The 60,948-nt window shown below is 40.1% G+C and overlaps 2 protein-coding genes across 2 annotated transcripts; one reads left to right on the top strand and one right to left on the bottom strand.

The window, feature by feature from the left end:
* Nucleotides 1–6,165: 6,165 nt before the first annotated feature.
* LOC139454084 (serine/threonine-protein phosphatase 4 regulatory subunit 1-like) lies at nt 6,166–32,343 on the top strand (the record flags this gene model as incomplete). Its single annotated transcript, XM_071235580.1, has 20 exons — nt 6,166–6,247; nt 7,853–7,952; nt 8,209–8,315; nt 8,682–8,824; nt 9,156–9,216; nt 10,037–10,122; nt 12,289–12,393; nt 13,745–13,810; nt 14,555–14,713; nt 15,847–15,974; nt 16,452–17,494; nt 20,997–21,106; nt 22,010–22,204; nt 22,795–22,956; nt 23,388–23,488; nt 23,923–24,043; nt 27,047–27,162; nt 27,849–28,009; nt 28,440–28,659; nt 29,614–32,343. Coding segments are annotated over 20 exons (3,288 nt in total), but the record flags the coding sequence as incomplete, so codon positions are not given.
* Nucleotides 32,344–39,300: 6,957 nt separating this feature from the next.
* LOC139446793 (NACHT and WD repeat domain-containing protein 2-like) lies at nt 39,301–56,894 on the bottom strand. The gene is made up of 8 exons (XM_071228126.1): nt 56,567–56,894; nt 52,293–52,658; nt 49,284–49,618; nt 47,718–47,888; nt 43,032–44,660; nt 41,564–41,748; nt 40,326–40,462; nt 39,301–39,509 (listed from the first exon to the last, which is right to left on the bottom strand). The coding sequence occupies exons 1-8, from the start codon at nt 56,892–56,894 to the stop codon at nt 39,301–39,303; spliced, it is 3,360 nt and encodes a 1,119-aa protein (XP_071084227.1).
* Between the last annotated feature and the right edge of the window lie 4,054 nt (nt 56,895–60,948).

The following is a 60,948-nucleotide window of genomic DNA, read 5'->3' as shown; positions in this document are numbered from 1 at the left end:
CACCGCACTCAGCAATATTCCATATATATGACGGCGTCTGTAAATAAGCGAGTCTGGACCCGACAATCCAGTGATTGACATCATGAGCATGGATCCACGAAATTGGGATACGATAACATGCATCAACCAAGTCAGCCAGCCTGAGCACCCGACCCTGTTAGTCGCCTCTTAGGACAAGCATAGTCGCCGCCATGTTTATGAGATTATGAAACACGGGGTCGGAGTGAACGCTGTTACTGCCTGGCAGTCCAATCGTCTTGAAATCCGTGTGGGTTAAAAGTAACATGGTTAATTATATGTGAAATATATGCTGAAATGGGCTATGGACTCCAATACATAGGAACTGCCTATTTCTGAGGGAAGGCTATTGACCCAGAAACATAATCACCATTACATATTGTGGCAGATGGACGCGTGGCAGAACATTCCTGATCACAAAATGTTAGAACACTTGTTTGGTTACATATCAACTCAAATTGCTACACTGCACTTCAATATTCCAATACTATATACGTGGAAATAATGTTTTCTTAGCATAGCGTTGCAAATGAAAATATCACTAACTAGATATTGCTTCATGATTTCACATACAACCAATCACAGATAAAATATGGCTGCATGATTGACGTTCAAAAACCACTGATAAAATACTGCGGTACTGTTGACATGAAACTGATAAAAATATGGCTGCATGATTGACATTCAACAACCTATGATAATTTATTGCGGAATTGTTGACATTAAACGGATAAAATATGGCTGCATGGTTGACGTTCAACTACCGCTGATAAAATATTGCGGAATTGTTGACATTAAACTGACAAAATATGGCTGCATGATTGACGTTCAACTACCGCTGATAAAATATTGCTGCATATTCAACATTAAAAAAACCTCTAATAAAATATGGCTGAATGATTGCCATTCAAAAACCTCTGCTAAAATATGCCTGTATGATTGACATTCAAAACCTCTGCTAAAATATGCTGCATGATTGACATTCAAAACCTCTGCTAAAATATGGCTGTATGATTTCCATTCAAAACCTCTGCTAAAATATGGCTGTATGATTGACATTCCAAACCTCTGCTAAAATATGCTGCATGACTGACATTAAACAATCTCTGCAAAAGCAATGCTGTTTGCAGGAACATTAATCCGTCAATTATGAAGTATTGGTTCCTGGAGAAACATTGAACAATCAGTTGAAACCTCAACCACCAAACATAAATATTATTGGGGACATCGAACAGAAGGAAAAGATAAAATATGTATGATAAAAATTGCTGCTGTGTCCTACATTAAAGGGCCATTTCGTTGTAAAATGCATAATGAAAAAAAAGTCACTTGTGAAACATTCGAGTTGGTTCCACTTATAGCCAAGTCTGTATGTTGACGGACGAAGTATAACGAATGGGATTCTTCGAGTGTTTGCTTTTCACTTTTGGGGCTGGATACATTATTTTAGACAAGTGGCCGACCCGAACAGACAGTAATTAGATGTTATCTGCTCAATCAAAGTTCGGAGCAGCGGACAGGCGCGTTTGGAACGTCATCCCCATACTTACTCCAGCAGGTGCTCTGGCCTCACGCGCTGCAAGCGAAGGAACTACTCTCAGACGGTCCAGTTGGAATAACAAACTATTAAAGATGAAAATAAACAAAACCTGATGTTGAATTGAAATCTAAATTTGTACGACATCTTTCACCGACGACGTCGAAAATAGATGAAATGAATGGGACCTCACTGTGTGACATGTAACATAATATTGCAATTTCCGATGTTGAAATGTAGATTCTATTCTAACTATGAGATGATTCAATTAGTATTTGCGTGTGATTCGGCATGAGTCATTTGTTGTGGAGAGTAAATGTCGAATTTTATACACGATTTATTTCGAGCAGATAGTTTAGTAGTACGATCTATACTCTTCCCCGCGTTTCCCCATTGTCACGAACTATCAGGGAAAATGCTGTAGAGATGGGCCAAATTGACGTATCGGCAAGTTGATTCAAGTAAACTGTCATATTTGATGGTGGCTAAAAATGAAACAAACAAGAATTAAATCAATCAAAGTCATCATCATAAACATATGCAACAGAAAATGTATTTACAAATGTAGCATGATATAGGAGACTATATATAATAAATAAAATCTGATAATGGGTATTTTACCTGCAATAATATATTTTATAGACTGCTTTAATAAAGCATCATTTACACTTTATGACGTGTTTACATTGCCAAACCAAATTGTTCTCACCACTTTTTGAGAATTCAGAAATTGAGAGCCAACATTTGGTATACTTGGGGCATTCAAGAAAATAATGAAAAGCATTTAACTTTTAGAATCACATGATTGTAACCTGTACTAGTCTTTCACACAGAATGTAGACTTGCGGAACCTTTACTGGGACTTGGATTATCTTTGAATAACGATAATGAAGTAGGGTCCTTTATTTCAGTTTGAAGAGTGTTGCTGACTGCAGCCATATACAAAGATTGTGGACCATTTTGTTTGTAAGAATTTACTTGCTCTAACTGATCGTGATCGTGATCAAGTTCATGTGTTTAAATTTTTTTACAAGTTCATGTGATAAAAATTGTTGTGACTAAAATGCATAAACTTACTTTTCTCAGGGTTAAACCTGACCAACCACATATCTGTCCATTCACATCACATCATTTCATCATTGTTTATAAGACTATATCTTCTGCAGTTTTAACATTTTTGCCGACAGAAATTATGTTGGTGAGGTGAATGTCTGCGTATGGCGGGGGAGGTTTCTAGGTGGGTAGGAAAAGTATAGGGGTGGGGTGGAATGTCTGCGTATGGCGGGGGAGGTTTCTAGGTGGGTAGGAAAAGTATAGGGGTGGGGTGGAATGTCTGCGTATGGCGGGGGAGGTTTCTAGGTGGGTAGGAAAAGTATAGGGGTGGGGTGGAATGTCTGCGTGTGGTGGGGGAGGGTGTAGGGTGGGTAGGAGAAGTATGGCGGTGGGGGGAAAGGTATGAGGGGCGTAGGGAAGGCGTCAAAGAGGGGGGGGGGGGGGTCAGAAAAGTCTGGGGTGGGGTTAGGGTCTGGGATCACGGAGGGTCCGGGGTGTGTAAGTTAGGAAGTAGGCCTGGAGTGGGGGTAGGGTCGCGGGTGACGGAGGGTCCGGGGTGTGTAAGTTAGGAAGTATGCCTGGAGTGGGGGTAGGGTCGGGGGTGACGGAGGGTCCGGGGTGTGTAAGTTAGGTCTGGGGTGGGGGAAGGGTCGGGGATGACGGAGGGTCCGGGTTGTGTAGGCTAGGTCTGGGGTGGGGGAAGGGTCTGGATGTGTGTAATAGGGTTCTAGGGAGGGGATAAGGGTCGTGGGTGGTGTTAACATTGGGATTGGTGTTAAATGTGGAAAACACCAGGCTAAGGTATATCAAAGTCAACAATTGTTATCAACAATGTTCATTATATTTTCTTTCCTGTTTCTCTTTGTCGGGTGTGTTCAGTCGCATGGTACCCAGAAGGAACAGCGTTTCCTTGACAACACATCCTATACCAACGTTAAATATATCTATAGCCATATACTAAATTATATACGCACATTAAAATATCACAAATTATATATAAATACACACACACACACACACACACACAGAAGTACTTGAAGTATATCTGTATATACTACATGTATATGTGCATGTATATAGAACTAGGTCAAATATACCTATATGCCTAGTATTACTACATCACATATGATATACCAGATGACTACCAGATAAACCTGTACATAGAATATATGTTTTCAACTACATTTACAATACAAACATAAATTTACATTTATACTAAAATAAACCGGTAACCACATCAAATATACACCTAAGTGGGTAGTACTAGGTACTATCAAATACGCCAATATTACCCAAGGAACAGACTGGTATAAATTCACATTAACTCTTTTGCTAGAGACAGGATATTTTAAAAAACTGCTCGAACATCCACTTTTTTCTCTGAAAGAAGGCGCCATTTTTGTGTGCATGTCATGCAGCATGTCCAGTTAATTTAAAATTTATTTTTTTTTTAAACCTGAGGCAAAATTATGTTGATTCCCCTACTGTCATGATTCCTTTCTCGCGATCGTGAAGTGACGTCATACATTTTATTAGCATGTGTCAAACACCTTCAGCACAACAACAACAACAACAACAATAATAATAACGATAACAAAAATTTAATATAAACAAATAAAACCAAAATAACCATAAGCTCATGTATTTGTATATTAAATTTGTGATATTTTATATCATTTTGTGCGAAGAAAATATTGCACTCAAAATAAATTCCCTAAAGATTTGAACCATTAGATAAAAAAAAATATACATAAAAAATAATTGATAAATTAATTTCACAAAAAATAGTCTCCTAGTACAAATCAATATTGTTATTACACAGGCATTTTGTGTTATATGAGCCATTTTGAAAAAGATGCACTAAATTTTATATCAGAATAATTGACCTAATGATATCCAATGTAGCAACTGCCTCGATCACTCATCAAATGTAAGCCCTTTGTGATACAGTGGTGAGGAAAGCTGCCAACCACAAGGCAGCCTTTAAGAAACAGAGAACAGGTCTTCAATCGCCATCATCTTCGATACCGTTAACCACTGACTATAACCAGTCGTAGGTCAGGAAAGTCCGCTGTGTGGAGCTTTAAGTCCGTTTCAGGTGTTCGATGCACAGGAGAGCGGGAAGCAATACAATGGATTTACTATGGGGCAATATACTTGAGGTAGGCTCGTTTCTTGATTTGTCATTCAATGTGTAGTAATTTTGAGGAGATGAGGATGAACACGATGAAGAAATGTAAGCAGATCAACCTTCTAGAATGTATCAATAACGGTATGTTGAATTCATTTGGATTTTTCATTTTGCATCTCGTTGGGAATCGTTTATTTGCGAGTGACTGTCGTGGGTCCAAATCTTCCTGTCAATAATTATTACACCCTGTGTTGTTTTAACTCTACAACACAAAATAAGTTTGACACATGGCATCAGGTTATGTGTAGAAAAAAATTACGTTTACAGGTGTGTTGATTGTATATGCTCATTGTCATTATCAACAAAGCGTGTTGCATTGTTGTCCTATTTTTGTCTTTAGAAAACAGAGTTGACATCTAAATTTTGGTTGAGAATATTCACCTTTGTTTAGTTTTCCCCATGTGTAAAATTGGAAAATGTCACATGGCAAATATAATTGTTTGATTGAAAAATGTAAACAAAAGATTTCACAGGTCGACATGACTTCTAGGTCATGGCCGTGTCAGTATATGCAAATTTACTAATTATGCGAATTTATATTAACATAATATTAGACTCAACATTATTCGGGAAAAGACAAGAAAAATTTATAAAAATCTTATTTGTTAATTTTAGCATTTCATTCATTTTCATTTACTATTGGGTGATAAAATTAGTACAGATGTGCTAGCAAGAAGGCCTCATTGTAATGATAGGACGCTGTTGTGGGATTGCCTTTGTTTGTGTTCAAACATCGCTTTATAAACAAACGTAATACTCTGATACGAGCAACGAAACTTCATAATCATATTACATTCACATATCCGAACAGTTTGCACTAATTCAATCGTATATATCACTCGCGTGTAGAGGGTTTTCTTTGTTGTTGCACTGATTTGCCTGGTTTCTATTTTAAGATCTTTCCGTGTCAATGTCAAAACGCACGAGCAACTTTCTTTGTTTCTCTGGGCCAGTGTTGACAAGTTCTTGTCCGTTTATGCGATAAACAAGCACAGGCATTGTTCCTAATCTGGATGATATTGATGCTAAGGGTATGTAGAATCGTGCCCATTTCACAAAATGAAGTGTTACAGGGGATATTCTCCGTAATACTACGCTTTTACTATCATACACTGCTCAGTTCATTCAGAAACCCAAACAACGATACGAGCAATTTGTGTAAGATGCATGAGTCATCGGTAGTTTCCGTCGCCATCATCGGTTATTTCCGTGAGGGACTAGAAAAACAAATCCCATCAGCCAATCAGAGGCGCCTCCCTATGAAGAACTGGCCAATCATAGTTCTCAAAACATACCTCGTGGTCTTTCCCCAACATGGCGGGTGAGTCCACCTCACATCTTTACTTTGTTTCTCAAAATTTGAACTTTTGCGCCTTTTTTAACGTACCTTAATTTCGTTTCAGATATTGAATTTTATGCTGATGACTCAGATGATACCCAAGACGATGGTGAGTTACAAATTTATTATCATTAATATGTCCTGTCATTATACTTGACACAGAGAGAAGATGGTAAAATTGCATGTGCCCACGGTCTTGGATTTTCATGTCGTTTCGCGCCGTTACTTGTTATCAAACAATACAAAGATCACATGGTTTATAAATTATGCGTAAGGATGCTATGTTTCCTATTAATGTATCCTATGTATTAGATGTCAACCGTAGAAACACGAAAACACGTGAATATTTGGCCTTCAATTCAAACACAACAGTGACGAAAGCCAAGATTTGGATACCATGATGGTGGGGGTCATGTGACCGGGGGTTTCCGCCGACCTTTTGAACTTGGCTCAGCGTTGCATTTCTGTTCCCGCCACTCGCTTGCCGCGGCTTGATGCTTCAATTACCGACTGTTGATGAGGTATCCGTCATTTTTTGCACCATATTAGCAGTTAGTGTTTTGCGATGCACTTGTAGATAGCTGTTTGCATTAGTGTGTACTTGAGTCATGAATGACTAAGGCTGTGAGAAAGCAGAGCACGTTGTTATCGCAAAGTAGGTCAGGTCTCTCGATATCGACAGTTTGGCCAATGGCTTCTTGCGCGCCAAATTCCCCTTCCTCTCATAGGTGAGTATCGCGACTTGGCATTTTTTCACGAACGACAGTTGTATATTTGACATAGATATATCGCGATATATGTTAGTGATTTTGTTGGGGTTGATAAATACTTTGTATTATTGTTAGTGTACGACACAAGATGAATTTGTCAAGATTACTACGCACATCGTGGACTTACCATGCACATGGCGCCATGTAAACCACGTGTTGGGCTAAACCTTTCCTTGTTTTTCGCAAGTATTACGTTCTGATTTATTGCTTTGTAAGTGACCGTGATTGCAAGGGTCAATAATTACGCTTATTTTATATTTTTATGTAATAAGGGGATGGATATTTCCTTTTCCTACCTGTTTTTTCTTTTACAAAATGTCATGGCTTCAGTTCTCATTGAGCTACCTGTGGGGAAACTTTCAGTGACAAGGCAACCGTAGTTTTACTTATCGATGGTATGGTTTTGTTTGATAGATACATAAATTCCAGATGTTCATATTATTTAAATACAGAATGATTTAATGCACCAATTAGTTGGTCGATGCTATTGTGCTAAATTATGTCCAACTTGATTACCCTTTGGTTGTGCCTGATTTTGTGGGGCAGGGAGAAATTTTCTTCTCTTGAAATACTTATGCGAACACGAATCCTATATCTGTGAACAGTAGTTTGATTCAAGAACTGAGCATTGGGTTGAACACAGTAAAGTTTTCGCTTGTATTGAAATGCAGTATCCATAATTTCTTTTTGGATTGTAGTCGTTGGCTATGTACAGTTAAAAATGGATAGGTTGATTCCCCGAAAGTTGTAATTTTTTGCATCTGTTATTGATGAATGTGGAGTCTTAGCTGACAAGTTAAGCATGCTTGTAGATAATACTGCTTTCACATGTCTTTTTAAGTTAATATTTCTTAACCTTACAGAAGTATCTTTCATGGTTGGATGTCTTGCAAATTTCGCTATATGTTAGGTTCCTAGTTTCAAGTTGTTTTCTGTGTTTGTAGGGTATGGCTTCGATGATGGACTTGGTGACGATACAGATGACACATTGTCGCCCCTCCAGAGACTACAGAAATATCTTGACAGCGACAACATCTTCAACAGGTATTCTTTTGAATAATCAAATTCATAAAACAATGGGATGTCACTTTGGTAAAAGTAATTGTGAATGTCTGAAGATATGTTAGAATGTTTTGACATGTTAACCAATGGACTTGGAGAAAACGCGATTTAATCAATTGTTAAATGAATTTATGCAGGATAACTTATACCAAATGTGTTATGTTCTTTTGCAACAACATGTTCATGGATACACACATGAGTGTTATTGATTTGTGTTAATGTGTGTTCATGGTGGCAGACAAATGGTTGCCCGAGGCTTGCTGGACACGCTCAGAGCAGTTGGCACCAATGAAGAGGAGGCACATGCCGTCCTTAAAGCTATGGTCAAAATCTCGGAGGATTCGGGTAAGTGGTTGTCATCATTTAAATGATGGTTGACCTATTTTTTGTTTTATGCAATAGTCACTCATTGTCACTGTCTTGCTTCAACCGACACTTGTATATCATGACTGACTTAATTTAATCTGATTTCTGGTTCTGGCTGTTTAGGAAACAAATGGGTTTCACAAATAAGTAATCAAAGTTTGCTTCAAATATCAGATTTTGAATTCTTCTCTTTGAAGGAGTGTTAGGGCTCAAATGAAAATGCTTGGAATCATTTAATTAAAAAATTTTTTTTGGTCGGTGTTCTGTTTCCTGTTATGCAACACTATTCTGTCCTTTTTTATTTATTTTGTTTCAGGAAAATGATAGAATTTTTATTCTTTTCAGAACCAACAGTACGATCCGAGTTGATGGAGCAAGTGCCCCATATAGCAGTGTATTGTCAGGAAAACATAGAAACCTTTGAAAATGCTGTGCCCACATACATCCTGCCAATGGTTGTGCGGTATCTCAACGATGGCAATAACCAGGTGAAACAGGAATTTCATCTTTGGGTTAGGGGGAGATCTGGACATTTGCAGAATAGTAATATTTTTTTTTTTTTGAAATGCCCACGGCTCTGGGTTTAGATTGTCTGAAATTATGGATATTGAAAAAAGGATAAAATAATTGCCAAATGTACAACCTAATATTAAAATTATTTCTTAAAATTGACACTGCATTTGTTTTTAGTCTAAATATTCCTTAACAGAAGTAATGGGTAAATGTTTTCTTTGTTATGTTTGCTGTTCATAGGAAGTATCTATCCAAGGTGCCTGATTTTGAAGTGTATTTTGGAAACAGATTTGACTTTTGTTGAAGGTGCGGAAGACAAGCCAAGCTGCTCTCCTCGTACTGTTAGAGCAAGAGCTTGTGGACAAAGGTATGGTGGTTACGAATCTTAGAGTTTTTGTCAACTGAATGTAAAGAAATTGGTTGCTTTTAAAGTCCGTGTGTGTTGTTTTTAACTAATGAGTTACCTTTTTAAAACATAAATTATGCTGAAGTTTCATGTGATCTCTATCCAGACTTGTAGCGTTATAAAATAAGCTCGGACTAGCAATACATGTTGCAATAAGCGAGATTTTGTCCTAGTTTGCAGTTGAGTCATGTCCTTTTTTTAATGGTCAAAGGGGGACAACTCTGTAGTAAACAATAGATTATTCTGTCAATGGAGCTCACTAAGTTCTTTGCACAAGAAAATAATAGTAAAAAATTGATCTGGCATCCAAGGAATGTGTAGAATCCTTAATTTTTTGAAATTCTCCTTAGGATTCGCACAAGCTTGAAAAAGCATTGAAATTTGATGTCTTGTTTAGATTCTGCCTTGAAAATGGTTCATATGCATCGAAAAAACCTTGAATATTCTAACCAAGCCCTGTCTCAAATATATGACCTGATTTAAGTACATCTTTCCTAGATTCCAATAAACTGTTAAAATCGTGGTAAATGTGACATTTCATTCAGTTGGTTTTACCAGTGATAACTGATATGCAAATGTCATATCATTAAAAAATAATCATTTCGCAATGTAACAAGATTCATTTGACCTGTTTCGAGATACATATCCTTGCCTTATGTATTGTTGCACACCTACCTCGAATTCCTTGGTCACCAGGTACCAATATGTAGCATTAGAACAGATGAGCTCTATCCTAGGCTATACTCTTCCATTCATTGTCATGCAATGTGTTTATTTTCAGCCGACATTGAGGAACAGGTAATCCAAGTGATCTTGGATCTGGCTTGTCCAGACAGTCTGGATGACTACAGAACAGAGGCAGTGGCTGTGAGTGTGACACATTGTGTTCAAAGAACTTGTAGTCTAGATTGTCAAGCTGTAGTGTATTGAGGTGTATTGGTGTTATGTTTTGTAGACTTGATAAATCTGCTGCATTCTGCCTGAAAGACATGGGTAGTGAGATGTTCTGCTAATCCATCTTACTGCTCTGTCTTTTGCACAGAGCGTAGGCAACAACTGGATTCCATGTGATTAGAGCATTGGGCATGCATCTCTCTTGGTTGTTAATTGTTGTGGTTTGAGTGAAGTATTTGAGTGTTGTGAGACTACAGATGTCATGCAACGTCAACGCTGGATGTTATACTGTGGCTCCAGTCTCTATCACAGCCAGCCTTGATGAGCCATGACACCTGTCATGACGAGGTCAGCACAAATCTTCAGGAACAGGTTGGTTGATGTTTCTGAGAAGGGAACTAACTCTCCATCTCTTGTTTTGGATTAACAGTGTTGGATGTTCTTGAAGTGTCTCCGAGGTCTACAATCTTGTTCAGATTGTTCTATCAGTTGCCTAGGTGGTTTCTGTATTAAGATTGATAAACAGTGTTTGAAATTAAGAATAAATGTAATGTTGTCCTTATCAAACTGTTAGAACTTCAGGTGGTCTCTCCATTGAGATACTATTGCGGTTGTGTTTTCAGTTCCTAGTCAAAAGTCTATAGTAAATATCTTCTGGTCTAGTAAGACCTCGTCAGGTTTAACTACTCCATATAGTAAGACTAAAAATTTACTGAGAATAATGCCAAAATATATGTTTAGGCTAGTTGACTCAAAAGTATTTGGCACATACTGCTACTGCGGAAAGCCAACCCACAACCCCTCTTAATTTTGAACACTGACAAGTTTGTTTGTTTGAAAACTTAACATTTTCCACTGACAGATTCTTCAGAAGTATGCCACTTCTGACCAGGTGGTTGGGATGTGTTGTAAAGCCATATCACAGCCTGCTTGGATCAGTAGTGTTGTATTGGTCGCAGCCAGTTGAAAGAAACAATGGACATATTTTGGACTTACAAGGTCATCAAAGTGACTGTGAAATGTGTTTCTGATCATATCACAGCCAGCTTTGATGAGCTCTGTTGGTCTGCCAGCCATCTGGTGTCGTGCTTTGTTTGAAAGTGTTTTTGTTTTTGTACCTACATGTATACCAATCAGTGTTTGGGAGGCATCAAAGTGGTGGTGAAATGTGTCTTCTATCATATCACAGCCAGCTTTGATGAGCTTCCAGTCACTACTGCCATCAAGATGATTTTGTGACATATATGTGATTGCAGATAAAACCAGGGGATTTAGGCATCAAAGTGGTTGTGGTGTGTTGAAATAATCATATCACAGCCAGCTTTGATGAGCTTGATTCTTTGACATAGCCACATTCAGCAGAATACCTTAATGTGTAATCCTTTCAGCCCATAGTTTGTAGCATACCCGAGGAGGAATTTGACGGAGTCCCAGAGGCAAAAGTGCTGTCTCTTCCATCAAAGTGGTTGGGATGTGGTGACTTGGTTTCATATCACAGCCAGCTTTGATGACAGAGATGCATTCACTGAACATCAATGACAACTTAAAAAGTTTTTGCATGTAGTTGAGTATTGTTGCAATTTCACACAAAGCTCTTTTGCTTGTTATAAAAATTGCATTTTATTGCATTTCCTATGCTTTTAATTTGTTTTACTAAACATTAATGCATCTATTGATATATAATATAGAAATTATTCAGCTAAACGCCAGAATTTAAAGTTTACATTGTTTTCTGATGTCAGGATGAATGATTTTAGACTTTACTATTTGTAAGTCGCAGGTCTTATTAATATATGAAGATGAAAAGCTTTACTAATTTGTAATTAAGGCATACATGTTTAAAACAGAATCTTACAAAATCTTTTTTTTGGTCAGTGTCCAACGTGCTATTTTCTCAACTTATTCGTAGATCGATGGTAATGATGTCAATCACTGGGTTGTCTGGTCGAGACTCGATTATTTACAGACCACCGTCATATAGTTGGAATATTGCTGAGTGCAGCGTTAAACAACAAACCAACCAAATCTTAACTTATTAATGTTCATGTAATGATACACATTTTTGGATTAATGTGGTTGTGCAGAAAGTGTAAAGTTTTAGATGAACAGTATTTGATACCCTGTGTTGATGTATTCTAGTTGATGAGCAAGATGGCACCTCTTCTTGGGAAGGACATCACAGAGCGTCAATTCCTGTCTCGATACTGTGAGATGTGCACAGATCCACTCTTCCATGTCAGAAAGGTGAGTAGAATTCACAGGTTTCTTTGCTGAGAATTGTTTTTGACCTCAGTAAAAGAAAACAAATTTCTGATTTGAAGTGGTTCAACCGTCTGCAGTGAAAATAAGTCCCAAGTCCAAATTTCCACTGCCTGATACATCTTAATTAAGTGCCGAAGTGACAGGGATAGTGCTATTTAAGTTGCAGGTTTGCTAACATACTATCACTCTATGTACTTGCAGTGCTTGATTTAGCTTAATACAACACCAAGTGCATGTAAAAAAAATCTTTGTGTTCACAGAAAATGGATCTTTGAGTACTCATACCTTTCGATTTTATTTACAATACTACATCACTGATCCCTGTGATGTATATTTGTTGTGCTTTCTTTTGCTTGACGTCGGCAAACTGGGTACTTCAAGATAATGTGCACATTAGGGCTGTTAAGATTCACTCGCATATTAAGTGAATCGAACCGTATCCATTCATGAATTGAATTCGCTATTCGTGGCCACTAGAATTGAATATTTATGAATATGCAATCATGTGCATTTACATACCCTGTACCTAAAACATCCATAAGAACATATGATATGCATAGATTTCTTTAAAGACAAGACTCTTATAATGTTTAATTTGACAGGAATTTGGTCACTGGTCATTGTAGACCCTTTGAGGATTCCGTGGTAGAATAGGTCTTCAGCAGCCCATACTTGCCGTAAAAGGTGACTGCTTGTCGTAAAAGGCGACTAACAGGATCGGGTGCTCAGACTCGCTGACTTGGTTGATACATGTCATCGATCCCAAATTGCATGGATCAATGCTTATGATGTCAATCATTGGATTGTCTGGCCCAGACTCGATTATTTAACAAACCACCGTCCTATAGCTGGAATATTGCTGAGTGTGGCGTTAAACAAACTGGTCATTGTAGCATTTGAGTAGATACTAAGACTAAGTACCTGGACAAGGGCAGTATATAAATGTATAATATAGATAATTAACAAACCATGTCAAATAACTTATGTTGTTAATGTTTCACTGAATATAACAAATAATACATCAACTACTGACTTATTGATGTATTCGTGAAATAATATTAGCATTCATTACCCTATATTCGTGATACGAATCGTAGTCGCCTCATAGGTTATTCGTTGCAGCCCCAGTGCACATGTCCCTAGTATGTTTTACAACAATGCATCATTAATTTTATTTATGGGACTGGCAGCGGGACTGGCCTGAATTCCAACTGTGCTGTAGGACATTCTTAGATCTATGTCTAGCTTTGTTTCAGTAATGAGACTATTTGTGTAAAGAATGATGTTGGGAAGCCATTGTGTATTCAAAGTTTTGTTCCTTTGAATGTTGCAGGTTTGTGCTGCAAATTTTGGAGAACTATGTGCAGTTGTAGGAACTGAAAACACAGAAGAACATATGGTGTGTATTTTCATATTTTAGTGAAATTGAAATCCCCAGTTCAAGGTTCAAAGGTTTCCATGTCTTTTCACAATCGTTTTTTTTTTTAAGAGAAGAGTTATTTGTTTCTATGAGAGATTTTGCGTCCATTATTACTGACCATACTTCTGTGTGCATGGTATGTTTCCCCATTGCACATACTTTTGTGTAACCTCAGGTGTGGCCTGGTATGGGTCCTCATCACATGTGTGTGGTAACCTCGGGTGTACACCACGCGTGGGATTTGATAGTATCATGATACTTGCATGTGCTCTTATCTGTGCTGCGTAAGCCATCTTTCATACACATGATGGCCAAATATACCTGGCACACTGATTTATGTTTGCAAGATTCGCTGTGCAGAGTTGCGTTCCTTGGGCACGCCAGAAACCAATGATTGTAGGTTCGAATCCCGGTTGGCCCCGATTATGTTTCTAGGTTTGTCAGCACCATACCCATGGGTTTCACTGAAGTGGTAAACGTCTAAGACCTGCATCACTATGGGCTTTCCTCCCTCATTAAGCTGACACGCCACGATATAACTGGAATACTCTTAAAAGCTGCCTTTCAACCCAACTCACTCACTCGCCCATGCTTTAAGTATTGTATTATGGTCATGTTGCAATGTGTTGCCTAATTACAGGTATTTCAACTGCATGGATCAGTGATGCTAATAGCAACTATATTGCCTTGTCCCTGTTCATTGACATGCCACTTATGTTTCAGCTCCCCAAGTTTTACTATCTCTGTGAGGATGGAGTCTGGGGTGTACGGAAAGCATGTGCAGAGTGTTTCATGAATGTCTCCTGTGCATCATCGTTAGAAGTCCGACGAAATGACCTGGCCAGTCTCTTTGTAAATCTACTCTGTGACCAGTCAAGATGGGTATGTAACTATGGAGTAATGTTCAATAACTGATGTCTGAATGCTGCGACATTTTTTCAGATTTGTTGCCGTTTTTGTTGGATCACCATCCACTGCTTCTTTTGCCAGTCATGTAAATGATGGTTATGTAGTGGGTATTTGGTCAAAATGTTATATAAAATCTGTCACATTTATCAACATTGTGTCAATGGCCTTAAACAAATGAAACAAGGTGCACACCACAGGAAAGAACACAGCCTGACTGCTGTGGTCCATTTAGAGAGACGCCAACCCTAATTGAAGCTTTGGAGTGATCAGTGGGATAGAAAAGTGCAATTTAATGTGAAAAAGTATGTTATGTTACCATGAAACATGTTTTCACTTATTTTCGTTAGGCCTAGAGGTATGTGAAATGGTAAATGTTCACTGATGCGAAAGCTCAAAATAACCAGAAAAAAATTACCCCTTGTGTTTGCATGGTTTACTATGATGAAACATTGACATTGGATATCAAAGGAAACCATAAACATTGAAAAAGAAATTGAAAATAGGTCCATAATAATGTGGTTCAACCTCATCAGTGACATCTACTGAGGCCACATTTCAACAAACATAATTTGTATTATTTTGGTGATTACAGTTACATTAGCAATCAAAACACTTAATTCAAGCTGTTGTGTGGCACGCACACCCACCCTCCCAAGTTTTTTTAGTGAGGCAACAACAAAAAAAGGTGTCTGGTATCCTGCATTCTTGCAGAAACATGTGGTCCAAGCTCCACATTCATATATTCTTTGTGACAATACATTCACCGTTTTGCTGAAAGACAGTGTGATTTTTCAAGTTACAAAGAAACATGCAAAAATTTGATCTGAGATATTTTATGCAGGTAAACAATTTTTGAAAAAGAAATGTCAATTAGGGAGGACAAGTGTATTAACGTAATTTTAGGCTCAAAAGCACCATGGTTGTCATCTCTGCATTAAACAGATTTTTGTTTTGTTGTGACCTACTTTTCTCCTATTTCTTACAAGAGCCATTAGTCCAAGCTGCACTGTGGTATACATGTTACTTGGCTGTATCATGCTTATCTTATGACACTTGTTAATGAACATGGTTGTTTTTTAAAGTGGAGATTTGTTTCATGCCACTAGGTGAAGATGGCTGCCTTTCAACAGCTGGGACCATTTATCTCGACCTTCGCTGACCCGAACAGCACTGGTTTGGTGGTGAACGAGGACGGCAGTATCACCTTCATCCACCCTGATGGTGAACAACAGACGTAAGTTACACCAAATCTCCTTGTCTTGGACTCTTGAATCCACTGTGATTCCAGGGCAGACTAGCTCCCCAATCTCCCATGTTTGATTTATCAGACTCAGTGAAAAGGTTATTAGAGTGGAAACATGGTTCAGATCTTTATTTTGCATCACAGAGGGTTTTCTGAAGTATTTTTTGACTGGCACTTCATTCTTTTTCAATTAAAAGATGAGAACCCCCAACTTTTTGGTCTAAAGACCAGCTTAATACATCAGTCATGCTCTTTGGCACCATTCTAGCTTTGTACGAATTCAGAACAAAGTCAAGCCTACCTATGCAACGTCTGCACTAAAGCCAAATATTACACTGTTTCAATTGGTGATACAGCTATTTTGTTATGCTGTACTTGGCAATATTATGGTTAAGTCATAGCTGCTACAAATTTTCTTGGATGGAGATGAATTTTGGTTTGAGATTGAAATATGGTTTCATGTTTCAGTGAAGTGGAGGCAGAGATGAGCTTGAAACGAGCTGCCAAAGAAGCTTTGGGCTGTGATATCGATGACCTGGAAGCTGAGCTCTTCAGGGACGAGAGGGAAAGTGAAGACGGCTGTTCAGATCCTACTGATTTGCGTGAAGAGAACATGGAGATTGATGGTGGGGAGGAAGAAGTAAAAAAGGTGAAAACTAGACATGAAACAACGAAATCTGCTGTGGAAGATCAAGAAAGGTCTGTAGAAGAGATACGAGCTGAAAAGTATGAGAACATTATCAAAGTTGTAGAAGAACCAGTGGCCACTGATGGCAGTGAATCAGCAGTGACTCTGGAACAGATCGGGGAGTCAACAGATGGTGATGTGAAAGACGGTGATGCTGCTGTGAAACCTGAGAAGGTGGAGGTTGAGAAGTCAGCTGAAGAGGCTTCTCCGGAAAGTGATCCTGATACTTCGGAAACAAAAGAGGAACAGACCGAGGACCAACAGAGAAAGGAGGAAGAGAAGACCGAAGTAAGTGAAGACAAATCAAATGAAAAGACATCTACCTCCTGTGCTGCAGAGGCTGAGAATTCCTTGGTGTCTGTAGAAGCTGGGGAGGAGGCTGCTGGCAGCCATGTAGGACATTCAGAAAAAACCCATGTACATATTGACAGCACAGAGTCTTTCAATTCTTTCCAATTCTGGCGCCCACCGTTCCCCCAAGTTGACCTGGATTTTGATTTGGTCGATGGAGCGCCAACCAACATTCACATTACTGCAAAGGTGCAGGACGACGATAAAAAGGTCTATGCAACAGAAATGAATGTGGCCATGTCTGCAAGAGGCCTAGAGGATGTGTCCACGAGCATAGCTCAGATGCATGCAAGTGAGAAGGCAACACCCGTTGTTCAGACTACTGCTGTGGAGCAGGCTGGCGTGAAGATCCACACAGCTAGCGTGAGCACTGTTAGCGAGGCAGAGACAGTTAGCCATATCGGCAGCACCCACGTGATAGGGCAGCAGATCAATGAAGTGCCTATGGCCGTAGTGGATGGTGTTGTTCAAGGTAAGTGGCATGGAATGAGAAGCAATTTCTGTTTAGTCTTTGTAGGAGATAATGAAGGTTACAAAGGTAACAAACAACAGTTTGAAAATCAAGGTTAAATACACGATAGCAATTTTAAAATAAGTACACGCTTAAAAATCAGTTTGTGAAAAAAACATTTTCACAATATTTCTAATGAAGCCAGTTGTAAATCTACTTTACCAACCAATGAATGGACAAATTCATGTGAACATAATGTTGGAAAGGTAAACCCGGGGATTCAGAAATAGAAAAGTAGATCAATGAGAAGATTGGGGCAAATACAGAAGATCGTGGTAAATACAGAAGATAGGGGCAAACACTGCTTCAGCTGCTATTATTTATGATTCACCAACTTTCAAGATGGATGAAAAATATTCTTGTTAGCATACTATATTTAATAAATTCCAAAAGGCTTGCTTTGATAAAATAGTTGTGATGAAAAACATCCCACGATTATTATTCACTTTTGGAACCAGACATTGGTCCTGTTTACTGGGGTCTTTGATCCGTGTGCTTTACTGATCCCCTGCCTTTTTTTCAAAATGAAATAACTACAATTACCATTAATGAACATACATAACTTTGTTTTATTTATTTTATGAGTTTTAGCAGTTCTGCATAAAATATAGTAGGTCTGAAATGCTCAATTGAATTCCAACACCGAGAAATAGAAATTGACACCTTAAAAATGGCATAAACAAGGTCAATGGGACCATTTATTATAGTCTTCGGTGTGAACATTCCTAGAATCCTGAAATCAAGGCAATGAAACAGCTTATTCAAACACTTTATATCTTTTGTACATGTAGCATTAAAATAGTGACTGATTCATAGCCACAGACAGGTTGTGGAAGTGTTTTCTTGCCCAGGCCGGTTCTTTTATTCTTGTGAAGTGCTGTATTGCAAAGACCGGTATCATACAGTTGTTGACTATAGAACAATTTAAGGAATTGGCACAGGAAGTACATTGTTCTGAGTGAGATTGAATCTGGGTAGTAGTAGACATTCCACTAGCCAAGCGCTTGCATCCTGGTTACCTTTGATTTCCATGCTTGCATATGTATTCACAATAGTTTACATCTTCCCAGAACATAGACTTCTGCTGTTACTGATAAGTCTTTGCTTCGAATTTCTTCTGAACTTGAGACCTGTTTTTATTCAAAAGATGCAACTGCAAATTTCTGACTGCGGATTGAGAAATTACCATTATCTTCAAATAGACTTACCTTCTTGCCAAAATCTGAAATGTCTGTCAAGATATGGACCAGGCATAGTAAGGATGGCTTTAATATTGTCAGAGAAAGCAGAAATGTATGTTAATTTAGAGTTCTTAAAGTATATATCACATTTATTCCTCAACAAGCAGTATCAAATTTTTCCAAACATATTAAATTATTTATGTCCTTATGTACTACAATATGTACTTCACAAGTTGGACAAATGAAGTAGAGTTTTGATGGGTACAAAATGGGGGGTGCTAAACTTGTGTATTTGGTACTGTCTTGAATAGGCCTTGGAGTAATATTAGATGCCTTGATGGAGCCACCATGGAGATCTTGGTTAGAACTAGCCCCGAACAACCTATTCTGGTAATTGATAACAAAAGTCTGGTTGGTGTCTTCGTATCTCACAGGGAGGGCTGCAACGATACAGGAAGGTCACGATACACTATGTACTTCAGCATCCTTGATACGATACGATCTAATACATACCTCGATACGCAATGAATACAAACAGATAACAGTACTCTAGCTTTTATAAAATTCCAAACCATAAAAGATGTCACAAATGGACCTTTTATGATTTTTGTTCAGTCGAAAAATATTTTATGATATCAAGCCTACTGAAGTTAAGCTTCAGGCGTAACTTTCTCACATGTTATAACACCAGAAAATAATCAGTGTACTTCAATCTGAATTGTCAACTTCAGGTTCTTTCAGAAAAGTTATATGCAAAGATTATCGTGTGTATTTTCTCATAAACTAAGCCGGAAATAGAAATCAGCTGTACACACGTTTTCTCCCAATCTGCCGGTGATTCAGTTAAATAGTACCCTATGGTACAACTTCAAAGAATTTTGATGCTATGGTCAGAAGAAATTCTATCTGAAATTGTTTTATCGGGAATAAGATATTCCAATATCGTGTTATTTTAGTTTCAGCTTTTACCATGTTTACTTTATATGTTTCAAGTTGTAAGAACCATTAGCTTAGCACTTCAGTACAGCTGATCGTGGTTGCAGGATATTTTTACGTATGGAACTTTTGATCCATTACCGTAGGGATTTCCCTTGCTACATTTAGTTTGATTGTGAAAATGTAATGTTGACATACGATTGTCAAATTGTCTTTTTGAGGAGTCAAAGCTTGGCATTTGTTAAATGTATCCTTTCTATGACAACTAAGAAGTTTAATTCAAGGCGTCAAAAGTGGTAATATCACTGTGGTTGTTGTAAATAACTGAGTTTTGCGGTCCACCGATCACTTCACATATTTTTAATATAGGTTGCAATATCGAGGGAACACTACTGTACTTAAGATTTTTGTTCCGTATTGTGGTGTATTGATGTATATACCCTCATGTCATAGGTCAAGTATCTCGAGGCATCGGAATATCACCCTCAGTATCTCAATGCCTTGGATCACTGCTTATAATATCAATCACTATCGTCGGATCCAGAGTAAATAAATTAGTCTGCATGACACGAAAAGGGTCATGATGTTCAATAGTTTACTTCAGAAAGTTTTGTGATAATGTAGACATTGTTCATTGAATATGTAGCTGATGGAGCCATTATAAAAATGAAATGTCAATTTGTTTTGACTACAAGTGTTATCATCAGTAGTTTGTTTGGTTGCTCATTCTATGAACCTTGAAGGATGTAATAAAACAAATAGAGTAGGCCACGTTACAGTTTGACTTCATACATTAAATTAAGGTATTTATAAAACCCCGCAAGGATTTCTAAATACAGTTTTGGAATTTAACAACTAAATTCAGGAAGGGCTAACCCTTCAATAGTACCATTGGTACTCCTAACACAGGACCCCCTCCCTGGTCTAGTGGATAGAGCATCTGCCTGTAAAGCGGAAGCTCGGGTGTTCAGTCCTCGACTGCGACATGTCAAAAGACGTTAAAAGATGGAACTCGTTGGTACCCTGCCTGGCGCTCTGTATTAAGGGGCTATAATACAAGGTCTGGTCGGCTTTGTGTCAGTATACTGTCTGAGTGGGATTTCGATTATGAAGTGAGACATGGCATCAGTGGGCTTGCACACACAAACACGTGCATGCCAGTCGCTATATGAGTGCAGTTATCTTAACGTTAAAACACATTTCACCTCAACACATGGAATTATGCCTTGAGCTACTTTCCTAACCACAAATCACTGCAATATTGTGTACTTTAAGTCATTGAGACCAGGTAATGTGGATGTCTATTGTATTGTATTTTTTTTGCATTGTTTTTCTCTGTATTTCAGATCTAAGTACCAGTAGTATAAGCTACATTGATAGCGAGTTATCCTTGTCTTCCCACGACAGTCTTCGTGAACAGTCACTCATAGATGACGCCACTCTAGCTCAACAACAGGTAAGCCCCCGATGTGTTTTGTGAAGTTTGTACCACTATTTGTAGGGCAGGATGTTTGTCAGATGAATCCTGTTAAGTTTTGATCAGAGTTTATTGCCATTATCTTTGTTGTCGTAATGATTCAAACTTACTTAGGTATTTAGTCTGTAATCCATACTTTTCATTGTTAGGTTGTCATTAAGCTCGTTAAATTTCCACAATATATTCTTTAAATTACTTTCATCAGCAGCTGCTGTCTCTTTTAATAATTGCTTATGTTTCGCATTGACATATCATGATAGTTAAGCCAAAGGAAAATATATACAGCCTTAGTGATGTGGCTAAATCGTCTGCCTGAAGGGGGAAAGTTGATGTTTTGATCTGCTGCGCACCAAGACATTAAATGATACTTCAAATCCTGCCTTGCGCAAGGCATTAACACGATAAAGGGAATTAAACAAGGACTGGTCAGGTCGAGGCAGTATGCTGTGTTTGAGGGGGATATCCATGTTAAGTGATTGCGAAACCTTGTGGACCACTACTGAAAATGGGGGTGGTCAGGTAGCCTAGTGGTTAAAGCGTTCGCTCGTCACGCCGAAGACCCGTGTTGGATTCCTGACATTGGTACAATATGTGAAGCCCATTTCTGGTGCCCCCGCAGTGATATTGCTGGAATATTGCTAAAATCGGCGTAAAACCATACTCACTCACTTACTACTGAAAATGGGACTTGCTAGCCAAGAGTCCATATAGACAATTGCCGTTGCCAGGGTTTTGCGTGAAGCACACATCTGTCCAGTACTCACAAATGTATAGAATGGACCCAGAATAACTCATATTGTGTCCCAAGGGACGTACAATAATATTCATTGTACCAAATTACTATGTCACAGGCTCATTTCTCTTCTTTTTTTTCTGTTTCAGGACATTGTGCCGCAGTCTCTCCTAGAGAACTACCTGGGCATGGTTGACCCTTCCCGTGCCCAGACTGTGGACACCGAGATCACTCGGCACTGTGCCTACAATCTCCCTGCTGTGGCCTACACACTCGGCAGACAAAATTGGCACTGCATTAAAAACCTGTATGAAACTTTGGCCCAAGATATGCAGGTAAATGAGGTAAACTCCCTACTTACTATATTTCTAAGTATCTGCACTCTTCCTGGTTGTGTGTTGTCCGTGGTCTGGCTGGTTGGTCACCTGATCGATGGCTGATGCATGCTCTGTTAGCTCCCTGTCTTGCACTGTATGTATTCTGTGGCAATTGCTTCAATTTCAATGTCATCTTAACATCTGTTGTCTAGATTCAGATTGTTGACCAAACATAGTTTATCATGAAAGTGGTCTATTACCCTATGCAATTTTCATTTGACATTCATGAATCCGTTTTTCATAGTTCTGTGGTTTCCCCACAACAAATAAGTGAACCCATCCATTGCTATGCTGTAATCACGATTGGATTGGTCAGACATGCCAAGTTTACACTTTCTCAAAACTATTTTATACTTTTCCAAACCCAAGATTCACATTGTTTGCAGTTCATGTTTTTAATTTCTGGTTGAACCTCAAATTCACCTTCAAATTTTATTGCTGAATTTCTATTTTTGTCCAGATGTTTTAATGAAGTTTTATAAGTATGTATAGGTCAAACCAAAATTTGGTGGACACTAAGAAATGCTCATATAGTTAAATATTACTGTCTGTTTCAGTGGAAAGTTCGAAGGACTTTGGCTTTCTCGCTTCATGAAATGGCTATGATCCTTGGTGAAGAGATCACCCACAAGGATTTGGTGCCGGTTTTTGATGGCTTCTTGAAAGATTTAGACGAAGTTAGGATAGGTGTTCTTAAGCACCTAGCTGATTTTCTGAGGGTATGTAAACCAGTTTTCCAAAGATGACATGACATTTTACAAATACTACTCGATACAAGACTGCCAACAATTAGGTTAATATTGTTGCAGGGAAAGTTTTGATTATTAAGAATGATTATTGACATTTAGATTTTAATGGTCTGTGACTTAAACCACTATAACCACTAGTCTGAAGGCCAGGTCACAATTAAATTGTGTGTGTTTTTTACTTTTAGTAAGAGCAGCAAATAGACCATGTAATTACACTAAAATGCACTGAAAATGATGTTAAAGCCAGGTTCTGGCGAGTAGACAATAGGTTTCGGCGCTGACCAATAGCACAACTTGTAGATAGTACCTTATTCTTGCAAGTCAAGGTTAAGCAATGTTGAAATCTTATTTGTATCCATCTTGTCCGAATTCTTGGATTAACCATTGACATTTTTGTTCAGTTGCTGCGGCCTGATGTTCGAAGGCGCTACCTGAAAAAGGTGCAGGACTTCATGTCTACAGATAACCATAGAAACTGGCGCTTCAGGCTGGAGCTAGCTGTGTGAGTAGATTGACCTTGGCTGATCTTTTTGTAGCTTTCCATTAGCCATGACCCTCACTCCTACTGGGATGGAATAGTATACCATGGTGGCCAGTGTCTTATGCTTGTTACGAGAGAAAACTTGTTAAGGTCAAGTGGCGAACAATTACCAGGACTGAAGGTTCATAGACACAGATAAAGAGTGGTAGTTTATTTAGAATGGTATGGGGTCTGTTTTAGTGTTGTATCTGTCCAATCGAGCCACTCTTCTAATATTATTGAAAGTTGCAGTAGTTGACATAGAAACGAAGAGATAAGATTATCAACTGTTTCGTTATCACATATCTCTGATGTACTGTAGATATTATATTCAATGCTGCCAACAAAGGCCCTGACGACACTATAAGAGTCCATGTGCTATCATTGTGTTGTTGATAGTGTGATTGTGTTTCCAGCCAGCTGGTTCTCCTGTGTGAGCTGTACAGCCCACAAGACATCCGCCAGTATATCGTCCCCATGTCACTTGCCTTAGCGTCCGACAAGGTCTCCGAGGTCAGACACATGGCCTACAGGCTGGTAAGTTAACTTTCATTGAGATGTTTGAACCTAGCGTGCACGAGGGATTAGCTGGAATTTATAGGGTTGTCCTCAATGCCGATGGCAAAGAAACAGGACTGTTATTGATGAATAATAATTTTGCTTTATTTTTCGTACTTGTTAAATATATTATGTCCGCCATCGTGTAGTGAACCTTAGTGAGTGATGAATGTCCAGATGGAAATGTCACTTTATTATAGCGAGCAAGGAACACTCACATTTGTTTTGCATTAATTTATTGACTTAACTGTGATTTCTGTTAAGGCCAGACACGGCACCTTAAATTAACATAATTGCTTCAATATGTCAAAATCGAGATTTTGATTTTTTTCGCATATATAATACATGTACTTTGTGATGCAACATGTGTTTTACGATATTGTGTACATTTACTGAATAAAAAACGTTATTAAAATCATAATGTGTGGTATTGTTTTTAAATATGATCGTAATCAATGTGGAAAAACCTCAACTTTCACCCATGACAACGCCCCCGCAGCTGTAACGAACCCCTTCATGTTATACATCGATAGAAAGCTGATCGTTTCCGCCATCTTTCTGTGCAAAAACATTCTAAAAATAGATATTCCACGTGAGGCTATCGTCGGTTTTTCCCGCGAGTCATTCGTACGTAAATTACCATTTAAGGAGAAATATCCCGTAATGCAACATTCGGGAATATTCGTTCGATCCAAATAAAGTAAAACGTATCCCACAATGCACCATTCGGCTTAGCAACAAAACACCGGTCTTTTCCGGTAGGTATACAAAATGGCGGCTGCTTTGCGAAAGATTGACAGGCAAACATCGTTTTTGATATTTTCTTAACTGAAAATTGTTGTATTTTTTTAAAATGAGGTCAAAACACGGGTCACAACATGCCAATGGTTAGAATAGGAGGCGAAGGGCAAGTCAGTTGAAGCAGGCACGTTCGAAATGCGGTGTTAGAGTTACGACCCGTGTTGACAGCGCGATCATCCCTGTCAGATTCTGACAGCTTGGACGTTTTAGATGCATCGGAATCATCCGGGGACCACGACGTTGGGGAAAACATCCCCGTTGGAGACAATGAAGGCGAGAATTCTTTTTTTATTGAATGCAACTTCACGCAGCGACATAAAACTATCAAAATTTAAAGCTGATGAAAATATCAAATCTCCCGTGCTTGACAATGATGAACCAAAACCTCTATGGATGTCTATTGACATGAGACAAATGATTTTTTTTTTTCAAGAGAATGAATGCCTATCATGTCACGAACAGGGTCTTTTGTTGTTTGAAAAGAGTGACGATTTTGATAGATTTGGATTTGCTGTAAACGTTATGTTGACATGTAAAAACTGTCAGATGTGTGTTGCCAAAAATTACACTTCACAAAGGTCAGGTTATCAATGTGGTACCAATCCCTTTCAGGTCAATGACATTTTTATGCTCTGTCAGAGGTAGGACTTGGTCATGCTGCAATGAAAAGGTTTTGTCTGTTTTTTTGGAATGGAAGGTCTCCATCCTAAGACATTACAACAAAAACAAAACATTCTTTCACAGGTTGTTGTTGAAAATACTAAGGAAGTTTTGTCAACATCAGACATTGTCTCGATGCAGAAATTGCAGAAAAGATGGTACCTGTGTATCAAAGAATGTCTGATGAAAACCTCCTTAAGAGGATGGTGAAAGGCAAGACACAGAATGCTAATGAATGCTTGCATTCCGTGATCTAGTCCCGTTGTCCGAAGACCGTCTTTTTGGGTGCAAGGCGGTTGCATCGGGCAGTGGCGTCTGCAATAGCTTCGTTCAATGAGGGTACATGTCACATTACTCAGGTAATGAACAAGCTTGCAATAGAAGCTAATGAAATAACAGCAGCTTCTATTGAAAGACTTGATAATGTGAGAACCCTCAAAGCAAGGAAACAAAGCCAGGAGACATCTAAGATAGAACGTAGTGCAAAGTGGGAGGCTAAAAAAAGGGACCGAGTTCATGTTGAGGCAGCTGAAGGCTTGTTGTATGGTGCTGGGGAGTTTTAAGTCCTGTTATTTCTTTGTACATGCATTGTTTTATGTATCTTGAATACATCCCATCAGTAAACTAAGATTTTGTAAGTGTTTAATAGGTGCTGAAGGAAGAAAACCATATACAAACTTATTTCCTCATTTTCTCCATTAACGTCATTTTGGATCTTAGTGAGCATAGATCTCAACCGTTATTGGCCCGATTTGGGTGAAATTTGGTGTACATATAGGCAGAGGATTACTTTACGCAACAACAGAGAGACTTTTTGAAATTTGTTTGCCATTTTGATTTTAAAAAATAAATTATGGGTAAAAATCAACCTAAAAAATGGGAAATTTTGAAAAATTATTTTAAAAATATATGCCAGTCTTTTTTTAATTTTTCTTTCTGTCATTGCACCCAACACCATACAAGCTTTGTTATACAATTGAAATTATATAAATATCTCTATTGGTCTTAGAGAAAAACTGAAACTAATTTCCATCTTTTTCAGGCTTGCGGCGGCCATCTTGGATGTTTCCATGGCAACCGGTGGCAACATCACCTGGAAAAGACTCTATTTCAATTGTTAATATGTATACCTCAAAGTTGTAACCAATTAAAACTAACAAATACTTGTGAAGCATTTTGTCAACTGTAAGGTGCAGTGTCTGGCCTTAAAATGTGGAACTAAATTGTATTGTATGGTCGCTGATTTGTTGATTGTCATCCCCAAGGGCCGGGACATTAGACAGGATTTTTCAGGCTAGGTAATTGATATTGATGGGGAAATGTGAAGGAATAGTGTAGTGTGGTGTTAAACATCCAGCAAATTGTATGAGCATTTCCATAAGATATCTGAACATTGGTTGTATATGTTCCAGTAGAGAAAGTGTCTTGTCAAAAGAACCAAGTTTTAACCTCAAGTGATTGGCGTAAAACTTTCATGTGATACCTTCCTGGTCTGTTACGTACTTACAATGTTTCTTACAGCTGAGCATAATTCTACATAGGATGTTTGAGGAAAATGAAGAGAACCTTCTGAGGGCACTGGTGTGTGAAGTTATTGACAAATTTGCCTTGAGTGCCCGCTGGATCGGGAGACAAATGTAAGTCAAGTCACTAGGTCCTGCCTTGAATTTTCTTTTCCACAGATTGTTTACTCCTAAAAGTCATTGAGGGAAACATTGTGAAGAGTTCATTGCATTTGTGAATAAGGTTGTTTATCCAGATCGTTAACAGTAAATGATAATCTCACTGTAGATATGCATACACAGCCTTGAACTGTGAAATGCCTCATTGCTATGTAGCAACATTAAATTAATTACTGTTTTCCATCCCATGAGGATCCCAGGTTTGAAATGGTTCCCCATCTACCTTTGCTGGTTGTAAGAGGCATCTTAATATCATTGAGGTGGCATTGGTGGCCCAGCCGCCTAAGGCACCGCGATTCGCTCTGCAGAGTTGCGTACCTTGGGCACGCCGGAAACCTATGATTGTGGGTTCGAATTCCGGTTCGCCCCGATTATGTTTCTAGGTTTGTCAGAACCATACCCGTTCTCGTGGGTTTCACAGAAGTGGAAAATGTCTGAGACCTGCATCACTTTGGGCTTTCCTCCCACATTAAGCTGACATGCCGTGATGTGACTGTTGTGCTAAAAGCGGCGTTGAACCCAACTCACTCACTCAATATCATTGAACCCGACCGCATGGATCTGTCATCCGCCATGTAGCTGGAATATTGTTGAGAGATTGGAGTTAACAGCAAAGCTCATTGTTTACCTTTGTTTTGCAGATTTGCCCAAATCTGCCATGTGATCCTGGAAGAGAATTCACTACCTCCTGCGATGTTTGCTGAGGAACTTCTTCCAAGCCTTTTAAATCTGGGAGTAGATGCAATACCCAATGTACGCCTGTCTATGGCTAAAGTCCTAGCACAATGCATTGTGCCTTTAGGTAAGCAAGAGTGGTTTGCAACCAGTTTCTATGTATAAAGTGACAAGGTCCTGAGTTTCATGGTCAACTGTTTCTTTTTATCATATTGTTTAGAAATTCTTACGTTTCATCATAGATTAACCATTCAGGATCTAGGATTCTGGTTCTAGTTTTCAAATTTTCTTGTTTAAGTGATTTAAGATTTAACAGAGATAGATAGATAGATAGATATATGCACGCACGCACGCACATCCTCTTTGGAAGACCGTGGGAGGGTGCAGATTAATCAGGTCCCCATATACTTGTCCTAAGAAGTGTGGTCAGACCAACTTGAGTGTCATATCGAACCCTTGAAGACTTATTTAAATGTGACTATTGCTGTTGCGTCATTTTGAATCTGAGGTAATGTTCACACTTTCTGTTTTTATCAGTTCATTGTCTTTGTTTGCAGAATATTTCACTTCGCAACGGAACCCTCAGCATGAAGAGCTGATCGCTACCTTGCAGAAGCTGCAGGCAGACACAGACCGGGATGTTCGCTTCTTCGTCTCGCAGCATCCCGAGACAACTCTCTCGTCCCCGCATGACACAGTGAGTGACACTGACAGTCAGAAATGCTTTAGCATTGCCACGCCAGGAAATGCGTATGAAGTAGATCTTGAACAAGTTAGGTTAGTGAATGTGATGACGTGTTTGAGAAGATGGTCTTAACCATGCTTCAGAATTTTGACTTGTCTGTAATCTATGGCCGAATAGGTCCCTGGTACTCCATGCCCTTGTTCAAGAGCCGACTCAGATGAGCATCAGGTGGATCTGGGTGTGGTCTGATAATCATTGTACCCAAAGACTGCCTCCATGGTCTACTGGTAGAGCGGCTGCTCAGAGAGAGGAAGGTCCGGGGTTTGATCCCCGGCTGCTTCATACCAAAATACGGTACTTGTTGTTTCCCCGCCTGGAACGCTGCATTAAGGGGGCTGAAACAAGCACTGGTCGGCTTGGAGTCAGTATGCTGTGTCAGTGGGGTATTCATGTTAAACTGAGGCATGGTATCTCAGTGAGCTAGCACTGTAAATCGGCATCAGTCTGGGTTAGTACATGCAGCCACATATGTGCATGCATGTTGCTATTATGTGCAATAATCTTGGACGCGACGTTCAACCCAATATCACCATCATTGTACACAAACATTGTGGATCTTTGCTTGTCCTATCATCCACTCTCTTGACTTAGCCATGAAGCTCATTTGTGGTGTCCCCTGCCGTGATATTGCTGGAATAATGCTAAAAGTGGCGTAAAACCATACTCTCTCACTCACTTGACTTAGCCAGGCTCAGTTTTTACATGCTGCCAGATATGGCTGGCTGAGAAGAAAATACTGGTTGTGCATTTAAGCACCATCAAATGAACATCAACTTTTTACAGCAGTTGCTGTCCTATTTATGAATGAAGCGGGGTAAACTTGCAGTTACAGCGTATTTATGTTCTAGTGAAGCTGGTTTATGGTGTCGCTCTTCTTTCTCTCCTCTCTGCCCGATTTGTATGGCTGGAATATTGCTAAAAGTTGAATAAACCAACAGGATCATATGCCTTCCAAATGTTTTTAAAAGAATACATTTCCCTTTCAGGTGCCTGTTTAACCTGCTGTGATCGCGTCACCATGGTGCTCAAACACTCAATGGGGTAACTACGTCTCAGGTGGACAACAAATGGCGGGGAACTTGACACTCAAGGGAGGCAACTGTGAAACAGACCTCTCCACACTGTACAAATGTAAATTTACATCCAACTGGCTGTGATGATGAAGTATTTACATGATGATGCACAGGATATGTTACAGCGCTGCACATATCTTGTGGCTAGCTGCACAATATAGCGATTCCAATGAATATCTGTTGTCACCTATGAGTGAATTTAGCCTTGTTGGCTTCCCTCTAGTATGTATGTCCTGTAATCCCTACACGTTACCCTTCCACTTAAGATGTTCTATACTCTGTTTACTATCTTCACAATTAACTGAAAGTAGTTCATGAATGAAATATTTTACAGTAATTTCAAAATCTGTGTGTTGCACTAAGAAGATTGTTTGATTTGAAAGTTGCTTAGGCATAATCCTTGTATCAATGGTTTATTGCACTGATGTATTCTTCATGTGAATGTTTTGTCAAGAGCTGTAGGTGGTTTTCTAATTGAGTGCATCTGAGTCTAGGAATGCTTGTCCACAGCTAAAAGTGTGTTTTGAAGGAATAAAGCGAATTCAATATAAGTCAAGTTGGACAATCACCTTGTATTCTTGTGAATATCTGTTACCAAAGCGACACTACAGTCTTTCTTAGCTTTGTAGTTGTATCAATAATATATTGACAATGTTAATGTTTTACTTGATCTGAAGATTACAGTATTTTGCCAGTGATATTATTGACAAGTTTTTGCTTCAAGTTTCCAAGTGATTCACTTCACTGTAGATGATATGAGTGATGAGTCCTGACAATGTAGCGAGTGACTAGGATGTAGTCTTTAGTTTGCAATCATTGAAGTCCCATCTAGAATCAAGACAGTATCTCAGGTTTCACATAGCTGCTGAAATGTCTCTGGAGTTATCTGCATTTCCGTTCACCCTTCATTCCTAGCTGCTATTGTCTCCTTGAGCAAAGAATGAAAGCATCCGGAAAGTCTGCTTGAATGACATTGATGTTGAATGGCATCTTGTATGGTGAATGAGTTGTGCATATCATTGAAAACGGTACCAAATTGTCTCGACATGTTTGAGGTTGACTTGGGACACTTTGGAAGTTGTTCATGGTATGTTAACAGTACTGAGACACCTTCCTTGCCATTTATTCAGTTACATTTCATCAATATGATATACAAGATTTCAAGATGTAAACCACATATTTCAATCTAATGTACCCCTATTTGTTATTCGTTAACCAGACCACAATTGTCAATATCTCAGCTCTGCATACATTGGTACATAAGTTGCACGACAGTACGTCCATTAGCTTTTTACTCACCCCAAATTTCCTGTCTATTTGCTATAATTTTCCACAGGGACAACTGCTTATTGTTACGTTAATCTGAAGGTGTAGATACATATGAAATAGGCTTTGTAAAACCAATTGCAAATTTAGCTTTTTGCATCAGACCGACAAGTAAAATGTAACTTCCTGAACTAAAGACATCTTGCGAAGACAATTTGTTGTCTAGAACAAGACCATCTCGTATTTCCAAAGAATGTAAGGTCCGTGCGTAAGATACATCCATTACGGATTCCTTGTTTCTTTAAGCTGTTGCTCACTTTCATTACTGAACTTGTATCTTTAAGTGGCCTGTCAGATGCCGTAGTATCTGCTGACAGTTGATTTGAGGATTTCAGCTTCTTTCAATGCGAGTTACTCTTACTTTATAAAGATTCTGGTTTGTGTACCAAAACGTCATTGAAAGAAGTTGAAATCCATCTCGTCTGTCGTTAAACCTTTAGAATTTTCAGTAAGTGCCTTAACTAAAGGTGCCATTAGTATGAATCAACAGGCAAAAATACGGAGATATTTTAGGGCATGATATTGTGTGAACTTGCTCCTCTGACTTGTGTTGACTCCCTCCATGAACATAATAGAAGTCAACTGTTCATTAGTAACTGCATACTGTGTGAGACTCGGTGCAGAGCATTAGCTACACCTTTTATATATCCTGTAATGCATTGGAAATTAATGTGTTCTAGCACATGACTGATTAATAATGTTCATGGAATGTAGGCCACTTATTCTGCTCTTTGATATGGAGACCAAATCACATTTTGTAAACTGAATAATATCTTGGGTGCATGTAGTAGTTACTTTTACAGTTCTAGTTCATTAAATCTTCTGTGCAAGATCTTGTCCAAACCATGCCAAAGTGAAGATCTCATTACAGCTGATTTTTAACAGATTGTTAGTGTAACATAGTTTCCATAACTTGGAGTGACCATACATGTTAATTTCCAATGCTGCAGTCTCGAGCACAACTTGCCTCTGAAACATACTTAGCATAGAAGCTTTTGGAGTAGCTACAGCCCCAGGCCCCTCTTGTGTCGTGTTGAATGTGGTGTGTGTGTTCGCGTGTCTGTGCACTGCTACACAGAAAGTGTCTTTCAACAAAGTCTTTCAAGTTGCTGCTGAATGCATGGGCAGTTGGGCTGAGCATTGTGCAAATGTCAATCGAAATATTCCAGATGGGCGACATGTTTTTAGCAGAATATTGTAATTTACTCTACCAAGTTTTGTATTTTAGATGTTGTACATTCAGATAATGCCAAATGGTCAAAAAAGGGATTTATTTATTATATTTGTTTCATATGAGCAAAAAAAGGTAAAATAAAATTTTACTTTCACTAATCTATTCTATTGTCTTTATTAATATACCAACATGGGTACAATGTGTGGACCCCATTTCTGGTGTCCCCTGCCGTGACATTGCTGGAATATTGCTAAAAGTGGTGTAAAACCATACCGGTACTCACTATTAGTGTAGATGGCACTGGTGGCCCATTATAAGGCCCTGCAGTTTTGCTGTGCAGAGTTGTCCCTTGAGCACACCAGAATCCCATGATTGTGTGTTCAAATCCCAGTTTGCCCCAGTTTCCAGGTTTGTCAGCATCATGCCTGTGCTCGTGCGTTTCACACTAGTGGTAAGTGTTGGAGACGGTCATTTGGGGCTTTCTTACCACATTAAACTGACACTGTGATAATCTGGAATACTTTGAAAGCAGCGTTGGGTTTACATCACTGATCATGAACAGTTTCTTGCCGTCTTGCTGCAGTTGTTGGACACCTTGCATGCCATTGATTAGACTTTGCTTTGTGCAAAGACAGAGAAACATTGCAATGTTGACCTGCAAGGGACAACAATATTTTAAAGATGAATGATATTTTGAGTTTTGTCCAGTAACTGGGGCCGTCGGGTAGCCTAGTGGTTAAAGCGTTCGCTCGTCACCCCGAAGACCTGGGTTCGATTCCCGATATGGGTACAATGTGTGAAGCCCATTTCTGGTGTCCCCTGCCGTGATATTGCTGGAATATTGCTAAAAGTGGCGTAAAACCATACTCTCTCACTCCAGTAACTGCTAAGTGCACATCCTTCCCCTTTGTGGCAGACTGCCTCTGGTGTAGTGGATAGAGTCTCTTAAATAAGCGGAAGGTTGGTAGTTCAATCCCCAGTTGTCTTTGTACCAAAATATGGAACTTGTTACCATGATGCTCGACATTGAGGGGATATAGCAAAGACTGGTTGGCGTGGAGTCTGCAAACTGTGTCTGAGTGGGACACGCACAACATGAAACCAATTTTACCTCACTTTCATTTTCTTGCCATGAACAGTAATTTGGTAGTTTGAAAATTGGAAAATTGGATAAATATTGACTCGATCAGCTCAAATGTGAAACCTGTATAAATACTTCAGATTGACAGTTACACTGAAGAATTAGCTGATATGGTTGATGCATGTCATCGTATCTCAATTGCGTGGATTGATGCTCATGATGTCAATCACTAGATTGTCTGTTCGAGACCCGATTATTTACAGACCGCCTTCATATAGCTGGAATGTTGCTGTGGGCGGTGTTAAATAAACATACAAAACTGAAGAATTACAGCAACATTAACTTGTTTGTTTCATTTTAGCCCCATCAAACAGGTGTATACTTTCTTTTTCCCAGCAGTTTAGGTCAATATAGGAAAAACATTCCTTGTACTCTTCCTTAAAAAACCTGTTCACATCTTTTGCTAATTGCCTGCCTGATAATTGGTTAGAGATCACTTAACTAAACCTCTTATAAATGTTATTTCGACCACTGAGGTGACATTTTTGAGAAAAAATCTGAACACGTGATGAGCCAAAACCATGTCATGAATCCCTCAAAGACAACCATAGCTTCATTGGGATAGACGTGATATTTTACCCAACTTCTACCATAAACTCAGAAGCACACCTAAAATCCCCCATCACAATTAACTGATCCAAAATATCGAAAATCTGGTGACAGTTCAGTAAGTTGGGTATAGCATTTGTTTGTTGTTTAATGCCACACTCAGCAATATTCCAGCTATATGACGGAGGTCTGCAAATTATCAAGTATGGACCAGACAATCCAGTGATTGACATGAGAATCGATCCACAATGACATGCATCAACCAAGTCAGCGAGTCTGACCACCCTATCCCATTAGTCGCCTCTTAAGACAAGCATTGTCATCTAGCTAGTGACACAATGACCGTGGTCCATGTGTGTCATCAAGCCAGTGTCACAATGACAGTTGTTAATGTGTCATCTAGCCAGTGACTGGTCCATGTGTCATCTAGCCACTGACAATGACTGGTCCATGTGTGTCATCTCATCTTCCTGAGGCAAGGGAGTGAACAGACTATAAAAGTCCAGTTTCCACCCTTGCTGAACTAGACTGGAATTATGGAGTTGTATTTTGGCTGAACTAATGGGTCCATGTCCAATCAAAATCCCATAACGATATTAACACCTGTTTCATAAACTTGGTGTCAACACATATTTTCCAAATCTTTTCATGTTTTTAATCAAGGTGCTCAAGCGATATGATGCACTTCACTAGGAAAAAACCTGTTATATTACAATAAAGATCTTTATTATCCATGAGATCATCTTTACTGGGTGCCGCCATTTTGTTTGAAGCAAATGCAAGCGATACGACAGGTGGAATCTGATTGGTCAGTAGGGGGTACCTAGAAGGGACTTAACTCATATAAAGCCGCCTGTGGTGCTACAATCGAGCCGAGAAATTCCAGCCTAGTTTTTGCAAGGGTGGAAACTGGACTTTTACTGTCAGTTAACACCCTTGCCTCAGGAAGATGGTCTCATCTGGCCATTGACCTAATGACCCGTTGGTCCATCTGTGTGTCATATCTGGCCAATGACCTAATGACTCGTTGGTCCATCTGTGTGTCATATCTAGCCACTGACACAATGACAGATTGGTCATATCCAGTGAATTGCTGTGCCTAAGATGACTGGGCCAAGAGTTGCCCCGTTTAAAAACACAAGCACAGGTATGGTGCTGACTAACCTAGTCATGGTCGGGGGAAATCTGAGATTTGAACCCATGTTCAAAGGTTTCTGGCACGCCCCCACACATGAAGAAACAATAAACAAAGGTTGTTTGTAAACTCACATGTTTATTCATCAAATGTAACATAAATATACAGTACAGAGGACTTGGAGTAGTTCAGTGCACGAGGGAGGGAGCAAGGAAGATGTTGCACAACAATGTCAGCTGAATGCCATGTTAGAAGGGACATTTACCAGCTCCTGGAGAAAACAACCACTTGGCCTTATATGTTTATAGTTGGTTAATGAGACCGAACAACAAAAACCAAGAAATTTAAATAAAAAAAATAAAAAAATAATTTTTGACCATATGTTTTAGCAGATTCTGTCTAACAATTAGGTGAAATGAAGAAAAGCAAGAAATTTTATCACATCTGTTAAGCAATGATGAATAATATGTATAAAAATCTACATTCTCTAAAAAAGATAAATTATCTTTTGGTATCGTTTTGCAATCATACTTTCATGATGGTGTGGCCATAAAGTTGGATTTTCATTCATTAGTTTCAGCACTATTTTTAAGGTTGTAAATAATAATTTCTTTTTTTTCCAACAACTACATAGTATTTCAGGCCATTTTTTGGTAAACCATCTAAAAACTATAAGGCCCTTTGATGCCATTTCCAAACAAATTCATTTTCTCAAAGTGACGAGGGCTGAAAAAAATAAACCATTTGTTCTCAGGTAGTTACTTTTTTAAACTGGTGGGAGTGAAGTAACATATGATTTTAGAACAAAATGTGTGTTAACTCTCTCAGAACATTCATACTTGTGAACATAGCCAATAGGTGGTTGTCAGTGCGGTTTAATTACCGGGTATGGGCACTCTGCCTGAGAACTAAGAAGGTTTTCGGAGATGAGATTTTGCGGATTTCATAAGTCCTCTGCTTCGGGTCTTGTATTATCAGAACTAAGTCTCATTTAAAATGAACATCTTTTGAGTATACAGTTTATTATTTCATTGTGTAAAGCAATATATTTATTGAAATTGGTTTACAGAAAGTGGAAAAATAAACTATGTGAAAAGCACTATTTTACTTTGCCAATGGCAAATTTACAAAGGAAACAAAACTCACAAGGTAATTGTGCATACACTATGTTAAATTGAAACTTGATGAAACAGGAGGCGTGACAAGTGCTGTAACATATTCAGATAACTTTTGAGAAAAAAAATGCTGAAAAGTCTTTTATCACGATCTCATCTGGATCCTTGGAGGCTGTGGGATGAGGACACAAGTGATGGATCATATGGTCGATAAACTTGAAGAGTGACACTAATGGTGTTTTATCCCGTGTACATATGGACTGTGGATGTTTGTCTAAAACACAAAATACTATCTTCCAAACAACAAAATACAATCTGCAATGAGCGTTCGTAAGATTGGAAGTTCACAGAGTTGAACCTTTTAAATTGTTCACACTTCAATTAACACATTCAAACTAACGTTCAATTCTTAAATGAATTAAGCACCCTTAGCACATACATGGATTTGGTGATAATCTTTTAAGCATATTACACATTTGCCGTTTGGTAGACCAAGTGTTAATCTATAAAAACATAAAAAAATGTCAAATTCCTGCCCATTCTGCTCCCAAGGATTGGATTATTACAATTTTTTTGTGTATGCAAAATAACTTTAATTTTTAAATGTTCAATGTTGGATCTCAAAATGAATATTTGTGGGGGGAACAATATATGTCAAGTTATGGGTATGGAAAAATGCATGTCCAGTTTCAAAATATAACCCGAAATTATTACTATCACTTGATTTTAAGGATTTTCTTTCATATTTCATAAATTGATTGGATGCATTATTATATGGTGCACTATTTTCTAGTTGTAAAATTATTTATTCAATTGTATCTTTATATTTTACAAAAGATCATATTTAACGGTAACAGGACTGAATCCTTGACGGCTTTCATGCTCAAAGTTGACATTATTTCATTTTAACTCTCAGCCATTAAGGTTGCCTTTTGGTGCTTTTGTTAACATATTTGAACTATGTTTTGGATTGAATGATAAAATTCCAGTTTGAAAACATCTCAATTTGTTATTTTTGGTGTGGTGAAACTTTGACTTTTTCACTACCAAATGCAAATTGTTCACCCCCATGCCAGTACATATAACTGTATCTGTCAGTCATGATGACTGAAAGTTAGAAAAGTAACTACATCATAATCATTGCCATTAAATTGATTTGTCACAATGATTACTGAGTGGATTGATAGGTCACAATGTCTATTGAGTGGATTGATTGGTCACAATGTCTACTGTGCGGATTGATTGGTGAAACTGGCTACCGAGTGGATTGATTGGTCACAATGGCTACTGAGTGGATTGATTGGTCACACTGGATACTGTGTGGATTGATAGGTCACAATGTCTACTGAGTGGACTGATTGGTCACAATGGCTACTGAGTGGATTGATTGGTGAAACTGGCTTCCGAGTGGATTGATTGGTCACAATGGCTACTGAGTGGATTGATTGGTGAAACTGGCCACCGAGCGGATTGATTGGTCACAATGGCTACAGAGTGGATTGACTGGTCACAATGGCTACTGAGTAGATTGATTGGCCACAATGTCTACTGAGTGGATTGGACGGTCACAATGTCTACTGAGTGGATTGATTGGTTACAATGTCTAGTGGGTTGACTGAGTGGTCACACTGGCTACTGAGCATAAAACAGCCTTCATTCACTCAGAATATATGAAACAAAAACATATATTCTTTCAATACAAAGTCAAAAGAATTCATAAAGGGTGATGTTAAAATCCATATTAGACTCATGAACATGTAGAATTGTGAGAATATGTGGCAAATACTAAACTAAACCCCCTTCATAAAATGGACTTGTCCGAAATTGCAAAGGTTGGTTTCTATTCAGGGAGTCATCATTATTTAAATATGGATAAATATTAATCAAGCTTGTACAATTTATCAACATCCTTAGGGAGGATGTACATAATGTTGATATCTCATAAAAGAAAAAAACATAAATATAAAAGTCAGATGATTTTAAGTGGTACAGAAAAATACAAGTTTTTTGAAATAACAAAGGCCCTGAACCTTAATTTTCGTAAAAAACATTTTATTCTGCCATGAAAACACAGGAATATCAACATTCAGTCCCCTACACTTCTTCAGTTTGCAGTAGAACATACAGTTCATTACAGAGTGTTTGACCTTCTAATGATTAATTTAATTTCTTGTCTTACAAATCTTGTCACTTTTCAGCCATTTTCACTCAAAAATAAATAATTGTGTCTTGTAACCCTTATTTCCAAATTTACAGTCACCCAGACTGCCTCTCTCTAAGCAAAAGAATAGCATTTTCCTCATCTCAAAAATAACCCCAAAAGCAATGTGTGTATTATATACAAGAAAATACTATCTTGCAGTAATAGATAAGTTCTGATTGTACCTCTTGACTTCAGGTATTTAGGACAAAAAAGTTTGCAAAGCAAATAATCTGGACCAATGATGTTCAAAAAGTAAAAATACTTCTTTGAAGAACTGTTTTAGGGGAAAATTGTCTCAAAATTCATGTTCTTGGGGATATGACTTGTTAATATGTTACATGCTGCACAAGAGCATATTGAAGAGGTAGTTTTAAGAAAATAATATCTTTGTGTATTAAAAAATCTATAGACACAAACACTCATTCTACACTGTGAAAACTTGACCAACATAATCTCAGTACCTAGACCAAGAACATCTAGCACTTACAGTGGACTGAAATATCCTGATTCATCCTTCCCAATTTGGCAGAGCTCTACATGGCTGTTTAGAAGGATGCTGCAGTCCCAGGTTCTGCATCCTCAACACTGTTAATCATAGTCAGTGAGTGAGTTGGGTTTAACGCTGCTTTTAACAGTATTCCAGTCATATCGTGGCGTGTCAGCTTAATGTGGGAGGAAAGCCCGATGTGATGCAGGTCTCAGACGTTTACCACTTCGGTGAAGCCCACGAGAACGGGTATGGTGCTGACAAACCTAGAAACATAATCGGGGCGAACTGGGATTCGAACCCACAATCATAGGTTTCTGGCGTGCCCAAGGGACTCAACTCTGCACTCCCGTGCCCCCTGTTAATCATAAGACCCGGTATGGTTGTATAACTTCTCTGTCATGAACTTTTCTATAATTCCTGAGACACAAAAGATGGAAATGGTCCATTAGTTTGTTCTGGATGCCACATCACACCTGAATGATGGCACCATTGTTTGTAGGGTCTCCGTAGCAAGCCTCTTCCTCCCCGGAATCCGATGCTTCAGATTCCACAGAAGTCAAACTGAACGTGATGATGTCATTCTGTCTCGGAAGACCAAGGATTATGGAGTCACCGAAAGGGGAGATCTCGATACAGGTCGGTTTGTCGTCTAAAGTCAGACAGGCCACCATCCTACCTGCAAGAAAATGTTTGTCAGTTCGTTAATGCTTCTTAATTTTTGTGTGTTTAACTGAGACAATTTAAAAAATGTTTCAATCATCGGACCCTTGAAATGTGGACAAAAATAATCTGGAAAACATAAATTGTTATTATTATGCTGAATGCACACATGGCAACAATTCTTATAATAATTTGAATAATCAATTTTTAGTTTTATGTGTTCAGGTAAAATGTAGTGTTTGTTTGTTGTTAAACGCACTCAGCACTATTCCAGCTATGATGGCAGTCTGTAAATAATCAAGTCTAGACCAGACAATCCAGTGATTGGCATCATGAGCATCAATCTACGCAATTGGGATATGATGACATGCATCAACCAAGTCAGCAAGCCTAACCACCCGATCCTGTTAATTTCCTCTTACGCCAAGCATGGGTTGCTGAAGACCTATTCTACCCCAGATCTTCACGGGTCTCAAAATTGTAGTCCGTCTGGAGAGCGGAAGGTCCAGGGTTCGATTCCCGGCTGCGTCATACCAAAAGACGTTAAAAGATGGAACTTGTTGTTACCCTGTCTGGCGCTTGGCATTAAGTGGCTAAAACAAGGACTGGTCGGTTCGGAGTCAGTATACTGTGTCTGAGTGGGGTATTCTTGTTAAACTGCGGCATGGTATCTCAGTGAGCTAGCACTATACATCAGCATCAGTCCGGCCTAGTACATGCAGCAACACGCACTTGCATGCACGTCTATCTTGGACGCGACGTTAAACCCCATTTCACCTCACCTCACCTCACCTCACCTCAAAATTGTAGCGCACCAAGTCTGTCCACCTACCTATTTCCAGATCCCATACGCAGAGTGTTCTGGCATGAGGCAGAATGCTCTCCCCTTTGTACCATGTGAGACATAGGTGGCACTGAGACGCCAAGACGATTCGGTTACAGACTGCATTCACGCCCTTCATGTGGAACCTGCAATAGAATATTAAATGTGTATTTTTATAAAGCATCAAATCAAGCCTTTTGAAGAATCCCCAAAGCTACTACAATGTATATTGCCACGATCAATGGATCAGTGTGCACGCAAATTTTATTCTCAGCTCCTTTGGGAGTATACAACGCAAGCTGTCTTATGAAGTGCTGGAAGGTTTAAAGTCACATTACAATCTCATCCTACTGGGTACCCATTCACTGCTGAGTGAACATTGAAATATTTTGAACGAAGTAACTTTCCTCAGCAGACACCACATGTAACGTGTGTTTGTGTATTGCAGGACCGAAGACCTGGAAACTCTCACAAGTCAAACTTGAAGAGCATGCTCACCCATCAACTTATTCCCCCCTTATCGACCAAAGTTGCTTAACGCTACAAGACATGTGACCTGTACACAAGACAACTTGCAAGCATACAGAAGACTTGTCAACAAAATGAGAGTGAGTGAGTGAGTGAGTGAGTGAGTGAGTGAGTATGGATTGACGCCGCTTTTAGCAATATTCCAGCAATATCATGACGGGGGACCAGAAATGGGCTTCACACATTGTACCCATGGCGGGAATTGAACCTGGGTCTTCGGCGTGACGAGCAAACGCTTTAACCACTAGGCTACCCGACCGCCGATGTCAACAAAATTAGAAGCAATGCCACCATGTGATCCTTTTATCAATTCCACAAAGAGCAAAGTGCACGTGGCAAGCAAACTGGAAAGAAACATTAGTTTTTCAATATTGATACTTTTGTTAAAGGACATCTCATTAACTGTAGGGGTGTGTTGGTCAGAGGTAATGACCCTTCCCCCCCCATAATAGATGGTCAGTCCTAAAAGTTCTTATTTTAACACTACATTCAAAGCAGTTGGTTTAAAATCCCCAAAACATCTGAGAATCTATACAGGGTTAGAAACTAACAGTTTTTGTCCACTAGTCCTTATAATGATAACATATGGCAAAACCCTTAAAATGGGCCAATTTCTACTGGTCCTTAGGATACCTTTACTATTGGGCAGTTTGGTAAGGACTATAGGACTAGTGCCAATTTCTAACGCTGCTATATTGGGTGGTTGAGAGCCAACTGACCTTACGTTCCCTGACTCCAGGTCCCACACCAATACATCCCCAGTGTTCAGCATGCTGACCACAGACTTGGTTGCCGTGACAACCGCCAGACTTGTACAGCTGTGTTTCCACTTCCAGATCTTGAAGACTTGACCACTGAGCAGATCGTACACTACCAGGAAGTTTGGCGCCTCCGATTCCAACTCCTGAAACAACAGATAATTGTGTTGGCGTCAGGTCATCTACAAGGATAACTACGGTAACAATACTTAACAATAACTACGCTGCACCCTAAAAAAAACCAAAACGTTTGACTTGTTACACAGAGCTGTGGACTTTTACATAGTGTTTTCCTAATAGATCCAGATTTGGAGCATACCTCACTCACAAACCTGCAATAATGTACATGAAATGTAAAAAAATATGCAAAACTATTTGCTTCTGAAAACACTTGCCTTCAAATATGTGTACTAATATTTTTGATCATGCAACTTTCTAAGAACTTGTTGGGTTGGAACCATTGAGAAGGCTGCCATCGCTAAGCATGATCACACTATATCACAAGTTGTGCCCCTTGTAATGAAAACGCTGTTCTTATCTCGTATAGCTTCACAAAGATCGTGACTACCATGGGCGGCAATCTTGTTGATCAGACAACGAAAACATTTGCAATTTCATCCCTGACACAAAAATATAGGCAATCGTTGGGGGGTTTAAAAGATGAAAAAGTTGAGTCAATAAAGAGATGTACAGTCATGGATGTTGACATGTGAAACGTTCCTTGATTGGACTATCGATATGTGTGATAGTCCAATCATAATTAGCACAGGAAAGTGGGCTTGATGTGGCAAGGGTGGACACAAGACTTTGATAAAAAGGCCTGTGGATGCTTTTCCCTTGGGAAGATGCAGAGGACAAGAGTTGATTGAACATTACCAGAGACCAAATACCGGTCTCTGACATTACCTACCGTATTCGACGTAATAAATGCTCAGGGCGCTCTCAAAATAGGAAATAGGGTGCTCTTATTAGAATATAATTTTAGTGAGAAAAAAACAGAATTGAAAGATCGTAAATTTCGTGATTTATGCTGATCGCCCGAAATTATACAAAAGAAAAGTATGTGCGTATACAAGACAGATATATTTTCCAAAATTTAATTGTCCATAATTCAGGGTGCATATATCATACAATTGCTTATTATACAAGAATAAATCAGTCTTGTGTACATTGATCAATTGGAAGGGGTGCTAATTGGGATTGTTCACTAGCCAATATATTAGCAAATATCGCCGTGGGCGCTTATTAGAGCGGAGTGCTTATTACGTCGAATACAGTATTGCCAATAAAATGATATAATATCCACTATACCACGGAGGCAGCCAGGGGATTGAACCACCAAACTTCCTCTCTCCGTCAGACAAAACCTCCACTAGACCACTTAAAATCCTGAAAACTGCCAACACTGAATCATAAGCCCATTTCTTACCTCACATGCACACACAACATAATGGCCGTCGTCTGTGATGTCCATGATGCTGGTGATGAACTGATGCTGGGCCATTCGCAGGTCGTGGATCAGACGCCGTTCCTGAAGCTCCCACACCAACAGTGGCGATGGTTTCTGTGTTTCATCACCACACACTAGAATCTTGCCATTCTTACTGATCAAGAGACTGTTGAGAAAACGATCCTCACCCGCTTTGAACGTTGCCACGGTGTCACCTGACTCAATGTCAAGGACATTGATGTACATCCTATTTCGGGACAAAGTGATCACGCTTTCGTCATTCCGAACACCAAACATCGGTTGCTTGAGATTCAGGACCCCCCGTAGCTTCGTTTCCAGGCATCCTTGATCAAGGTCATAAATTATTAGTTCTCGATTGCACAGAACCACAGCTTGGAACGAATCAACCATTTTCAAATCTTGAGGTCGATGAACTCCTGTTAACTTTCGAACAAATTTATGCGTTTTTCTATCCCAAACAGTTATCTCGTCAGAGTTAGATGACAAGCTTATGATAAAAGTCGTGTGACCTGGCACCCAGTACAAACCGCTGAGTTCATCATCCGAAATGGGTGGCGGGATCTGAGAGTTGGGATGTAGCAGACACGTAGACATGGCCTCCAAACGGACATCCGTCTCACCTTGGCATGTCTGCAACAGCTTTCCGATGTTTGTGTGCTGGGAATGGTCCAATATCTCCGATAACCTAGACAGGAACTGACTGGTGATTTGAGAGTGACATATATCTAGCGCCCCTGCCGACAGTGCTAAAGCTTGGTAGAGAAGTTTGACTTCGGAGTTTACCTTCTGTTGTTCATCCATATCTCCCAAAACACAAAGAGTGCTTGTAGCTGCGATCTTCGCCCTGAGCCAGTCCATATTGAATATAAACTGATTGTTAAAGTTTCCCTTCTTGCACTGTGAACACTGGTAAGGGTATTCCAAATATTTAAAAACTTTGAAATTCTTTAAGTAGAACAAATGCTTGGCAGCTTGCTCTTCATTATCACTGGTAACACTTTCATAGAAGGCACACAGATGTTGATGAACCTTGTTTTCACTGCCGTCTGATAAATATCGTCGCATGAGCAATGTCCGTAAATGTGTGCTAAATAATACATGAAGCAAAACACCATTGAATGTAAAAACATGTAAAAAAGGCTGCAGGCATGTCTTGATCTCCAGCCACATGAAAAACAATGTGTGGAAAACTGTTGTTGGATCTGTGTGCTTCAGTGCTTTCAGTATTTCTTCATCTTGGGACAAAATGGCTGCAATGTGAAAACTTGACAATCCTGACTGTGACAGTAAAAGAAAACAAATTAATTTGGACACGATTATATGACTGAAAGTGCTCTCCAGCTTCTGAAAAAGTTGCTTAAATGATAATTCAGTCCTCGTGGGTTGGTCGCCGGATATCACAGAAAGGCTTGACAAATCACAGAATAGTTGTACCCCAAGGGAGGCAACTACTGTATGGGATTGGTCATGTATCACAGAAGGAATTTTACTATCTTCGATACTGGAGAGGGCTATCATTTTCTTCACCATCTCATTGGAGGCGTTTGTTGTTAGGCATGGCACTTGAACAAAACAATCTCTTGGCATCTGAAAGAAGAGATTTAATCTTTAGAGTATTCCACAATTGTTCGAAATGGGCAAGAAAAGGTCAAAGACTACACAGTCAAGTGTTTGAGTGTGGTATTGGTTGTGGTTAACGGCACTTCTGAAAAACTAGATCGAGAAAGTCAAAAACCTCTAGCTACCCTTACTTAGAAAATCACATGTACTGGACGACAAATGACCTTGACCCTCAATTTCAAACAGACAGAAGGTTGTCTAAGTCCTCAAATAGGTAGAACAAATGGTAGGAAGAATGATCATTCAACTGACCTTGACCTTCAATGTCACTCAGGAAATTACCAAAGTCCATGCCCATCCTAGATAATATATACCATATTTCATCTACCTACTGTAGAAACTTCTTACATTTCTTGAACCTTTCAAACAGACAGAAGTTTGTCTAAGTCCTCAAATAGGTAGAACAAATGGTAGGAAGAATGATCATTCCACTGACCTTGACCTTCAATGTCACTCAGGAAATTACCAAAGTCCATGCCCATCCTAGATAATATATACCATATTTCATCTACCTACAGTAGAAACTTCTTACATATAACATATTTATGAGCTAATGACCTTAAGTTTGTTTGTTGTTTAACACTGCACTCAGCAATATTTCAGCCATATGACGGTGGTCTGTAAGTAATCGAGTCTGGACCGGACAATCCCGGGATAGACATCATGAGGATCGAGCCATGCAACTGGGATCGATGACATGCATCAACCAAGTCAGCGAGCCTGACCACCTGATCCTGTTAGTCATCTCTTATGATAAGCATAGTCACCTTTTACAGCAAGCATGGGTTGCTGAAGACCTATTCTACCCCGCATCTTTACGGGTTTCATGACCTTACTTGACCTTCAATATCCAATGTTTATCATATTCCTAGGTGGAATTCAGTTTAACAATGAAAATATGGTATATGTTCCTCATTAGAATACATACAAAGGGACCTACTATCGTTATCATACCACTGTCATCACTTGTCATACATATATATGTATTCATATCATGCAACCACCACATGCTTAAAACTTCAAAATATCTACATGAAAGGGCATTGAAGTAGAAATGGTAAGCATATACATTGCCATTTAGTGACCTTGACCTTATATATTGCCTGAATACCAATAAGTGACCTTGACCTAATATGAAGATTCAAGATTCAGTTTGAGTCCTCAACCTCAGGTTATGATCTTGACCCTTGGCATGACTGATCCTGCCATCCAGCCATCAATGCATCCATCCATCCAGCCAGCCATTAATGCATCCATCCATCAATACAGCCATCCATCCATCAATGCATCCATCCAGCCATCAATGCATCCAGCCAGCCAGCCATCAAGTCATCAGTCCAGCCAGCCATCAATGCATCCATCTATCCATCCTGCCAGCCAGCAATGCATTCATCCATCCAGCCATCAATGCATCCATCCATCCAGTCATCACTGCATCCAGCCAGCCAGCCATCCACCAATGCATCCATCCATCCATCCAGTCATCAATGCATCCATCCATCCAGTCATCACTGCATCCAGCCAGCCAGCCATCCACCAATGCATCCATCCATCCATCCAGTCATCAATGCATCCATCCATCCAGTCATCAATGCATCCATCCAGTCATCAATACATATATCATCCATACATCCAGTCATCAATGCATCCATCCATACATCCAGTCACCAATGAATCCATCCAGTCATCAATGCATCCATCCATCCAGTCATCAATGCATCCATCCATCCATCCAGTCATCAATGCATCCATCCATCCAGTCATCAATGCATCCATCCATACATCCAGTCACCAATGAATCCATCCAGTCATCAATGCATCCATCCATCCAGTCATCAATGCATCCATCCATCCATCCAGTCATCAATGCATCCATCCATCCAGTCATCAATGCATCCATCCATCCAGTCATCAATGCATCCATCCATACATCCAGTCATCAATGCATCCATCCATCCAGTCATCAATGCATCCATCCAGCCAGTCATCAATGCATCCATCCATCCAGCCATCAATGCATCCATCCATCCATCAATCAATGCATCCATCCATCCATCAGTGCATCCATCCATTCAGCCATCCAGTCATCAATCCATCCATCCATCCAGTTATCAATGCATCCATCCAGCCATCAATCCATCAATGCATCCATCCATCTCGCCATCAATGCATCCAGCCATCAATGCATCCATCCATCCAGTCATCAATGCATCCATCCATCAATGCATCCATCCAGCAAGCCACCAATGCATCTATCCATCCAGCCATCAATGCATACATCCAGTCATCAATGCATCCATCCATCCAGCCACCAATGCATCTATCCATCCAGCCATCAATGCATACATCCAGTCATCAATGCATCCATCCATCCATCAAGTCATCAATGCATCCATCCAGCCATCAATGCATCCATCCATCAATGCATCTATCCAGTCATCAATGCATCCATCCATCCAGTCATCAATGCATCCATCCATCCAGCCAGCCATCAATGCATCATCCATTCATCTATCCATGCATCCATCATCCATCAATTCATCCATCCATCCAGTCATCAATGCATCCATTCAGCCATCAATGCATCCAGCCAGCCAGCCATCCATCAATGCATCATCCATTCATCCATCCATCCAGTCATCAATTCATCCATCCAGCCATCAATGCATCCATCCATCCATCCATCAATGCATCCATCCAACCAGCCAGCCATCAATGCATCCATCCAGTCATCAATTCATCCATCAATGCATCCATCCAGCCATCAATGCATACATCCATCCAGCCAGCCATCAATACATCTATCCATCCATCCATGCATCCATCCATCCAGTCATCAATTCATCCATCCAGCCATCAATGCATCCATCCAAGCATCCATCATCCATCCATCTTGAATAAACATAAAAATATCTGTGAAACTACTTCATCATCTTTTTATTATCTTCATCCTTGTTCTTAATCTGCATTGATGTCAAAACCCTGCGAATAAGCCATGTTGATACTACTACTGGAGCATCTCACCTGACGTTTCATCTCCAGAACGACCTGATGGTTGGAGGTCAAGACCACAGCCTTGACGTGAGGCGGCAGCTGTTCCGGCACCCAGTCAATGACTGCCTCAGTTACCTCCCCTAGCACTATGATCAGAGGGCGCTGTTCACAGGCATGTTGCATCAACTCATGGAAATTAGGCTGACGATAGAAACAGATTGGAAATAACACATATCAGCAGATAATGGACAGTGTTATCGATGGGAAAAACCACCAGATACACTTGGTGTCACAATCCAACAAAAGTATTCAAATGAGGCCACAGAGCAAAAACTACATTTAAGTCCCACAAGTCTATACAATGTCCGCTAATCAATAAATAATCGACAATTATTCCCATTAATTTTAGATTGTGGTTTCTGATCATTTGCCCCAATAGGGCAAATAGGGTGATTCAATCAATGACTACATTCACACACGGTTTTTAAAGTTACTTCATTGAGCAAAATTATGCCTTAAACATGGATTGTTTTAAGATGGATATATTTCATGATAAGGAGATTATTACCTTCTTGTGTTTTTGTATTGTAAGTATACAATATTAGAAATAAAAAATATGCATTATGCCTGCCAAGTGCTCACATAATACAATTTCTTTTCCTATATATCATATTATATGGAAACAAAATCAGGTAATTATCTTCATAAATTATACAGTTAATGTTTGTTTTAATAAAAAGACCTACAGGTGGTGCACTTAACATTGAAGACACAAGATGGAAGCAAATAGTAATACAATTTGCGCTTGATAGTCTGGTTATTGTTTATAAAGTCATTAAATATGTCTATATGTACAGTATGCAAGTCTCTCTTTTCCAAAATCTAATGTTTTCCTAAGGCAAGATCAATATGTTTACTGATTTTCTTAATGAGATAACCTGTAAACAAATTATAAATAAACTGCCAGGCAAAAGAAAGTATTCATCAATTTTTGAAGGTGTCTTTAATTGAAGTGAGTGAGTGAGTGAGTTGGTTTTACGCCGCTTTTGACAGTATTTCAGTTATATCACAGCGTGTCAGCTTAATTTGGGAGGAAAGCCCGAAGTGATGCAGGTCTCGGACGTTCACCACTTCGGTGAAACCCACGAGCACAGGTATGGTGCTGACAAACCTAGAAACATAATCGGGGTGAACCGGGATTCGAACCCACAATCATAGGTTTCTGGCGTGCCCAAGGGATGCAACTCTGCACAGCGAATCGCAGCGCCTGTGCCGACTGGGCCACCTGTGCCCCCGCTTAAATTGAAAATAAAAACAAGAAATGGTTATTCGATGATGTATTTGATACGGATATCATGGTTGTGTTTTGGACCTTACGTTTGGGTGACTTGTCAGCCTGGCAATGGTCGTAATTATTTGGTCAAATTTAATTTATAAAGTCATTCTTTCTTTACCCGGCATTTTATATCTTTTCATTGATTTTATGTTTTGATTTGAAAAAAAAAAGCTCATGACATCAAATATAAATCAAATATATTCATCATATTTCCATGTTTGTTTTATTTTTCTAAAATGGCGGGGTTTATCAATATTTACCAGATCTAAGCATGCAACGGGTTGACAGTAGAGGTGTCCCATCTGTATGCAAATCCCTGCCACCAAAGATCCGATGCTCTTGCTCTCAGGTGTCAGGCCGAGGAAGCGTACCACGGTAGCGGCGTTCTTGTCGGAGATCAATGACACCACATGGGAGGTCAGGGCGTGCGTGTCGACCTCGGCATCACACACCAGCACCATCGGGAACTCATCGGAGTTGGTGAGGTAAGCGGAGATCCGACTCAACACCGGCAGTGATGGTGTGTAGATGTGCTGGAGGTTCTGACACAGTGAGGTATGGGCTGCCACCTCTTGGTAAATCTTGTCTGGAATATCTAGAGAATGTGGGGTCGGCAATGATTATGTGAGGCTTGTTTAATTCTGAAGACCGATAACGATGTTGTTTTAGTTTTTTTATAAAAGTTTCAGAGCTATTTCTTGCCCCTTCACCTTTCGAGGCAAGGGAGTTAACTGACGATAAAAGTCCAGTTTTCACCCCAATCTCATTAAAATCAGATCTTAGTTCTCGCTACCGCTAAACAAAGATCTGAGGTCATGTCTGACCTTTCGTGAACTTTGACCGATCAATGAAATGACTAACAAGAAGTCGATAATAGCCAATCAGAAGGCAGCTTAATCAAGCTTGACGGCACAGGTTCCAAACTGGCGACTAACCTCGATTAAAAAATTATAAAATCGAACAAAAGAACATTCTGGAATGGCTAATAGATGGTCCAGATTGTATGAATACAGACATAAAGACATGAACGCTATGGGATATCCTCAGATCTTTGTTTAGCGGTAGCGAGAACTAAGATCTGATTTTAATGAGATTGGTTTCCACCCTTGCCAAACTAGGCCGGAATTTCTGGGGTTAATACGAGTTATGTCCCTTCTATGTCCCTCCTATTTACCAATCAGATTCCATCACTCATATCACTTGCATTTGCTTCAAACAAAATGGCGTCTCTAAGTGATTATAATCTGATTGATAATCAATACCTATAGTCAAAAAATATCTGTTGACGCTAAGTTGACGATACACATGTTTCCTGAAATTGATCAAAATCTGCACAGCAGTTTATGAACCGGAATTTGATTTCATTGTGCGATTTTGATTGGACTATGCATAGACTCGTTAGTCCAGCCAAAATATAACTCCATAATTTCAGCCTAGTTCGGCAAGGGTGGAAACTGGACTTGTATAGTCAGTTAACTCCCTTGCCTTGGGAATATGTTGCCCCTTCATCAGGTTTGTTTGTTTGTTTGTTTTGTTTGTTTGTTTGTTGTTTAACCCCGCACTCAGTAATATTCAAGCCATACGACGGCGGTCTGTAAATAATTGATTCTGACAATCCAGTGACTGATCTCATGAGCATTGATCTACAAAATTAGGATATGATGACATGTATCAACCAAGTCAGCGAGCCTGACCACCCGGTCCCGTTAGTCGCCTCTTACGACAAGCACAGTTGCCATTTGCGGCAAGCATGGGTTGCTGGAGTCCTATTTTCCCCCCGATCTTCATGGGTTCCTTCATCAGGTAAATGTCTGAGGTATTTATATTACTCAGAAGAATTAACAGAACACCTGATTCCTTCATGGCATGACTGATTAACTATAGCAATATGAAAGAATTGAGTGGTCCTTAACTTGTTTTGAGCAGTATAGGATTCATAAACAACTACATATCAATATGAAATGGGGACTTTACAGTTCCAATTTGGGAACTTTTACTGATGTATAATTATATTGTCAGGACTAAGTCGTGAGTGAGTAAGTGAATATGGTTTTACGCCGCTTTTAGCAATATTCCAGCAATATCACGGCGGGAGACACCAGAAATGGGCTTCACATATTGTACCCATGTTGGAAATAGAACCTTGGTCTTCGGTGTGACAAGCTAATGCTTTGACCACTGGGCTACCGGACCGCCAATCAGGTCAAAGTAAACTAGGAACTAAAGAAACTATACCTCTCAGTTGATTTTATCAAATGTTTTCAATTAGTGATATTATATTAAAGAAATAACTGTACTTAGTCAGCACTCAAATGATATTTCTACATAATAATAATTTTTAAAAAATAATTTGATATAAAACTTTTAAAAATTAAAATATTTTTTTTCGCACAAAACTCAAGTGCTGATGGGTACCCTAGACATCTTGAAAATCACTAAATTTGCTTTTTTGGGCACAACATTTAAAACATTGTCATGTGGTTACAAATTCATTTCTTACCCAGTCTTCCTTGAACCAATCTCATTAAAATCAGACCTTAGTTCTCGCTATACAAAGATCTGAAGACATCCAATTAGGGGTGACGCCAGAACGACCTTTCATCCGACTAATCAGTCGCTTACCAGATTATGAAAGTGACAGTCGGAATGTGATTTCTAGTCACGCAATCTTGAAAACTTTAACATGGTGTATTTCGAACGAAAGTTACGGGATTAACGACTGAACCCGTACAATCTAGACCATCTTTTAGCCATTCCAGAATGTTTTATCAGGTTTCAAATTTGTAATCGAGAATTTGTCAAAATATGTTTCAAAGCGTAGTCGCCAATTTGAAATTTGTGCCATAAAGCACGAGAAAGCTGCCTTCTGATTGGTCATTCCATTGGTCGGTCAAAGTTCGAGCAAGGTCGGCCTGACGTGACCCGTAATGGGATGTCCTCAGATCTTTGATCAGCGGAAGCGAGAACAAAGATCTGATTTTAATGAGATTGTCCTTGAAACAATTTATTTGTACACAAAATAACTCACCACCGACTACTGTTTACAGGAATGAGTGATGGTTGAATAGACATAATTAAATTTAACAACATTTCTTTCAATTTTAAATTACATAAATAATAAACTTGGCATCCTTTCTTTTGCCCCTCAATTTAACTCCAAATGACAGAACTAATGTATGCTGACAAACAGACATGTTGGTCATTGTTTCAGGAGAGGATTAATGCCCTAAGATAACAAGGTACTCCAGAAAATCAAGCATATCACTCACTGAGAGGTAAGATGGTTGAGCTGTGTGTTTCCATGATGCTTTGCAGCTTCCCAGTCAGGTCCTTTCGTAGAGTTTCACAGAAATTCTGTATATACCGAGCATGCTCAGCGACCTTTGCAGGGTCAAGGTCATTAGGTGTCCACTGGACATCAAACTTAACAATGTTGGAGTTTGGCACATTATTATCAATAAGTTCCTTCAAATGTTGTATAGTTTCCAGGGAGTGTTGGTCTCTTTCCCCGTTGACCACGTCCATGTAAAGTTCGGACACCCCTGTCACGTCTGTGAATGACCGCATCACCACAAACACATTGTCAGGTGGAACTCTCTTGGATATGAGGCCTAGATTTATCTCTGTTTCCAAACCTGAAATTCAAATAAAAGTTTTTTAATTCTCATGAAAAGTTGAAACCTCTCAGTGCACTATAAGGTCTCTAGTAGACTAACCTGATATTGCAGTAATCTAGACTTGCCAAACATTATAGACTTGCATGGGCTGTATTGGATATATTTGTTTCAGGGTCTGAATGACAGACTAGGTCTCAGGTTAAAATAAGTGAGTGTAATAAATGGCTACATGGTATTGAGGTCATGTTTTCATCTAATTTAGTTCATGACAAAAAGTTCATTATATGGGCCTGTGGAGATTCCAGGGTAGATTCCAAGGCAGGTTAGGTCTCCAGTAGCCCATGTTTGACTCCCTGTGGAGATTCCAAGGCAGGTTAGGTCAACAGTAGCCCATGTTTGTCTCCCTGTGGAGATTCCAAGGCAGGTTAGGTCTCCATTAGCCCATGTTTGTCTCCCTGTGGAGATTCCAAGGCAGGTTAGGTCAACAGTAGCCCATGTTTGACTCCCTGTGGAGATTCCAAGGCAGGTTAGGTCCCCAGTAGCCCATGTTTGTCTCCCTGTGGAGATTCCAAGGCAGGTTAGGTCAACAGTAGCCCATGTTTGTCTCCCTGTAGAGATTCCAAGGCAGGTTAGGTATCCAGTAGCCCATGTTTGTCTCCCTGTGGAGATTCCAGGGCAGGTTAGGTCCCCTGTAGCCCATGTTTGTCTCCCTGTGGATATTCCAAGGCAGGTTAGGTCAACAGTAGCCCATGTTTGTCTCCCTGTAGAGATTCCAAGGCAGGTTAGGTCTCCAGTAGCCCATGTTTGTCTCCCTGTGGAGATTCCAAGGCAGGTTAGGTCAACAGTAGCCCATGTTTGTCTCCCTGTGGAGATTCCAAGGCAGGTTAGGTCCCAAAGAATCCATCTTTGTCTCCCTGTGGAGATTTCAAGGCAGGTTAGGTCTCCAGTAGCCCATGTTTGTCTCCCTGTGGAGATTCCGAGGCAGGTTAGGTCAGCAGTAGCCCATGTTTGTCTCCCTGTGGAGATTCCAAGGCAGGTTAGGTCAGCAGTAGCCCATGTTTGTCTCCCTGTGGAGATTCCAAGGCAAGTTAGGTCTCTAGTAGCCCATGTTTGTCTCCCTGTGGAGATTCCAAGGCAGGTTAGGTCAGCAGTAGCCCATGTTTGTCTCCCTGTGGAGATTCCAGGGTAGGTTAAGTGCCTGGAGTCCATGTTTGTCTCCCTGTGGAGATTCCAAGGCAGGTTAGGTCTCCAGTAGCCCATGTTTGTCTCCCTGTAGAGATTCCAAAGCAGGTTAGGTCAGCAGTAGCCCATGTTTGTCTCCCTGTGGAGATTCCAGGGAAGGTTAGGTGCCTGGAGTCCATGTTTGTCTCCCTGTGGAGATTCCAAGGCAGGTTAGGTCAACAGTAGCCGATGCTTGTCTCCCTGTGGAGATTCCAGGGTAGATTCCAAGGCAGGTTAGGTCTCCAGTAGCCCATGCTTGTCTCCCTGTGGAGATTCCAGGGTAGATTCCAAGGCAGGTTAGGTCTCCAGTAGCCCATGCTTGTCTCCCTGTGGAGATTCCAGGGTAGATTCCAAGGCAGGTTAGGTCAACAGTAGCCGATGCTTGTCTCCCTGTGGAGATTCCAGGGTAGATTCCAAGGCAGGTTAGGTCCCCAGCAGCCCAAGTTTGTCTCCCTGTGGAGATTCCAGGGTATATTGTTCCCTAGCAACCTATGCTAGGTGTAAGAGGGGACTTAATCAGACCTGGTTGTCATGATTGGTAACTTGATTGATAGCATGTCATCTTACTCTGACAACATAGGACGATGCTCATAATGTCAACCACTGGCTTGTCTCATCAGACTTACTCACTGACTGCCATGGTACAGCTGGATTATCATGGACCATGTATACGAGAAACAAACAATATCTCTATAATCGCACTTGTTGGAACTAAGGGTCAAATATATCCCTGGAACCTTATGCTCGTTTACAGCCGTAGCATGGTTCAAAACTCCTTTTCTTCCAGCGACAATGGCATAGTTCAAATCATAATGGCACTGTTGAAAATAGAACCTGGGGCCTCCAGCTATCACCAAGAAATATTATTTTGTTTAGCAAAAATGGTTATGTTAAGAAGTTGATATATGTACCTTCACAAAGTGGACTGGACACATGCATGAAAAAATGCTTAGTGGACATATTTTAAATTCATAAAAAAATCCAAGGGATTAGGATACTGAAAATGGCATCATCAATTTCAATAGAAAGGAAGAGGCAAACTAGCTCAGTGTCACATGACATCCACTGAGTTTGAAGATGGATCAACAGTATATTGTTTTCGTTGGCAAACTTAAATTCCAAAAGGCCCATCTATATATCTGTGAGTGAGTGAGTGAGTATGGTTTTACGCCGCTTTTAGCAATATTCCAGCAATATCACGGCGGGGGACACCAGAAATGAGCTTCACACATTGTACGCATGTCGGGAATCGAACCCTGGTCTTCGGCGCGACAAGCGAACGCTTTAACGCCTGGGCTACGCGACCGCCCCTATATATCTGTGAATTTCTTGGGGTACACTCGGAAGAAAGTACATCTCTACACGGGGTGTATCTGACCTTTTAGGGGTGGTCGGGTAGCCTGGCGGTTAAAGTGTTTGCTTGTCACGCCGAAGACCTGGGTTCGATTCCTGACATGGGTACAATGTGTGAAGCCCATTTCTGGTGTCCCCCGCCGTGATATTGCTAGAATATTGCTAAAAACGGCGTAAATCCTCACTCACTCCCTCACTCACTGAACTTTTCAGTGAATCAATAGTGATGGATGGGTTAGCCATGGGTGAACGTGTGTACTCTCGCTTTGACTTCCTGGATCAAAGCTGCTTGTGCTTGATCATTCATTTAAAACAATAATACTGCTGGATTGTTGCTGACCCAGGTTTTTTCACTTGGTTTACAGGTTTCTTTATGTGTTGGAGTGAGTGAGTGAGTTAATGGATGAGTTCACCTTTTAATGAGTGACTGAGTGAGTGTTAATGAATGAATGAGTGAGTGAGAGAGAGTGAGTGTGTCAATCACTGACGAGTGTGTGAATGAGAGAGTGAGTGAGTGAGTGCATGCGTTAATGGATGAGTTCACCTTTTCATGAATGAATGAGTTAATGAATGAATGAGGGAGTGAGAGTGAGTGTGTCAATCACTGATAAGTGAGTGAGTGACTGAGTGAGTGAACTGCCTTGGAAAAATACCATATTTAAGTTTTGTCACAGAATGATTTGGGTCTATTTCTTTGCAGAGCATTCTCAATAGTATTGTGGAAAAGGTGTACTAACAAAACAAGTCAAGAAGATAAACATACTTCTTGACGAACTCTATGAAATGTCATGGTGGTAGAGCCCAAAAGAATTCTAAAAATGACTAGTTTGACCTATTTCAGAGATTTATTACTGAAAAGGCAGAAAACTATGGGCCATTTAGTAAAAAAATACAAAGTTGAAATAAAGGACAAAAGTGTGCAATAATAGTCAAATGTTACTAACAAAGGTCAAAATACAAAACAAACAGATTTCGGTTATAAAATATAAAAATGAAATAAAGGTCAAAAGTTCGCAAAAATAGTCAAATTAATATGAAAACTGCATGTCGAAGTGTATTTTTTTATCGAATGGCCGCCCATTGATTGTTTGTTTGTTGTTTAACGCCACACTCAGCAATGTTCCAGCTATATGATGGCTGTCTGTAAATAATCGAGTCTGGACCAGACAATCCAGTGATTGACATCATGAGCATCGATCCACGCAATTGGGATACAATAACAGCAAGCCTGACATTTGTAATATATAACAATGACCATGTACATTGCATTCTCTTGAGGTTCACTATTCGCAAGGATATACTATGGGTAAATACAAATGTTATTGGTTATGTGAACTTAGTAACAGGTTTACCTGACTTGAGGTACCTCTGCTTGTTTTCCTCTGTCATATATTTCTTCCACACAGCCTCGATCTGGGCCATTTTCTTCTGTGTGCTTTTCCCCTTCTTGCTCTCGTTTGAGTTGAACACGGTGAGGTTACAGGTGAAAGGTTCAACAGTGTCATCATCACGGTAACTTGATTCAATCAACTTCTTCTCCGTTTCATCAGTAATGAGTGACACAGTGTCTGTGAAAACGTCCCTGGGTAGTATCCAGGGGAGACAACTGCCCAGCTTGTCATTTAGCAACACCTGGAATAATAGACATTTTATTCTCACATTTAACAAATTCAAAAACATTAAACGTTATGGGAACTGAAAAAAAAATCTCATTAAAATCAGACCTTAGTTCACTACTGCTAAACAAACATCTGAAGACATCCCATTAGGAGTCACGTCAGAACCTTCTATCATCCGAACAGTCAGAGCGTCACTTACCAGATCATGAAAGTGACAGTCGGAATGTGATTTCTAATCATGCAACCTCGAAAACTTTAACACTTTAATTTCAAAATTCCAAATTTCCGCCAGGTTGCCTTGTCTTTCGGACATACCCTTCTCGACCACATCACTAAATGGCCTGGCGGGCCCGTGCGCGAAATACGCAAATGTCGGAAAGCAGACGATAAAACCCAAAGTAAGTAAGCATTTCTTAGAGACAGTGAATCCAGAGCATGGTATTTGTTATTGAACACTTACCAACATAAGAGTCGGTACATTCCCACTTCCTCGCAATAGATGATTGGTCAGAGACCTCTGGCTTTGTGCTGATTGGTTGGTTCCTATCCAGTGAGGATCAAGGATTTCCAAGCTGAACCCATGACTGTAACACACATCAGAGAGAGGCTGGAACACGTCGCGCATAATAGCAAGTCTCTCCACGCAACTGTCTGAAAGAGAACATCAGTTAATGAGTGTGATGATACAGCAATGTCTGATGAAATGTCCCTACCTACCTGATGAGATGTCCCTACCTACCTGGTGAAATGTCCCTACCTACCTGGTGTAATGTCCCTACCTGCCTGGTGTAATGTCCCTACCTACCTGATGAGATGTCCCTACCTACCTGGTGTAATGTCCATACCTACTTGGTGTAATGTCCCTATCTACCTGGTGTAATGTCCCTACCTGGTGTGATGTCCCTACCTACCTGGTGTAATGTCCCTACCTACCTGGTGTAATGTCCCTACCTACCTGGGGTAATGTCCCTACCTACCTGGTGTAATGTCCCTACCTACCTGGTGTAATATCCCTACCTACCTGGTGTAATATCCCTACCTATCTGGTGTAATGTCCCTACCTACCTGGTGTAATGTCCCTACCTACCTGGTGTAATGTCCCTACCTACCTGGTGTAATGTCCCTACCTGGTGTAATGTCCCTACCTACCTGGTGTAATGTCCCTACCTACCTGGTGAAATGTCCCTACCTACCTGGTGAAATGTCCCTACCTGGTTCACTGTCCCTACCTACCTGGTGTAATGTCCCTACCTACCTGGTGAAATGTCCCTACCTACCCAGTGAAATGTCCCTACCTGGTTCACTGTCCCTACCTACCTGGTGCAATGTCCCTACCTGGTGTAATGTCCCTACCTACCTGGTGTAATATCCCTACCTGGTGTAATGTCCCTACCTACCTGGTGTAATATCCCTACCTGGTGTAATGTCCCTACCTGATATAATGTCCCTACCTACCTGGTGTAATGTCCCTACCTGGTGTAATGTCCCTACCTTCCTGGTGCAATGTCCCTACCTACCTGGTGTAATGTCCCTGCCTGGTGTAATGTCCCTACCTACCTGATTTAATGTCCCTACCTACCTGGTGTAATGTCCCTACCTGGTGTAATGTCCCTACCTGGTGTAATGTCCCTACCTTCCTGGTGTAATATCCCTACCTACCTGGTGTAATGTCCCTACCTGGTGTAATGTCCCTACCTACCTGGTGTAATGTCCCTACCTACCTGGTGTAATGTCCCTACCTACCTGGTGTAATGTCCCTACCTTCCTGGTGTAATATCCCTACCTACCTGGTGTAATGTCCCTACCTTCCTGGTGTAATATCCCTACCTACCTGGTGTAATGTCCCTACCTGGTGTAATGTCCCTGCCTACCTGGTGCAATGTCCCTACCTGGTGTAATGTCCCTACCTACCTGGTGAAATGTCCCTACCTACCTGGTGTAATGGCCCTACCTTCCTGGTGTAATATCCCTACCTACCTGGTGTAATGTCCCTACCTGGTGTAATGTCCCTACCTTCCTGGTGTAATATCCCTACCTACCTGGTGTAATGTCCCTACCTGGTGTAATGTCCCTACCTACCTGGTGTAATGTCCCTACCTTCCTGGTGTAATGTCCCTACCTGGTGTAATGTCCGTACCTACCTGGTGCAATGTCCCTACCTACCTGGTGTAATGTCCCTACCTTCCTGGTGTAATATCCCTACCTACCTGGTGTAATGTCCCTACCTTCCTGGTGTAATATCCCTACCTACCTGGTGTAATGTCCCTACCTGGTGTAATGTCCCTGCCTACCTGGTGCAATGTCCCTACCTGGTGTAATGTCCCTACCTACCTGGTGAAATGTCCCTACCTACCTGGTGTAATGGCCCTACCTTCCTGGTGTAATATCCCTACCTACCTGGTGTAATGTCCCTACCTGGTGTAATGTCCCTACCTTCCTGGTGTAATATCCCTACCTACCTGGTGTAATGTCCCTACCTGGTGTAATGTCCCTACCTACCTGGTGTAATGTCCCTACCTTCCTGGTGTAATGTCCCTACCTGGTGTAATGTCCGTACCTACCTGGTGCAATGTCCCTACCTTCCTGGTGTAATGTCCCTTCCTACCTGGTGAAATGTCCCTACCTACCTGGTGCAATGTCCCTACCTACCTGGTGTAATGTCCCTACCTACCTGGTGTAATGTCCCTACCTACCTGGTGTAATGTCCCTACCTTCCTGGTGTAATGTCCCTACCTACCTGGTGTAATGTCCCTACCTACCTGGTGTAATGTCCCTACCTTCCTGGTGTAATGTCCCTACCTTCCTGGTGTGATGTCCCTACCTACCTGGTGCAATGTCCCTACCTACCTGGTGTAATGTCCCTACCTTCCTGGTGTAATGTCCCTACCTGGTGTAATGTCCCTACCTACCTGGTGTGATGTCCCTACCTACCTGGTGTAATGTCCCTACCTTCCTGGTGTAATGTCCCTACCTACCTGGTGTAATGTCCCTACCTACCTGGTGTAATGTCCCTACCTTCCTGGTGTAATGTCCCTACCTACCTGGTGTAATGTCCCTACCTACCTGGTGTAATGTCCCTACCTTCCTGGTGTAATGTCCCTACCTGGTGTAATGTCCCTACCTACCTGGTGTAATGTCCCTACCTGGTGTAATGTCCCTACCTACCTGGTGTGATGTCCCTACCTTCCTGGTGTGATGTCCCTACCTACCTGGTGAAATGTCCCTACCTACCTGGTGTAATGTCCCTTCCTTCCTGGGGTAATGTCCCTACCTTCCTGGTGTAATGTCCCTACCTACCTGGTGTAATGTCCCTACCTTCCTGGGGTAATGTCCCTACCTGGTGTAATGTCCCTACCTGGTGTAATGTCCCTACCTTCCTGGGGTAATGTCCCTACCTTCCTGGTGTAATGTCCCTACCTACCTGGTGTAATGTCCCTACCTACCTGGTGTAATGTCCCTATCTTCCTGGTGTAATGTCCCTACCTGGTGTAATGTCCCTACCTACCTGGTGTAATATCCCTACCTGGTGTGATGTCCCTTCCTTCCTGGGGTAATGTCCCTACCTTCCTGGTGTAATGTTCCTACCTACCTGGTGTAATGTCCCTACCTACCTGGTGTAATGTTCCTACCTACCTGGTGTAATGTCCCTACCTACCTGGTGAAAGGTCCCTACCTACCTGGTATTATTCAGGTAGATATCAACACACATCCACAGATCAATACCTTCACAGCCTTCCTTCAATATCCTTCCGTTGATGAAACTGCTAATTACACCTGATATAACCACGGTTCTGCTTTTAAGAGAGCGCCAGGGTTGATGTATTTGTTCAAGTAATGACACTGTTCTACAGGCACGTCCACGCCCTCAAAGAACTCCAATAAATACTTGCTGTTATTGTGCATGCAGCGTGTAGGGATAACAAAGGACATGATCCATCATCAATACTATCACGAGGCTATTGCAGGCGGAGATCTCGGGAGGGTTGTTACAGATTTTTCTGATACACATCTAAATAATCATTATTTGATCTCGCAAAACTATGGTGGGAAGCTGGAAATTACATCATTTAATGAAATTATAGCGTTGTTTGGGGGGATATCTATGAAACACGTCT

The sequence above is a fragment of the Haliotis cracherodii genome, unplaced genomic scaffold (assembly GCF_022045235.1).
Source record: "Haliotis cracherodii isolate W230 unplaced genomic scaffold, xgHalCrac1.p SCAF_10, whole genome shotgun sequence".
In the NCBI taxonomy this organism is placed as follows: Eukaryota; Metazoa; Mollusca; class Gastropoda; order Lepetellida; family Haliotidae; genus Haliotis; species Haliotis cracherodii.
The sequence above is the reverse complement of the archived record's forward strand: the minus strand, read 5'-3'. Positions and strand labels throughout refer to the sequence as shown.

Bases quoted from the DNA above. Each gene is read 5' to 3' on its own strand.
- LOC139446793 (XM_071228126.1), bottom strand. From the start codon at position 56,894: ATGTTTTTGAATTTGTTAAATGTGAGAATAAAATGTCTATTATTCCAG. The intron at 49,619-52,292 runs GTGAGTGATATG...CACATTCTCTAG, and splicing joins CTCAACCATCTTACCTCTCA to ATATTCCAGACAAGATTTAC. The intron at 39,510-40,325 runs GTAGGTGGACAG...ATTTTCTTGCAG, and splicing joins CGTATGGGATCTGGAAATAG to GTAGGATGGTGGCCTGTCTG.